At 45.4% G+C, this 51,638-nt stretch overlaps 2 protein-coding genes across 4 annotated transcripts; one reads left to right on the forward strand and one right to left on the reverse strand.

The window, feature by feature from the left end:
• Positions 1-18,486: 18,486 nt before the first annotated feature.
• PHOSPHO2 (phosphatase, orphan 2) lies at positions 18,487-21,356 on the reverse strand. The gene is made up of 2 exons (XM_040440475.1): positions 21,159-21,356; positions 18,487-19,758 (listed from the first exon to the last, which is right to left on the reverse strand). Exon 2 carries the CDS (start codon positions 19,733-19,735, stop codon positions 19,019-19,021), a length of 717 nt encoding a protein of 238 aa, XP_040296409.1. The 5' UTR covers positions 19,736-19,758; positions 21,159-21,356; the 3' UTR covers positions 18,487-19,018.
• A 15-nt stretch (positions 21,357-21,371) lies between these two features.
• Positions 21,372-42,252, forward strand: CCDC173 (coiled-coil domain containing 173). 3 transcript variants are annotated; one of them, XM_040440473.1, is made up of 9 exons: positions 21,372-21,455; positions 23,928-24,142; positions 28,409-28,582; positions 30,180-30,385; positions 32,263-32,419; positions 33,772-33,911; positions 34,831-35,023; positions 38,453-38,617; positions 41,831-42,252. In XM_040440473.1, exons 1-9 carry the CDS (start codon positions 21,446-21,448, stop codon positions 42,191-42,193), a joined length of 1,623 nt encoding a protein of 540 aa, XP_040296407.1. In that variant the 5' UTR covers positions 21,372-21,445; the 3' UTR covers positions 42,194-42,252. The 3 variants fall into 3 exon arrangements, with proteins under 3 accessions (XP_040296407.1, XP_040296408.1, XP_040296406.1); XM_040440474.1 differs by lacking the exon at positions 21,372-21,455 and adding an exon at positions 21,478-21,613; XM_040440472.1 differs by lacking the exon at positions 21,372-21,455 and adding an exon at positions 21,620-21,785.
• The last annotated feature ends 9,386 nt before the right edge of the window (positions 42,253-51,638 follow it).

Raw genomic sequence — 51,638 nt, forward strand, 5'->3', positions numbered from 1 at the left:
GAGACATTTCTGTATACATTTTCTGGGCTGGATTTTACTTGGACTGGTGGCTAGGCTTGGTAGAGGGAGTTCCCAGTCCACACCCTTCCAGTACGGGTTTTCCTTTCTACCTGAGGTGGTCGCAGGTGAGGCCTGCTGTAATCAGGCTGGCATAAAGCGCCTCAGAGTAGGTCAGTCTGAGGAGGGAGAAGTGTCTGTGATACTGGAGCAGAGGCTCTGTGTGTGGTCTCAGTCAGGAGGATTGAGGGGCCACAAGGCTTTGAATAGCCTGAGGTTTGGAGGACCTAGCGACACCTAGAGAACGAGGGTTGCACGCCCAGCGTCTGGAGGACTACTGGGCCACACTCTCCCAAAAGGTACTGGAGTTGCCACAGCCTGGAGGCTGCAGTATTGATGTTGGCTGAGGAAAGCCGCATATAATGTCCATGTGTGAACTGAGCTCTATGAGTGAGGTAGGGACGTGTTGTGTTTAGGTAGCGCCTAGACGGGCAGGAGTTTATTTGTGTTTTAAGTGTTGGCGGTGCGGGAACCTCACCCCACCCAGTGATGTATAACTGGACTATCCTTTATAAGAAGACTGTCAAAATAAATGCACAGTTTGGACATGAAAATCTGTTGTCTGGGGAGATATCTGTGAGTGTGACCCCCCCCTGAAAAGAGACGATCCCTTACAATATATTTATTTATTTTTGTGCCGTTTTTACACTGACCACTAGGCCTAATGGTAGGTCATGATTTCCTGTTCTATGCAGGTAATTTTTCAGTAGTCATTGCATTATCATCACAGACAGAATTAGAATGAATCACCTCCGCATAGATAACACAGGATCCACAATTTACAATAGGTGATATCACAGCTGATCTTCTCCCTCCTGACCTCTGCACAGGTCACAGAGCATGCCTAGAAAACTGTCCCAAAGAAGTCAGTGAGGTCCCCTGCTGACCATTGTGTCTATGTGGCTTTGTGTCTATGTGGCTTAAAGAACAGGACATCTAAAAGAGCATCTGTCAGCAGTTTTCTACCTATGACACTGGCTGACCTGTTACATGTGCGCTTGGCAGCTGAAGACATCTGTGTTGGTCCCATGTTCATATGTGTCCGCATTGCTGAGAAAAATGATGTTTTAATAAATGCAAATGAGCCTCTAGGGGCAACGGGGGCGTTGCCATTACACCTAGAGGCTCTGCTCTCTCTGCAACTGCCATATCCTCTTCATTTTGATTGACAGGACCAGGTGAGATTAATTTTCACTGCCAGGCCCTGTCACAGTGCAGAGGGTGCGACCGTTGCTCAGACATCTAAGGCTACTTTCACATTACCGTTCAGAGCGGGTCCGTCTGATGTCTGCTCAGACGGATCCGCTCATATAATGCAGACTTGGGATCCGTTCAGAACGGATCCGTCTGCATTATATTGTAGAAAAAATTCTAAGTGTGAAAGTAGCTTCAGACGGATCTGTCCAGACTTTACATTGAAAGTCAATGGGGGACGGATCCGTTTGAAAATTGAGCCATATAGTGTCATCTTCAAACGGATCCGTCCCCATTGACTTACATTGTAAGTCTGGACGGATCCGCTTGCCTCCGCACGGCCAGGCGGACACCTGAACGCTGCCAAACTGATGCATTCTGAGCGGATCCGCGTCCACTCAGAATGCATTAGGGCAGTACGGATGCGTTTGGGGCCGCTTGTGAGCGAAAGTAATCCTGTAGGTGTAACAGTAACACCCCTGTTGCTCCTAGAGGCTTGTTTGTATATATTAAAACATTCTTCTCAGCAATGTGGGCACATATGAACATGGGATCCATGTTGCCTGTTTCATAGGTACAAATTTATTGACAGATTCCCTTTGACATATTTTAGGCCTAGTGACCAGTGTGAAAACTTTTTTTTTTTTTTTTATATAGATAGGTATATGAAAAATTAAAAAAGAAAATCCGCAAAAATTATATATATAAAAAAAAAAAAAAAAAAAAATCTGTTCAACATAAAAACCTGATTTACACAACAGGTAATTTTATGATGACACTTTTACCTTGTGGCTAAGGACTCATATCACATTTTTTATTTTCGGTTAATGATATGTTTTTGTCTTGTTTGCCCTCCCTTTTTTTTTTTTTTTTTTCTAGGTGTATGAAAGAACACAGGCATTTGCATTACTCCATCCAGCAGATTTAAAAAAAAAAACTAAAAAACTAAACGCAGGTTTTTCCCCCAATGCTTCCCTATGATCACACCTGTTGTCCAAAAAAAAAATTTCAACGAATCACAGGTCCTCAATCTAAGCTGCCCCATGGTGCTTAGCAAGCATTTCTGCCTACCATACGACCATCGACTGCACTGATCTCGAGAAAGTCAGGACTCCTCTACTTGCATCATTACACCGCGCAACAATGATTTTGCTACTGAGAAAAAAACATGTGATTTATACTAAAATGAGCACGCCGATTCCAAATATGAACTCGGAATTTGCCTGACACGTCTAGATTTTAACCCCTTATGGACCCTGGGATTTTCCATTTTTGCGTTTTCGTTTTTTTAACTCCCCGCCTTCCCATAGTCCTACACTTTTTTTATTTTTCCATTCACATAGCCTTATGAGGGCTTATTTTTTTGCGGGACAAGTTGTAATTTCTAATGGCACCATTTATGGTTGCATACCATGTAGTAGGAAGCGGGAAAAAAATGGGGTAGAATTGGGAAAAAACGCAGTTCTGATAAAGGATTTTATTTTTACACTGTACACTATGCGGTGAAATTGACTTATCTTCATTTTCCAGGTCAGTACGGTTACAACGATACCACACTTGTATAATTGTTCTTGCATTTTAATACTGAAAAAAAAGTCAAAACTTAGAGGAAAAAAAATTGAAGTGGCAAATTGGGCGTTTAATATATATTTTTTCCATTATGCCGTATGCCATTAAAATTGTTATATTTTAATAGTACGGGCATTTTCGCACGCGGCAATGCCCATGATGTTTATTTTTTTATTGTTTAAGTATCCTTCATTTTAAGGAAAGGGGGGTGATTTGAAGTTTTATTTTTTATTTGCAAAAACGTGTTTTTGTTTTTTTTTAAGCCACATTGGGTGACAATAACTGGTAATCATTAGATTGCCTATTGTGTTCATTGATGTTTTATATAGAAACCATTGAACACTTCATTTGCACTAGACCAGTGGTGCCCAACCATTTTTCGTCTGAGGGCCGCACTAGACTTGGTATAAATTTTGCGGGCCGGAACCAGGTAGCTTTTCCAGAAAGAAATGCAAATGCTATGAGGGGGCACGTGTGAGCATTACTACTGTGAGGAGGGCACATATCTGGCATAACTACTGTGAGGGGGCACGAGTGAGCATTACTACTGTGAAGAGGGCACACATCTGGGCATAATTACTGTGAGGGGGCACACATCTGGGCATAACTACTGTGAGGGGGCACGTGATCATACACTGCACTACATACATTACACACATGTATACATCACATACTGCGCTGTCACCTGCAGGTCTACCTTGATGTCTGGTCTTTAGGCTTCAGTCAGATCCTTCACCGCCATGCTTGCGCCGTGTGCCCGACACCACCAGGAGCTGGCCCCTCCTCCTTTCATCGCCGGCTTCTCCTACAGCAGGGCGCTCTATCGCTCCAGTGCCCGCCCAATCTTAACAATCAGGGGCATAGTTAGAAATGACTGGGCCCCATAGCAAAAAAAATTATGGGGCACCCCCCCCTCAAGGATCTCCAACCCCCACATATCTATTGGACCTCCCTCCCCTTCCAGAGCTCCCACCCCAACATCACCTTCAGTGTCGTCCACAGATTCCCCCCCCCCCTTCAGTGTCGTCCACAGATTCCCCCCCCCCCTTCAGTGTCGTCCACAGATTCCCCCCCCCCTTCAGTGTCGTCCACAGATTCCCCCCCCCCTTCAGTGTCGTCCACAGATTCCCCCCCCCCTTCAGTGTCGTCCACAGATTCCCCCCCCCCCTTCAGTGTCGTCCACAGATTCCCCCCCCCCCTTCAGTGTCGTCCACAGATTCCCCCCCCCCCTTCAGTGTCGTCCACAGATTCCCCCCCCCCCCTTCAGTGTCGTCCACAGATTCCCCCCCCTTCAGTGTCGTCCACAGATTCCCCCCCCTTCAGTGTCGTCCACAGATTCCCCCCCCTTCAGTGTCGTCCACAGATTCCCCCCCCCCTTCAGTGTCGTCCACAGATTCCCCCCCCCTTCAGTGTCGTCCACAGATTCCCCCCCCCTTCAGTGTCGTCCACAGATTCCCCCCCCCTTCAGTGTCGTCCACAGATTCCCCCCCCTTCAGTGTCGTCCACAGATTCCCCCCCCCTTCAGTGTCGTCCACAGATTCCCCCCCCCTTCAGTGTCGTCCACAGATTCCCCCCCCCTTCAGTGTCGTCCACAGATTCCCCCCCCTTCAGTGTCGTCCACAGATTCCCCCCCCCTTCAGTGTCGTCCACAGATCCCCCCCCCCTTCAGTGTCGTCCACAGATTCCCCCCCCCTTCAGTGTCGTCCACAGATTCCCCCCCCCCTTCAGTGTCGTCCACAGATTCCCCCCCCCCTTCAGTGTCGTCCACAGATTCCCCCCCCCCTTCAGTGTCGTCCACAGATTCCCCCCCCCCTTCAGTGTCGTCCACAGATTCCCCCCCCCCTTCAGTGTCGTCCACAGATTCCCCCCCCCCTTCAGTGTCGCCCACAGATTCCCCCCCCCCTTCAGTGTCGTCCACAGATTCCCCCCCCCCTTCAGTGTCGTCCACAGATTCCCCCCCCCCTTCAGTGTCGTCCACAGATTCCCCCCCCCCCTTCAGTGTCGTCCACAGATTCCCCCCCCCCTTCAGTGTCGTCCACAGATTCCCCCCCCCCTTCAGTGTCGTCCACAGATTCCCCCCCCCCTTCAGTGTCGTCCACAGATTCCCCCCCCCCTTCAGTGTCGTCCACAGACTCCCCCCCCCCTTCAGTGTCGTCCACAGATTCCCCCCCCCTTCAGTGTCGTCCACAGATTCCCCCCCCCCTTCAGTGTCGTCCACAGATTCCCCCCCCCTTCAGTGTCGTCCACAGATTCCCCCCCCCTTCAGTGTCGTCCACAGATTCCCCCCCCCTTCAGTGTCGTCCACAGATTCCCCCCCCCTTCAGTGTCGTCCACAGATTCCCCCCCCCTTCAGTGTCGTCCACAGATTCCCCCCCCCTTCAGTGTCGTCCACAGATTCCCCCCCCCTTCAGTGTCGTCCACAGATTCCCCCCCCCCCTTCAGTGTCGTCCACAGATTCCCCCCCCCTTCAGTGTCGTCCACAGATTCCCCCCCCCTTCAGTGTCGTCCACAGATTCCCCCCCCCTTCAGTGTCGTCCACAGATTCCCCCCCCCCTTCAGTGTCGTCCACAGATTCCCCCCCCCTTCAGTGTCGTCCACAGATTCCCCCCCCCTTCAGTGTCGTCCACAGATTCCCCCCCCCTTCAGTGTCGTCCACAGATTCCCCCCCCCTTCAGTGTCGTCCACAGATTCCCCCCCCCTTCAGTGTCGTCCACAGATTCCCCCCCCCTTCAGTGTCGTCCACAGATTCCCCCCCCCTTCAGTGTCGTCCACAGATTCCCCCCCCCTTCAGTGTCGTCCACAGATTCCCCCCCCCTTCAGTGTCGTCCACAGATTCCCCCCCCCTTCAGTGTCGTCCACAGATTCCCCCCCCCTTCAGTGTCGTCCACAGATTCCCCCCCCCTTCAGTGTCGTCCACAGATTCCCCCCCCCTTCAGTGTCGTCCACAGATTCCCCCCCCCTTCAGTGTCGTCCACAGATTCCCCCCCCCTTCAGTGTCGCTTCCTAGCTAATTTATTCACTGCACTTGCGCACTTCGATGCCAGTGCGCCTGTGCGAGATTTCGGCGCTTCTCTTCAATTTCACAGAGGCAAGTGCAGTGAATAAATTAGCTAGGAGGCGGCGCTGGGCGGGGAGATTGCAGGCACAGGTAGCATCGCTTTGCTGCCTGTGCCGTTCGCAGCGCGCCCTGCGCAGATAAAGTCCGGTCACTGCGCGGGCCGCATGACACAGCTTCGCGGGTCGCATTTGGCCCGCGGGCCGTAGGTTGGGCGTCACTGCACTATACCAATATAATGCTGCCACCTAGTGGCCTGTATTGGTATAGTCATCTAATAGGCACCGAAGTCTGCTTGAGGCTTCAGCCTATTAGATCAATGTAACAGGCTTCCCGATCTCAGCCAGGGAACGCTGTTACCGGAGCGGAAGTGCGCAACTTCCGCTTCCGGACTGTGCAGATGCTATGGTCACATTTGACCACGGCATCTGAAAGTGAAATGTATGCGATCAGATAAAGTGATCTGTTATAGTGCTATCAGTTTTGAAACTTAAGATGGATAAACTCAAATGTGTTAACGATCCAGACAATTTCTGCTACATGTGTGGCAAATACACTACGTTTTTATCAGTGCAAGAATCTGACAAAGCGAGTGCGTCTTGCAGCTTGGGATGCATTTGTGCTACCAGTGCAGAACTTCCTTGGGAACAGACGAGCTGCAAACTATGCTGAATTAGTAGACAACATGCTTACAGCATATGAACAACTTGGCTGCTGAATGTCATTGAAAGTGCATTTCTTACATTCCCATCTTGACTTTTTTCCCACCCAATTTGGGACATGTAAGTGACGAACATGGAGACCAGTTCCATAAAGATATTTCTACAATGGAGAACATGTATCAAGGCTGCTGGAATCCCAACATGATGGGAGACTACTGCTGGGTTTTGAAACGGTAAAATATGACCGTTCACAAACGCAAAAGCACCTGAAGCACTTTTAACGGTACTGGGCCTTGCTCAATTAAGACTTTTAAACTGAAAAACGAGACTTTTAGAAATTTTATTATTCCATTACATTTCATACATTGTTTATTACGCAAACATTTGATGTAGATCAGGTAATTGTTGGAGTAAAACTCGTTCTGTTCAAAATTATTCAATGCTTTCCAAGTGCTTAATTCATTTAGGCATACTTAGGCTGGTTTCACACGCGCGTGAGAAAAATCGCGCATGTTTGGTACCGGTGTTCTGTAGATTGTATTATTTTCCCTTATAACATGGTTATAAGGGAAAATAATAGCATTCTGAATACAGAATGCAAAGTAAAACAGCGCTGGAGGGGTTAAAAAATTAAATAAATAAATAATAATTTAACTCTCCTTAGTCCACTTGATCGCGGCCCGGCGTCTCCTTTGTTGAATAGGATCTGTGGTGAGCATTAAATACAGTTACAGGACCTTTGACGTCACTCCGGTCATCACATGGTACGTCACATGATCTTTTACCATGGTGATGGATCATGTGATGACCGGAGTGACGTCATCAAAGGTCCTGTAACTGTATTTAATGCTCACCACAGGTCCTATTCAACAAAGGAGACAGAAAGAGATGCCGGGCTACGCGATCAAGTGGACTAAGGTGAGTTAATTTATTTTTTATTTTATTTTTTTTTACCCCTCCAGCCCTATTTTACTTTGCATTCTGTATTCAGAATGCTATTATTTTCCCTTTATAACCATGTTATAAGGGAAAATAATAATGATCAGGTCTCTATCCCAATCGTCTCATAGTAACCGTGCGTGAAAATCGCACCGCATCCGCACTTGCTTGCGGATGCTTGCGATTTTCACGCAACCCCATTCACTTCTATGGGGCTTGCGTTGCGTGAAAAACGCAGAATATAGAGCATGCTGCGATTTTCACGCAACGCATAAGTGATGCATGAAAATCACCGCTCATGTGAACAGCCCCATAGAAATGAATGGGTCGGTATTCAGTGCGGGTGCAATGTGTTCACCTCACGCATCGCATCCGCGCGGAATACTCGCCCGTGTGATAGGGGCCTTATGCATAGCAAAATTTCTTGACATGTTACAACAATTCTGACTTCGGATTTGTAATCCGCACACTCTATTTAGTATAGGACGAATGGTTTTTGCCCAGTAGCAGACGAAAAGTTTTTTGTCGACGTTTAAGAAGATTAACACTGACGACCCCAGTGTTTATCACCTCATATTACACCTGACCTACAGCCAATCGTTTCTGACTCCCAAGCCTGGCTATGGTTTGCCAAGGCCTACTGTAGTCCCAATTGCAGACCGGACACTGTTTCCAGGCGCCCGTACACCTCCAGTAGCCGTCAGCTGAAGGCCTGTTCTTCCTGACTTCCCCAATTCTCGGCTGGATGTGCATGTGTGTACTAAGGGACCAAGGGCAAAGGCTGCTACCACACCTCTGACAGCGGCTTATCGCCCATGCAAACAACAGATTGACATGGTTAAATCCAACGTCCCCGGGCTCAATCCTCTAATGTGCATGGCACCTTAAAGGGGTTTGCAAAAGCACACTGATGGCTCATTTTTGGGGTTTAAAGCAACCTCATACTTTCGATACTGGAGGTAAATTACCTGTATTCAAGTTATATTCAAATCAGCCCGGTTCAGAAGCCTCCTGGACATGCAAATCATAATGGAAATGTATATCACGTTAAGCCAAAGTATAAAACAAACTGAAACAAGTAGATCAAATAGTTATACAGCGATGCAGCCTCATCATTAGTAACACATAGTGCGCGTTCACCTCAGAGCTTGGTTCTTTAATTGCATAATCCTCATGCACACAACCGCTGTTTAGGTCTGCGTTCGATCCGCATTTCTTTTGAATCGCACGTGGACCTATTAGTTTTTTTATGGGTTTGCAAAAAATGCTCTCTGCGTCCTTGTGGCCGTTCCGCAAAATATAGAACATTTTTCAGGCAAGAATAGCCATTTCTAGTAGCAGAATGCATACAGGCGGTATCCATATTTAGCGGATCGCAAAACAAACACGGTCGTGTGCATGAAGACTAAGGCTACTTTCACACTAGTGTTTCTATTTTCCGGTATTGAGATCCTTTATAGGGTCTCTATACCGGAAAAAACGGAGTTAGACTTACCGGTAACTCTGTTTCCTTGAATCCACCATGACGGCTACACATGAGATTGACCTCTATAGGGGCAGGAACACACAGTTTAAAAGCCACCACCCACACTCACCCGTTAGTGTTTACAAATTACCCAAGTGGGTGTGAGAATAAATTACGGTGGTATTTTTTGAGTATTGGTTATACTCCATATAATTTAGAGAGGGAATATACAAGCCATCATGGTGGCTTCAAGGAAACAGAATTACCGGTAAGTCTAACTCTGGTTTTCCATTTCATCCACCATGATGGCTACACATGAGCACTAACCGATAAAACTGTCTGGTGCGTCTACTGCTTGCAGAACTGTCTGTCCAAAGGTCTGGTCTTCAGAAACCGAGACATTTAAACGATAATGTTTAATGAACGTATTTATACTTGACCAAGTAGCGGCCCTACAAATTTTGTCAAGAGAAACGCCAGCTTTTTCAGCCCAGGAAGAGGCCATTGCCCTGGTGGAATGGGCCCTCACGTTAGAAGGCCCCGTAAGGCTTATTAGGGAGTAACAACAAGATATTGTATTCTTTATCCAACATCCTATAGAAGCTTTGGAAACCTTCTTCCCTTTGTTTTGACCTGAAAACTGAATTAGGAGGTTGTCTCTTCTGAATTTCCTAGTAGCTGCCAGGTATTTATTAACTGTTTCCCTTACGTCTAGGAGATGGAAATGTTCTTCTGTTGGGTTTTGAGGATCCGGGCAAAAAGAAGGTAAGATTATCTCCTGGTCTCTATGGAAGTCAGAGACTACTTTTGGAAGAAAGCCAGGATCTAATCTAAGCACGATCCTGTCAGGACATATTGTAACATAGGGTTCCCTACAGGAGAGGGCCTGAATTTCCCCCAGGCGTCTAGCTGTTATAGCTATAAGGAAGGCTGCTTTAATTGAAAGGTGTTTTGTGGAAATATCTGATGTAGGGTTAAAAGGAGATTTCGTCAGACCCCTCAGAACCAAATTTAGGTCCCACAGAGGGGTCCTAGGGGTTAAGGATGGTCTCAGTCTGGAAGCGGCTCTTATAAATCTTTTTATCCATCTATGATTAGCCAGATTAAAATCGTAGAATGCACCCAGGGCGGAGACCTGGACTTTGAGATTACTTGGTCTAAGGCTAAGTTCACACGAACGTGTGTGATCCGTGGCCGTATTGTGGCCCGCAAATCACGGGCCGCAATACACGGCCACAGTTCCGTGTGAATTCCGCATCACTGATGCGGACCCATTCACTTTAATGGGTCCGCAAATCCGAAATCGCGGAACGGCTGCACGGGACGGGACCCCTCGGAAGCACTACGGAGTGCCTCCGTGGGGTTACGTCCCGTACTTCCGTTCCGCAAAAAGATAGGACTTGTTCTATCTTTTAGCGGAACGGCCGGATCGCGGACCCATTAAAGTGAATGGGTCCGCGATCCGATGCGGCAGACCTACGGCCGGCGATCGTGCATTGCAGCACAGGCACGGGTCACGTTCGTGTGAACTCAGCCTAAGGCCCAGATCTAATCCCCTCTGAAGGAAATCCAAGATTTTCTGGATACATGGGGATGACATATCCGGGTAAGTATCCCCTAACCAACTACAATACCTTCTCCAGATTTTAAGGTAGATAGCTGAGGTAACCTTTTTCCTACTAGCTTTTAATGTACTAATAACCCTGCCCGAGAGGCATTTGCCTCTCAAGATCTCGCTCTCATGATCCAGCCTGACAGCTTGACAAAACTGGGATTCTGATGAACAATTGGGCCCGGAGACAAAATGGGTTCCCCAGCAGCGGTATTTCAAACGGTTCCTCTAGGGCTAGTTTCTTCAGGATGGCGAACCAGTCTCTTTGGCCAATAGGGAACTATTAATATCATGGTTACCGGATCCCTTAGAATTTTTTGCAGGACCTGAGGAATTGGGGTCCATGGTGGCAAAGCATATGCCAGGTCCTATGACCATTTTATTGAAAAGGTGTCTACTGCCCACGGGTTTTCCCTGGGATTTAGGGAGCAAAAGCATCCTACTTTTGCATTTGTCTGAGAGGTGAACAGGTCTATCTGCGGTGAGCCCCATTTTTTGGAGATCTGTTGGAAGATTTCTTGGTTTAAAGACCATTCCCCTGGGTCCAGTGTTCTTCTGCTTAGATAATCTGCTTCTACATTTTCCAAACCCTTGAGATGGACTGCTGTAATTGAGAGGATGTTCTTTTCTGCCCAAGAATTTTTTTTTTTTTCTGCTAGTAGTATTAAACTTGATGACCTTGTGCCTTCTTGATGCTTTAGATATGCAACAGTTGTGGTATTGTCTGAGAATATCTTTAAATGTTTTCCTCGTAACATGACCCGAGATACCTTTAGGGTCTCCCAGACCGCTCGTAACTCTCTGTAGTTTGAGGATCTTTTTCCCTACTTCTTCTGACCACCTTCCCCTTTTTGGAGGCTACTTTTGCCCCCCCATTCGTAGCCGCTTGCATCGGTCATTATCTGTATCTGTGGCGTTGTCCACCAGGTTACACCTTTTAGTAGATTTGCCCTTTCCTTCCACCAGTTCAGATCTAACTTTACGTGGTAAGGGATTCTTAACCTTTTGTCCAGAGATAACCGTTTTCTGTTCTATTTTCTCAGGATCCATGATTGTTACTCTGGTGTGGGACTGACACCATGCTACTGCTGGAATGCAGGACATAATCAGTCCCAGGATGCCCATAGCTTTTCTGATGGAGCACTCTTTTTGAGCTTGGAAGTTTTTTATTCTCTCCCTGAAAGATTCCATCTTTTCCTGTGGGAGGGATGACGACTGGGATTTTAAATCTAGTATTACCCCTAAAAACTTCCTTTTTGATGATGGTACCATGCAGGACTTTTTTATGTTTGTTATCCAGCCTAGCTCTGAAAGTTTCCGTAACACAAATTTGGTTTGTCTGGATGTTTCTGGTTTTGAATTCCCGACTATAAGGAAGTCGTCTAAGTAGGAAAAAACTAGTAGCCCTTCCAGTCTGAGCAGGGCTATCATCTCTACTACCAGTTTTGTGAACACCCTTGGGGCTGACGAAATCCCGAATGGGAGAGCAACGAATTGAAAATTATGGATTATGCCCTTTTTGCCTTTTTAGTGCAAATCTCAGATATTTGTGTGGATAGGGACATGGTAGTAGGCATCTTTTAGGTTGATGGATGTCATATATGCTCCTTCCTTGATTAGTGGAATGATAGATGATATTGACTCCATCTTGAATCTTCTGTAAGTTATTGACTTGTTTAGCCCTTTTAGATTTTTAATAGCACGGGAAGAACCGTCTGGTTTTTGGACTAGGAATTATCGTGAGTAAAAGCCCCCTCTGTTTTCTAATTTGGGTACTTCTATCACTACTCTTAATTGTTTTAGCTCTACCACTCCTTGCATATTTTTGATAGCACGTTTTGATTGCTATCGTTTGGTATCTTTTTGGAGGATTTGAGGAAAATTCTATCTTGTAACCATCGCTGATGATATCTAAGGCCCAGGGATTTTGGGTGACTGATTCCCACTGGATCAGAAATTTCTTCAACCTTCCTCCAACTTTGTAGTCAGTTTGTTATGGGGATTGAGGAGAAACCCTCTGCCCCTGCCTCCTTCTTGGTAACTCCAACGTCCTGTTTTGCCCTCACCTCTGTGAGGCTTAGGCTGTGAACTAAAGGGACGAAAAGGCTTCCTTTTATTCTCCTCAGGAAAACCTTTTTTCTTATCAGATGCCTTCTCTAGGATAGCATCTAGAACTGGGACAATATGTACTCTCCTGAGAAGGCGATGGAGCACAATTTTGCCTTGGATGCCCTGTCACCTCCCCAGGATTTCATCCATAGAGCTGTTCTGGCTGAATTTGACAGGGCCCCATCTTTTGCAGAGAATCTGACAGATTCGGCAGAAGCGTCCGCTAGAAATGCTGTTGCTGACATAAGGAGGGGAATGGAATTAAAAATTTCCTCTCTTGGCGTTTTATTTTTTTATGTGGTCTTCTAAACTCATTGAGCCAAATATACATGGACCTGGCCACGGAGGTTGCCGCTATGTTTGTTTTCACCCTGAACATAAAGGCCTTCCAGCTTTTCTTCAGAAGTGCATCTGCCTTTCTTTCCATGGGATCCTGTAACTGTGAGGAATCCTCGAAGGGTAGGGAAGTTTTTTTAACCACTTTTGCAACCTCAACATCGATTTTTGGGGTCTCGTTAAAGATCTTGGTTTCAGACTGGTCAAATAATCCATTTTTTAATTCTCTGGAGACACCCAACCTTCTTTCAGGATCTGTCTATTCATCCATTATCATGTCCCTGATGTTTTCATTGACCGGGAATCAGGGTGGATTTGATTTAAATCAAACCGATTTAAATCACTAGTCAGTCAGTAAGGCTTGATTTAAATCATAGTTTTTTTACATAAAGATTCATATTTGGACAATTTTTCTGTTGTACTTAGGAAGGAGAAAAATAATCATTACCTTAATAATAACAATTTAAATAGGATTTATTCAACTGAAACAATAACATTACAGCATGTTATTTGCTTAAAGGGACACTGACAGGCCTTCTGAGCATAATTAGCTCTTTATATGCCCCCCTAGGTCTTATAATAAGTTTCCAATTCATATAAGTATTATCCCTGTGCGCATTGTAAAACGTTAAAAATAATCTTTATAATCATCTGTCCTTTCTGCCCAAGGGGCGTTCTTTGTGCCGCATTTGTGCCCAGCCGCGTCCCAACTGCCGGATCCTTAGACACGCCCATCTCATTAGTATTCACTTCCCTAGCGGTATTTTCCTGTCCCCGACATTCGGAGATCCTGCGCATGCGCCCGGCACCCTCGCTCGCTGGGATCACATTGCGCCAAGTGAATACTAATGAGATGGGCGTGTCTAAGGATCCGGCAGTTGGGACGCGGCTGGGCACAAATGCGGTACAAAGAACGCCCCTTGGGCAGAAAGGACAGGTGATTATAAAGATTATTTTTAACGTTTTACAATGCGCACAGGGATAATGCTTATATGAATTGGAAACTTATTATAAGACCTAGGGGGGCATATAAAGAGCTAATTATGCTCACAAGGCCTGTCAGTGTCCCTTTAAACATCCATGTTTGTTAACTAATTTGGCTAAAGAAAATATATATATATATATATATATATATATATATATATATATTAGTTTCACTTTCTTCTTGTGCAGATCTATTCCACTCCAAACAATCAGAAAAATATTGTTTATATTCTATTCACTGAACTTTAAACTTAGCACTGAAGGGGTTGATTCTGTATTTATAGGTTTGTAGAAGTTAGGATTAAGATCTTTTTTTTTTTTCCAACTCTTTTCATGTTATAAATTCAGTTTTGAGAACTCCAAAATTAAACCAAGCATCTGTGATGATATCTTGTAGGCAGAGAAACTACCCAGTAATCTTACAAAAACCTCTGGAAGAGCATGACATTGTGAATGGATTAATGGAATTTAACAAAAAATTAAACATATACAGCCTTATTCTATATAATTAAAAAAGTAATCTTTATTTCATAATGAAATAACCTTTGGATGGTAATCAAAAAATCCGATTTAAATCAAAAAAATCCGATTTAAATAAAAAAAATCAATTATTTTTTTTTTAAATCATTGATTTTTTTATCCACCCTGCCGGGAATACATGAGACTTTTTTTTTTACACGTAATCCCCCAAACATTACGTCCTGAACTGACCGGGGCTTCTGGATATCCTCGATACACATGGTGGCTCTAACAGCCCCTAATAATTCCTCCATATCTTCAGATGAAAAGTAATTTATTTTTATTTTTTTATTAGCAGGAGTCTGCATAAGGGTATAAATTCCTACCTCTCAGTTGGAGTTCCTGAGAGTATGTCATAAGGGGAGTTCCACACCTGTTCACATGGTGGGGACCAGTACGAGGATGGCTTTGCCAGACAGCGGGGGCGCTGTTTGACTGCTGGGGCGGTGCTGCTGCATCGGTGGTCGGCATGCAGTGCTGCACCAAATTTGGAATAGGGTCCCATTCAAAGAGGCAACCTTGTTGCGGTGAGTGGGCCTATGCTTTTTGATCAAATTGTATACTAATGCCTCATGTACAGCATGCAGCATAGGGGTAGGTATACGATAAATTGCGCTGAAAAGCGAGGTTAATTATGCTGAGAAGCAGTAGATAAAAGCATAGTATTGAGGATGTGCGATCCAGTTCTTTTTCTTATATTTTACAAATATTTTTTTCCATCTTCAATTATTTCTCCCTCTGACAGAACATCCGCATCAATATTGAGTCTAGAGGTGGAGGCCCCCTCGTCCATGTCCTCTGCTTCAGAGGAGGGTGGAACAGATATTTTGGCCGGAGGTGTATGGGGGGGACTGGCACAAGGTAGACCAGGGAGGACTTAATTTCATTTTGAATCATAGATCTCATTTCACTAAGGATAGATGGTTACTCCTCCTTTTAAAGGGCTTCTGTCACCCCCAAAACCCCTTTTTTTTTTTTTTAGCTTATAAAAGGATTTTAACAACGACTATTCCCTACATAGGGCTCTTACCTTTTGGCTGTGGCTTCTTTTCCTTAAAAAACTATCTTTTAAAATATGCAAATCACTTCACTACCAGCAAGTAGGGCGTTTACCTGCTGGTAGCCGCCGCAAAAAAACACCCCCTCCTCCTGTTGATTGACAGGGCCAGCGAGCGCCCTCCTCCTCCGGCTGGCCCAGTCTTCTCTTTCGGTGACGTCATCGGCGCAGGCGCTCTGAGGGAGTGCTGAGGAGGCGAGCCTCCTTCTCTCAGAGCGACTGCGCCGAATGAAGACAGGCGCGGGATTTGAAATGATGACAGGGCCAGCCGGAGGAGGAGAGCGCTCGCTGGCCCTGTCAATCAACAGGAGGAGGGGGTGGTTTTTTGCGGCGGCTACCAGCAAGTAGACGCCCTACTTGCTGGTAGTGAAGTGATTTGCATATTTTAAAAGATCGTTTTTTTTTAAGGAAAAGAAGCCACAGACAAAGGTAAGAGCCCAGAGTAGGGAATAGTTGTTATAAAAGGATTTTAACAAGCTAAAAAAAAAAAAAAAGGTTTTGGGGGTGACAGAAGCCCTTTAAAAGTTCACTAATGCAAGACTGGCAAAGCCTTTTTTTATGATTTTCAGGAAGCTTCTTTGAACAAGTTGCACATCTTGCAATCTTATGTATGTTTAACTTTAGCCTCCTTTAATCCCTAAAAAGAAGAGCAACCAGGTATCAGCAAAATTACATGAAAATAAAATAAATGCGGAATGCTCCAAAATGCATGCTGCGGTTCGCTTTCCATCCTGCAAGTTGATGGGGACGGATCCGTTTTTTTTCTGCCACAATCGAAAACGGATCCGTCCTCCATTGACTTTCAGTGGTGTTCATGACGGATCCGTCTTGACATGTTAAAGATAATACAACCGGATCCGTTCATAACAGATGGTTGTATTATCAGTAACGGAAGCGTTTTTGCTGAACCCTGCCGGATCCAGTAAAAACGCTGGTGTGAAAGTAGCCTTACAAAGTATTCCAACCTTTGACCACTGTACAGTTCATACATACCTCCAATCTGCACATGTAACTGAGTAAACTTTAATAGATACATTGCATGTCAGGAGGTGACAGTCCAGAGCTGCATTCGCAATTCTGCAGCTTACAGTCAACGAGCTTGACAACCCCCTTACAGCTTAGCTGAGCTTTAATAATAAAGGGCAGACAGTTAAAGGAAACCGGTCACCATGAAAATACTGTATAATCTGCAGGCAGCATGCTATAGAGCAGGAGGAGCTGAGCAGACTGATATATAGTTTTGAGAAAAGATGTAGTAAAATTTCCAATTAATTTATATCTCTGCTCATTCTGTGCTTAGGAGTCATGTGGGCGGTGACTGAGCTATAAAGACCGCCCACATGACTCCTAAGCATAGAATGAGCTGAGATTGAAAGGAATAAGTTACAATTTATACTAAGTCTTTCCCCCAAAAAGCTATATATCTATCAACTCAGCTCCTCCTGCTCTATAATATACTGTCTGGAGATTGCACTTTTGCATTTTAACGGTGACAGGTTCCCTTAAAGGGTTTCTGTCAGCAGGAAAATGGGTATTAACCTGGCTGACATTAGTGATGTACTAATGTCAGCTGAACATAACTAGATTAGTGCCATCTCACTGCGTGCTGCCGCTATTGAGAAAAAAAAAATACTTTTCTAATATGCAACTGAGCCTCTGGGGAGGAAGGGGGGGGGGAACGAAGGAGGAGGAGGATGTTGATCCTGCTCCTAGAGGTGCCGTTTTCCCACCTCTGGCCTCGCCCTGCTACACTTGATTGACAGGGCCATGCACCGTTAATCTCCGCATGTAGGCCCTGTCCCCTGTGTAAATCTCGCGCCTGCGTCGTCCCATTCAGTATTTGGCGCAGTGGGTGAAGCCGACAGCCGGCGAGCGTCCTTCACTTACTGCGCCGTCCACAGGCAACACCCAACAAGGGTTGTGGTCATCACTAAACCACAAACTGCAAGGTGAGAACAGAGACTGTCAGGTAGCCACCAATCTCCCTGATCTTCTCACCTGTCATGGGAGGGGCCCCACCGTGCGGTGTCAGAGGGTAAGGGGATCATCCTGGCCAAAAGGAGTAATAAGGGAGCAGGTCGCCTCCTACCACGTCCCTAATCCTCTCCCTGACTCCTCACCGTATGAGCGGACCCCGATGGTAGGACAACTCATACTCAGGATACCTAAAAACCCTAAGTCGCCCTGGTAATCCCTCACTTAGGAGCCGGGAAGAGACGACCTGTTCATCCCAGTAATGGAGGAACAGGAGTCTCTATCTGAGGCCAGGCTGCAAGGAGAGGGGACACATACAGCTATAAGGAGATGGCAGGTAAGCGAGACCAGTAACACACTTACCTGCCACAGACACACGGACTGGAACCCGTGCACAAGGCTGGTGTCCACACCAACATTAAAAGGACACAGCACACACCACACAGGATACCCATAGCTGCAATAAACGTGAGACCCCATAAGAACATCAAACATATATGACCACAAGGGTGGCCCTCACTGGACAGATGGAATATGAAGACCAGGAGGATAGCTCCAGCATACACCATGGCTGGAGAACCCCCCAGCTTCAGGCATTCAGCAGAGGCTAAATAGCCCAAGCAGCCACACCCACATAAACCCAGTGTTAAAACACTAGGAAGGGAGTTAACCCTTCCAACACCAGACAAGGGGAGGAAGCCACTTAAAGGGGAAGTGCACACACAAGCATACCAATGCACATGTTACCACCGGCAACAGCTTGCGTGGCAAACATATCCCGGCAATCACGCAGAAGGCCGAGACACTGCCACCGCATGCTCTAACAGCAACATGTTGCCGCGGGCAACCGCAAGTGTAGCAACAGTGTCACAGCGCACACCATAGGCCATGACAATGATGTAATGGGGGGAGGGAGGGAAAGCAATACACAATCAAACAAGAGGAGAGGTCATCATCTGCCAAAATATCATGTTTTATGTCTTCTGTACCGATACAAAAATGTTAATCTCAGAATTTGCTCCATCTTCTACACAAGACATATGAGAGAAATAGAAAAATGCTGACGTCTTCTTCAGGATAGGTCAGACCTATGTCCCATGACAGCATTTCTCAACTCCAGTCCAGAAATATTAGCCAATGAGTCATGAGGAGAGGAGATCACCTGTGCAGTACTAGGGATATCCTGAAAACAGGGGGGTCACTTGAGGAACAAAGTTAGGAAACATGAATATCCATGAGCCGTTTGGCTTGAGGAACCATGATGAGAACAACTGCAGAGAAAACCCTGACAAAGAATCACTGTACGTCACCAATATACCCAACTATTGCGTAAACGATCATTAGGAGACATTTAATAACACTTTGGGTAGATATACCGACTGTACTGGACAAATTGCAGGATACACCGCCACCAAAAGTTCATCATGTTAATTGCAGACTATATCTGTGCCGCTTTAGAGTCCATTTATGATGTCACGGCAGAAGCTTATTCTTCCACCAAGTGCTTCAGGTGAGACAATATCTCGCTCCCAGATGACCACACACTTATAGAAGAATCAATGAGCTCGATCTCCTTGGCAATTTTCTTCTGTAAGGTGTAGCCCTCCCTGGGCATGGCGATATCACCTTTCTTCAGGAATGTTACAGGGCAGAGGTCATTGCTTCCATCACCAATGTAAACTATTTTCGAGTAGCGGACTCTGTTTGACGTCTGCTTGGCCACAAACTCTTCCAGTACTTTTCTCTTGCACAAGTTCTTTGGGCAGCTCGCACAATGGTGGACGTGGAAATTCTGCACCGTGAGGTTCCCAAAGCGGTCGAAGGTTGCAGGGTTTGTGAAGACCTGATCAAAGACATTGTTCACGCTGGCGTGGGTGAGAATCCAGTCAATGAAGATTGTATTGGAATCCGAGATGATTATGCAATCAAAACGCTCTTTGTTTTGGCCAATGAAATGAAGGAGCTCCGTCATCCCCGGTGTATAGGGTATAGCGATCATGATTCTCTTCATGTCATCCTCGCGGATTCCCTGTTCTCCTAGGTAGGTGAAAACCCTACCCATGTACTCCGTCCATTTCCCTTTCTCGTAAGAGTTCTGTAAGATGTTTGGGAGCTTTTTATCTGGAGCACACTGGATAATCCACGTGTCACTGTTATCGTTCACAATGGTGTGGTCAAAGTCAAACACCAAGAGGATCTTCATGTCTGCAGGATGACGATCTCCACCTATCGATAAAAAGGGTTAAAGATAGTCAGATATGTGGTCATATGCTTCATCGACGGAACAGAAAATATATTTTTTCTTTCAAAGAACTACTCAACTTAACCTTACTCTCCCTGCGTCCACCGAACCTTTGCACGCAGTTGGAGAGACATCTCCTAACCAACAGGGAGAGACTAAGGCCTCATGCACACGACCGTTGTGCGTTTTGCGGTCAGCAAACTGCCGATCCGCAAAACACGGATGGCATCCGTGTGCGCTCCGCAATTTGCGGAACGGCGCGGACAGCCATTAATATAACTGCCTAATCTTGTCCGCAAAATGGACAAGAATAGGACAGGTTATATTTATTTTGCGGACCGCAGAACGGAACAAAGGATGCGGACAGCATCTTTTGCGGCCTCATTGAAGTGAATGGGTCCGCATCCAAGCCGGAAATACTGCGGCTCAGATGCGGACCAAAACAACGGTTGTGTGCATGAGGCCTAACACTGTGGGGGATCAGGCATCACTCACATAATGACTCGTCCTCGTGATGGCTGAGCGGTCAAAGATATATAAAAGACACAGGAGCTTAGGTTCCCTCACCCTAACCTACCTCTGAATCTACTGCAGCCCTATATTCATTCCAATATGACAGAGCCCTCTGGTGTGTGGCTTCTCCTAACTAATCTTATGTTTCGTGAGGACCAACTCGGACATCTCTGATCTTTGTTGGAGGTGCGGGCTGGAAGTGGGCTCCATCTCTCATATTTGGTGGCACTGCCAGACCATAAAAGCCTTCTGGGCAGAAACAAAATATGCTCCACAAACATCACATCGGGCCCCAAATTGACATTATCATGGTGCCCAAACAAGACCATCACTCCATCCAAACATAACCTCTCCACCATGCTCATTACAGCAGCCCGCCCACTCATCCCATGCCCATGGAGGAGCAGCAGCTCTGCCCCTACTACATCAGCCTGGATTGAAAAGGTCGACCAGATCTACCGCTTCGAGGAACTAGCCCACTGGGAAACTCCTTCCCGCGACATTCCTGAAGATTTGGGGCCCTTGGAAAGTTTATAGGGAATTTCATTAATAGTTCTCCCTCAGTTGACGTAGACACGTTTCGGCTCAATGACAAATGTATCTCTATAGTGATTGCCGGTCTCCATATCTGTACTTGGAACCGACGTCTAGTAAGCTCTAGACACTCCTGACCACCATGACGACCACCATCCTCTCTTCCATCATGTGTCACCAACCACAGCAGAAGGTCACTCCTTCAGGACCATATCTCCTATGGGTTACCCCCCCCCCCCTAACACCTCTCAGACATAAAGCTATACACTTGCTCGACTAAGATGAGCTGTTCTCAGGATCTTTGTCATACCCTCCCCCCTCCGAACCTGGAACTTACCTGGAGGGCTAGAACAGCGCTTGGGGAAGAGCTCAGGTGGATAGCATGCACCTCTCCAAGTGTAATAATAACCATCTGCAGTATTGCTGTTACTACTGGATGGACATACGTTTGTGATAAGAGATTTGGCAAAAAAAAAAATAAAGTACGCCGCGACGGTAGAAATAACTGAGCATGCGCACTGTCCGGCTTCCGCAGGCGTCGTGAGCTGGGTCACGAGACAAGCTCAAAGTCACGTGGACTTGAAGCAACCAGGGGATGTAACGGCAGGACCGTATCTACATCCCATGGACTGCGGCAATAAAGGATAGTGGTAATACAGTATAAAAAGTAATCCTAATGAGAGTATTTTAGGGTGAGGCGCATGGTCGCTCTGAAATTGAGACTGAATGTCACGTGACACCGTGACGTCAGAAGGTCCTTATGGCGCATGGCGTTTAGACAGACGTAAGAAGGTGCGTATACTTCATGTGCTTTAGTAACTGGGCAACGACATATCGCACTTCCGTGCTGGTTGCCGGGCAACGTGTGGACGCGGCCGGCTGTTCGGAGTGGAGGTGATGGCTGCTGTGTCCGGCCCGCTGGTGCAGTACGGCCGGAGGAAAGGTTCGAGCAGAATGCAGACAGGTAAACGGGAGAAGCGGCGGCGGCGGGAGGTGACGGGGCGCCCGCCTATCACAGCGACTAAACTGCGCCAAACGGCGGAGTACATGGCAGCTATGCCTTAGACCTGGGCTGCACAGAATAAGGGCCACCATTTTGGACGTACTGCTGGGGGCCACAATAAAACTTAAAGGGCTTGTCCAGTATTAGAAAAACATGGCTGCTTTCTACCAATTACAGCACCACCTCCGTCCACTGGTTGTGTCTAGTATTGCAGCTTAGATCCATTAGAGTAGATAAACTTATTACAAGGCACTTACTAATGTATTGTGATTGTCCATATTGCCTCCTTTGCTGGCTTCATTAATTTTTCCATCGTATTATACACGGCTTGTTTCCATGGTTATGACCACCCTGCAATCCAGCAGCGGTGGTCGTGCTTGCACACTATAGGAAAAAGCGCCGGCCTCTCTGGTGGCCGGGACCGTGGGAGTGAGCATAGATCGTCGCTGTTTCCTATCGTGTGCAAGCGCGACCACCGCTGCTGGATTGCAGGGTGGTCGTAACCATGGAAACAAGCCGTGTATAATACGATGGAAAAATTAATGAAGCCAGCAAAGGAGGCAATATGGACCATCGCAATACATTAGTAAGTGCCTGGTATTAACTTTCTCTACATGATAAATGCTATTGCCTGAAGTGAGACACCCCCTTTAACCCCTTAGTGACCACCCATACGCCTTTTTACGGCGGTCACTAAAGGGCCTCCACTTTTTTCCTCTCCTGCCTTTAACATTTCTCTGGCGCAGCCTGCTGGAGAATACCAGTATAGCACTGCCATTCACATACAATGCGCTACAGTCCATTGTATGTTAGAAGCAATCAAAAGATCACCTGTTATAGTCCCCTTGTGGGACTACTAAATGGTTAAAAAAGTAAAAAAAAAAAATCCAGTTAGGCCTCATGCACAACAACCATTGCGATTTGCAGAACGGCACGGACAGCCTTTAAAATAACTGCCTATTCTTGTCTGCAAAACGCGGACAAGAATAGGACAGGTTATATATTTTTTGCGGACCACAGAACAGAGCAGCGGATGCGGACAGCACACGGAGTGCTGTCCGCATCTTTTGCAGCCCCATTGAAGTGAATGGGTCCGCATCCGAGCCGCAGTTTTGGACCAAAACAATGGCTGTGTGCATGAGGCCTTACGCTTTCTTTTCCATTGAAAATAATGCTTTTTAGTGGAAAAGATTGCAAAAACAAAATCTCTGCATATTTGGTATTTCCGCGTCCATAACTACCCGCACTTGGCAATTATCATGTCATTTATCTAGTATGGTGAAGGCCTTAAAAACCTCTATGTATTTGGTATCGCTGTAATGGCACTGACCCAGAGAATAATGTTATTATGGTATTTATACCGAAAAATGAACACCGCAAAATTTCCAACCTAAAATCTCAGTGGCAGTATTATTGCTGGTTTTTTTTCTTTTCCTACCCTTCCTTCCAGAAAGGGTTAATAAAAGTTAAAATCAGTAAGTTATGTGTACCCCAAAATGACACCATTATAAACTACAACTTGTCCCGCAAAAAACAAGCCCTAATAAAGCTACATAGACAGAGAGAGAAAAAAACAAAAAAACCAAAACTTGTTCAGTAAGGGGTTAAGCTGGTTTCAAACGGCTATTTGTGGTTTGAGAACAACAGTCTATGTGACGGTCGCATTTCCCAGACCGAGCGCAACTCATCTGGCCTGAAATCACAGCATCAGTTCGGTCGGTCACGTGGACCGTTTTCCCCAGACCGCACGTGGCTGCCTGAAATCCTAACCAGTCAGTTCAGGGGAGCCACGGTCGGCCCAGGAGAAACGGCAGACACACGTACCGCGTTTCCCAGCCCGATCGTGGTTGCGTGCATGAGCCCTTTTAGGAAGAGGAAATCGGTGAGCTTCTGCTGTTATGGACTGGATACAACTGTAGCAAACCCTCAGCTGTGATCAAGACTTTGGGTCTCAGGATGGTGCTGCGCAGTGGCAAATGGCCAAGAGGCACCTTGTGAGCACGTCCATAACTCCCGGCCATGTCTAATAGATATGTCCTGGTAACAGATCCCCTCCGAAAGCTTCTTCTTTCATTTGTTTTTTTGTTCTGATTAAAATTGCAGCAGAGAGGTTTGCAGGAAACGTGGCGGGGGCCGCAGGCGCGACAGTAGATCTCCGGGAAGTCGCCGTTTTTCCCAGGGCAGAATGGGAGCGTATCACAAACCAGGCCAGTTCACTGGAGAAAGAAGCAAGGAAACTGTACGAGGAAAGGAATGAAAGAGAAGCCTTACATCTACGATCCAAGGAAATGGTGAAAAACTGGACCAACACCATATCCGTGAGTAGTTCTGCAAAACACGCGGGGGGAGATTCATCAAACTGGTGTAAAGTAGAACCGGCTTAGTTGCCCATAGCAACCAATCAGATTCCACCTTTAAGTTTTCACAGCTCTGTTGGAAACTGAAAGGTGGAATCTGATTGGTTGCTATGGGCAACTAAGCCGGTTCTACTTTACACCAGTTTGATAAATCTCCCCCAATGTGTCGGCATCTGAAGCCTGCCCATAAACATACGTTGACGAGAATTCATTAAAGGGGGATTCCGGTTGTAGCAAGTTATCCCCTATCTTTGGAAGTCCATAGAGATGAATGGAGGGGCAGTGCATTTCTTTCAGGGGGCTTCACAGAGTACACAGTCCCTGTTCTCGTGATTGGTGGTAGTCCCAGTAGAAGGTGGATCTGTAGATAGGGGGTAACGTGCTACTCCCTTTAATGCTTCTATGCCAGTTCTCTTGCTAGAAGAGTCATACAAAAATTTGCGCCTTTTACACCGAGCACGCCACTTTTCTCCGAAGCGGAGGGCCTGACAAATTTAGCAGTATGGCAGAAAGCTGGCAGAAAGTCCACCAGAGATCGACTCCAGCTCCTAACTGGCTTAGGGTACCCGCACACCATGCAGACTTGTATGTGAAAAATCTACATGAAATCTGCACCAAAATTGTTTGTGCGGTTCTTATAGCGAATTTTCTTTTTTCCGTTAACACCACCATTGAAGTCTATGAGGAAAACCACTCTACAGAAGGTACGGAATTACGCAAACAGTTGACTTGCTGTGGATATCAAAGTCCGCACGGCAGGTCAGTTTCCGCACAAAGGAAAGAAAGCAAAGTGCTCATGAGATTTCAAATCTCTCTCACTTTTGCTGCTACTGTATGACGCTGGGTATTTTCCGTACGAAAATCGCATTCCAAAAAATGTGCGTAATCCACCACATATGGAGTTAACCTTAGATTTCTGATTTCTCAAAATGTGCTAATCTAATTAAGAGGCGTGCACAACTTAATAAATTAGGCGCATCTTACACCAGTGTTTTTTATTTTTTTTAAGACTGGTATAAGAAATAATAAATTCCCTCCAGTGTTTATGGGGCTGGCACTTGGGGGTCATTTGCAAAGACTGCCGTCTTGTGAGGCGCATCCTCAAGCAGTCTGTGCGCCTAAAGGGAAAACCTATTCCACTACCTCAGTGGAGTCGTTTTTCTTAACACCATTTACGCCTGTTCCCACCACACCCTGGGGGCGAGAACGTTGTAAAAATGCTGTGTGCGACAAAATATTGTCACATGGGTGTAAAAAAGTCGCAAAAAGGGGACTTGGGCCTCATGCACACGACCGTTGTTGTGTTCCGTTCCGCAAAATGGGGTTCCGTTGTTCCGTGATCCGTTTCCGTGTGTCTTCCTTTATTTTTGGAGGATCACCAGACATGAAGGAAAGTAAAAAAAAAAAATCTAAGTCACGTTTGCCATGCAAATGATAGGAAAAAAACGGGCGTGGATGACAATCTTGTGTGCGTCCGCGTTTTTTCACGGTCTCATTGACTTGAATGGGTCCGCAAACCGTTTTCCATGAAAAAAATAGGACAGGTCATATTTTTTTGACGGACTGGAACCACGGATCACGGACGCGGGTGACAAAAGGTGCTTTAGCAGAGTTTTCAACGGACCCATTGAAAGTCAATGGGTCCGCAGAAAATCACGGAAAACGGAACAACGGACACGGAACACAACAACGGTCGTGTGCATGAGGCCTTACAATTATATTTTTTTTGCTTTTAATGCCAAACTGGCGTTGATAAATGACCCCCATTTATTTCTGTGCTACACACGGCACTCGACTGTTTTCAGTTCTTCCTAGAATGTGCAGTCCATATGTATTCAGCCCATCCAAACATAAGTTTTAACCCCTTCCCGACCACCTAACCTAAATACACGTGGCGGACGGGTATTTTAAGTTTTAAACAGCAGAAACCCGGGGCTAATGTTTGCGAGCGTCAATAACATCAGTCACATAGCCAAATGTGACCATGGCACCTGGGAGCTCAAAAACCGGGAGTGCACACTCCTGGCTATTTACCGGATCCCCCTGGCAAGGATCAGGGGAGCCGGATAGGGTGTGCGGCAGCCTCGGTCCTCCTGAATGATCGGAGGCTGCCACAGCTATGTTCCTGTTGAGACCGTGCCTGTGCCAGGGGTCCATAGGAACATAGTGAAATGCTCATAGACTCTAACGCATTGGAGTCTATGAAGGAAGCAGTGTAATGATCGCTTGTTCAAGTTCCCTAGCGGAACTATTAAAAAGTGTGAAAAAATATACCATAGGCATCGCCGCGTGTGAAAACGCCTGTACTACTAAAATAAGCATCATATAAAGTCGCCAATAAAAAGTGATCAAAAAGTTGTACATACTCCACGGTATATATGGTATCAATAAAAACTACAGATCGTCCCGCAAAAAATAAGCCATCACACAGCTCTGTACACATAAAAATAAAAAAGTTATGGGAGTCTTAATATGGTGATGCAAAGAAAAAAAGTTTTTTCCAAAGTTTTAATTTTTTTCAGTATTAAAACACAAGAAAAACTATGCATATGTGGTATCGTAATCCTACGGACCTGGAGAATGAAAGTAACAGGTCAGTTTTACCACATAGGAAACTGTGGCGGAATTATTATTATTATTATTTTTTTTATTATTCCACTTCCCAGTACATTGTATGCAACTGTAATGGTCCAGTCACACGTCCGCAAAATGGGTCCGCATCCGTTCTGCGATTTTGCGGAACAGGTGCGGACCCATTCATTTTCAATTGGGCCGGAATGTGCGGTCCGCATCCGCATTTGCGGATCCGCACTTCCGTTCCGCCAAAAAATAGAACATGTCCTATTCTTGTCCGCAAAATGTGGACAAGAAAAGGCATTGTCTATGAGAGTGCCCGCAAAATGCGGAACGCACATTGCCAGACGTGTGAATGGACCCTAAATGGTGCTATTAGAAAGTACAATTTGTCCGCAAAAAAAAAAAACAAGCCCTCATACGGCTATGTGAATGGAATATTAAAAAAGATATGGCATTAGGAAGGCTGGGAGTAAAAAAATGGAAAATGGCCTGGTCCTGAAGGAGGGTCATTTTTCAGGACTCAATATCAGATCAGTGGGGGTCTGACTCTAGAAGGAGCCGCAGCGCTGTAGTTGGCGCCATGTTTACCTGCCACAGTTTTGCATTTATTAGCAGCGGCCGTGCCTGATCTTACAGTTCGAAGCGGCTTCTTGTGCATTCAACTGGGCAGCAATACCAGGCTGACATTGCAGGCTGGAGCACCGTGGCCCCTTCAGGCTATGTTCACAGGAATAAAATCCGCCACGGATTTCATTGAGGAAAATGTCCGACCATGTAATGTGTGTGTAGGGGAGTTATTACATCTCCCTGATGGCGGATGTGGCATCTCACCATGCCTAGTCTTTTATTCTCAGGAGAAATAAGCTAACCCAAAGGGGTCTAGCCGCAGCGCACCGCCCTCTCCTTATTGACAACACAAGCTTAGCATTTTTTGCACACGGTTTTTTGGTAAAAAAATCGCAAGCTTCAGGTGGGAATTATGAAATGTAGGACTCGCAATAATTTTTTTTTTAGCTGCTGGCGTTTTTTCAATTTGGTGGCGTTTTACGTCAACGACTCAAACTCATGAGGTAAGGAAAAAAGAAGAAGCGGTTTCTATGGTGTTTTTTTTAGTGACGGAGTCTGACAGGTGCTTGATGCTTGTGACCATTCTTTCTGAACTCTGCCTCCCTCTCCAAGATTGCACTATGTCCGCTTGCTTGTCTTTCTCCTAAGCAGAAAAATATATATTAGGGGGGTCATTTACAAAGATTAGCTTTTTACGCCGGTCTTATACTACCTTTTTGCGCTGGCATTGCTGGTGGAAGATGTGCCGAAATTATGACGAGCCATGCGCCTTGTCAGTCCATGCACCTGATGGAAACACTAGACCTGGCTGAAGTAGCTTTTCGCCAACATTTACACCTGATTCCTAACCCTCTGTTAACCCCTTTGTGACCTCCACCATACACGTACAGCGGAAGTTGTCACTTTAAAGATGCAAAAAGCCCCCATATGGCTACGTGGACAGGAAAATAAAAAGGTTATGGCTGTGAAGGCAGGGGGAGTGAAAAACGAAAACAGAAAATCACAGGGAGTTAACGGTTAAATAAGAAAACAACCTTAACATTTTACAGATTCATTTGACTGAAATGATGACTTTTTCCACAGGGTTTAAGGAAGGAAAAATTACAGGCAAAAAAATTGCGGGAGGAAAGAGAAGAGGAGGAGAAAAAAAGGATTGATGTGGAGGAGGCGCAGTACCAGGCGGAAAAGAGGAGACAAGCGATCGAGGACGCCAGGGTCAAGCAATACTTTCAGAATGACAAAGTGAAGACCTTCCACGTATGTCACCCAATTCTGCCATGGACTCTTCACAATTCCAGCTGCTTTGGTTTGGTTTTGTATATACATCTCCTATGCATCTCTGTGGTCACAGATTACATACACTGGTGGTCATTTACTAACATTGCTACGCCCGTTTTTGGCGCTTACATCAGCGTTTTTAGACCGGCCTCATCACTTGGGAGTGGCGAGGGCCGGGATGTTGGCCCTGACAAATTGACTAGTATTTACATCTGGAAATAGGCATAAAAGAGGAGTGAAAACGACTCCAGTCAGGGGTAGGAAGTGTTTTCCCTCCAGGCACCTGGACTGTCAGCGGTGCTCCTGATTTATGAATAGGTCTGCGCCTCGCTATAAATTAAAGGGGTATTCCGGTAAGGCCTCATGCACACGAACGTATTTGGTTTCCGTGTCCGTTCCGTTTTTTTTTGCGGATAGGATGCGGACCCATTCATTTCAATGGGTCCGCAAAAAATGCGGACAGCACAACATGTGCTATCCGCATCCGTATGTTTTTTTTTTTTTTCCATAGCCTCACAAAAAAAATATAACATCCTATTCTTGTGCCATATGGACGTCATCCGTTTTTTTTTGTGGATCCGCAAAACACATACGGTCATGTGCATGTAGCCTAAGTAAGAGTTATCCCTAGAGGATATATATCAGATTGGTGGGGGTCCCAGCAGTAGGGGGCCTCTTACTGGAGATAGCCGAGAAGAGCGCTTGGCTATCCCTGGAACTCCCATAGAAATTAATGGAGCAGCTGCAACTGACCTGTGGATAAGGCATAACGTTTACTTACCGGAATACCCCTTTAAGTGCTTCCTCTGGCAGCGCAGGGGCTTTTTACATCGGTCTTTGATAAATGACTCCCGGGATTTGTAACTATGGACACATATAGGACTGCATAGAAAAAAAAACTGTAGGGTTTTTATTTAAGTAAAAAATTAAATGACCTCTCCTGCTCCGGACGCCGCCTCCACTCCCAGGATCCAGCTCCATCTCCAGAGTGAGGTCACAGAGCGCCAACGTCCTCGCGCTGTGCGCATGGCAGAGGACCAGGAAGCAGCGAGTACAGAGCCCGGGGAGTGCTGCGTTCACCGCTTCCTGGTCCTCGGGTACTAATGAGCGCTTCCATAATGGAAGCGCTCATTCGTATTCACCCCATAAGGCACACTGGCATTTTTGCCACATGGGGACTTACACTTATGGGGTGAAAAAGATGGCGTATAGGAGTTTTTATGATTGCAGTTTAACACTTGTTATGTCTTTCCTGATCAGACATAGTAAGTCCCCTTTACAACATGCTATGGATTTCCTTTGTCATTATAGGAACAGAAGAACAAAAATAATGTGCCCATTTTTAGCACATCTCATTGACTCTAATGGGGTCCATTGGTTAACGTTTGGGATTCCATGTGGAGAGAGAAAATAAAAAAGTCCTTCATGCAGGACTTTTCTCTCTGTTGATTTTGACAGAATCACCTATGGAGTCCTGAACACAGATGTGAACAAGCCCTAAATGAATATTTATTTGAGGAACAATCCCTTTGAGTACAGTGATCTGCTGTTCTAGGTGTTACCTATTTCGTTACAGAGTGCATTGATGCTTACTGAAGTCATAAAAGAACGAGATGCCCAGATAGAACTCAGAAATAAACTGATGAGTATGAACAAAAAGCAAGACAAGGACACCTTGGCTAAAGTGCAGCGGGAACTGGAAGAAAGTATTTCTAATGACCAGCAGAAGGCGCTGCAGAGATCAACCGAGAGGAAGAATAACGCAAATGATCTTCTGAAGCAGTATGTAAAGGTTTCCGATACTTATGACCTTTAATGTCTGGATCTATGGTTTGCACCCATGAATATTGTAGTTTTCGGATACAGTAAGACTGTCTCTAAAGTACATTTGAAAATAGATTCTCTAAATCAGAAAACTCAAGTATTATAACCATTGCAATGGTTGGGTGCTTCTAATATGACCTTCCTCCGTTGATCATACAAAGGTAGTCCGAGAGGGGAGATTTGTCATTGTTAACCACTTCAGCCACTTCGATGTACCTGTAAGTCAAAGTGGCTGAGGGATTGTATGGAGCGGGCTGCTGCTCCATATGCGGCAGGTGCTGACTGTATAATACGAATCCGGTCATTTAACCCCTCGGATGATGCGTTAAACGGCGATCGCAGCATCTGTGAGGTTGGGCAGAGGGATGCGGCTCCCTCTGCCTTCTACTCAGAGGCCCCAAGGTGAAATTGCTGGGCACCGGTTACCATGACGGCCCAGGCACTGCTGAAGCTTCCTAGGCCTGCCACGGTAAGCTGCCTGCTAAGCTTTGCACCAGGTACAGCCCAGCAGGGAGCGTGTCAAAATCTCATTTACCCTGCGAGATCTCTATTAGGGTGAATAGGATAAGGGATCAAAAGATTCTAGGTTCTAGCCCCCTAAGGAGGCTAATAGTTATAAAGGAAACAAAAACACAAAAATATAAAAAGTTTAAATCACCCCCCTTTTCCAGTATAACATATTAAAATATATAAACAATTAAAAATTTAAACATACCAGGTATTACCGCGTCCCAAAATTTCTGAACTATTAAAATCTAAAAATATTTTTCCTGCATAGTGTATGCCGTAATCGAAGAAATATAAAAACATGAAATTCGCCATTTTTGGTCACCTTATCCCCCCCAAAAATTAAATAACAGTGATCAAAAAGTTGTATGTACCCCAAAAATGGTATAAATAAAAACTACAGTAACTACTGCAAAAAAACAAGCCGCAATATAAAAAAAAAAAAAAGCAATAGCTATCAGAAAATGGCAATGCAAAGAAAATTTGTATTTTTTTTGAAAACTTTTATTTTTCTAAAGTAGTAAAACAATAAAAAAAAATACAAATTTGGTATCGCTATGATTGTATTTAGTAAAACAAAATAAATATACAAATTTGATATTGCCGTAATTGTATTGCGCCACAGAATAAGGACGTCATGACACTTTTAGTGCTCAGTGAATGCCGTAATACCAAAACTTTGTCAGAATTATTATTTTCATTTATTTTTCTTTCAATTTAAACCCATAAAGATTTTTTTTCCTGTTTTCCAATACAAGACATGGTAAATTAATTGTGCCATTAAAAAAAAATAATAAAAAAAAAAAAAAAATCCTGCTTATCCTGCAAAAAAAAAAGCCCTCATACGGCTATATGAAAGGAAAATTTAAAAAAGTCATGACTAATGAAACGTGGGGAGGAAAAAATAAAAATTCAAAAACTAAAAAGGGCCCGGTACTTAAAAGGGTTTTCCAAGATTTTTTTAAAATAATGACCTATCCTCTGGATAAGCCATCAATATCCAATCGGTGGGGGGTCCTACACCTGGGACCCCCGCCGATCAGCCATTTTGAGAAGCGCCAAGCACTTGGGATAGTATAGCGGCTGTGCTTAGTATGGCAGTTCACTTGAATAGGGCTGAGCTGCCCCTAGGCCATGTGACAGATGAAAGTGTCGTCACTGGCCTAGGGAAAGCTGAGAGACGGCTACCACGCTCACAGATGATTTGTGGGGGTCTCGGGTGGCAGACCTCCACCGATCAGATATTGATGACCTATCTAAAGGATAGGTCATGAGTAAAAAAAAAATGTTACTTTCTCTGAACTTACTGTAATTACATTTGTCCCCAGGATAGAGGAGCACAACCATGCTGCTGACTTAGAGAAACGAGCCAACTACAGAGAAAGCGAAGAGATCCAGAGACAGGCCAGGCTGTATGAGTGGGAAAGGAGTAAAGTAGCCAAACTGAAAACGGAGGAGAAGAAAGAAACGATGAAGACTCATCTGGTGAGTGAAGACAAATGTGTACCGGATAGAAAAGTCAGGACCTCATGCAAAACATAGATGGGAGTCATCTTCTACTTTATATCGGTACAAAACCAGTAAAGCACCAGTGCACCAGCGTCTTTCATATCTAGATGACCTCATTGTACTGTATTGCAGCAGGTGACGGGTGCTCCAAACCTTCAGCTTTCAGATTTAAAGCATGTGCTGTATGCAGGGAAAAGTGGCTTTAGGCCACAAGGCAAATGTGCGCACTAATGTGACTCATTTTAGTACCAAGTGCCCTTAATGCTACCATGTCATACAGAGAGGCACCTTATTACCTTATTTCTATACAGTACATTTATTTTATTTTTTTATTATTATTTTTTTTAATTATTATTATTTTGGAAAACTAGTGTGGGTCTGAGAAAATAAGCAAACTTGCACTTACCTTCCCAGGTCCCTCCGATCCAGCACTCCTGCTCCGTCCTCGGCCCCAGGCTGTAGCTAGTGACTTGAGGCAACAGTCATGTTAGGCCCCTTTCACACGAGCGTGACTGATTGGCTCCGGGTGCGTTCAGTGAAACTCGCAACATTTTGCAAGCAAGTTCAGTCAGTTTTGCCTGCGATTGCGTTCAGTTTTTTCCGCGCGGGTGCAATGTGTTTTGATGCGTTTTTCACGCACGTGATAAATAACTGAAGGTTTACAAGCAACATTTCTTAGCAACCACCAGTGAAAAACGCATCGCATCCGCACTTGCTTGCGGATGCGATGCGTTTTTCACTGAAGCCCCATTCACTTCTCTGGGGCCATGGCTGCGTGAAAAACGCAGAATATAGAACATGCTGCATTTTTCACACAACGCAGAACTTATGCGTGGAAAAAAACGCTCATGTACACAGACCCATTGAAATGAATGGGTCAGAATTCAGTGCGGGTGCTATGCGTTCACGTCATGCATTGCACCCGTGCAGAGAACTTGCTCGTGTGAAAGGGGCCTTACAGGGGCTTGCCACAGACATTCATTAGATGCGATATCGCAGTGCGCTGTGTCGTCCTAGCCTAAATCAGTGCCCTGAATGGGAGTCTAATAGATTCTTATTCTGGTGGCAGGCTAACTTTAATTCTTTACAGTGCTGTGCATAGAAGACCCAAGTTATTGGATGGATAGTCTAGTACTCCTACTTCTCGAGTATAAACATTTCATAGACTTATCAACTAGTCCGGTCAGGTTGCAGACTGATAGATAGAACTATCATAAATCCTCTGTGCCTATGCTAATCTTATCCCAGTAAAACCAAAGGAGAGGATCCTAACAGTCAGTATGGAAGAAATCATCAATTTTAGTGATGTTCGCTGTCAATATTCATAGGCACATGTTGCTGACAGAGACCTCCTACGAGCGCTTGAGAAGCAGATGGAAGAAGAGAATTATGACCTGATAAGACGTTATGTTCTTGCAAAGAAAAAAATGGCAAATCTGAAAAAGGAGAGAGAAGCAGAATTATATAGGTGAGGACATTTCTGAACCCAGATACTAAGCATTTTTATATTGTCAGCTGAGTTTTTGCCTTGTAAAAAGTGGACATTTGTGACTCTTGGAAGCAAGCAGCAGGGAGCAGTCTGTGGCACTGTAAGGGCTCATACACACGACCGTATGTATTTTGCGGTCTGCAAAACACGGATCCGCAAAAAAAGATAAATGGATGACATCCGTATTGCATCCGTGTTTTTTTTTTTTTTTTTGCGGATCCATTTTAACAATGCCTGTCCTTGTCCGCAAAACGGACAAGAATAAGACATGTTCTATTTGTTGTGGAACGGACATGCTGGCATACAGAAATCAAAAGCACACAGAGTCGTTTCTGTTTTTTTTTTGCGGACCCGTTGAAGGGAATGGTTCCGCATATGAAACTGTAACAAAAACGGAAATGGAAAAAAATAAGTTTGTGTGCATGAGCCCTAAATGTACGACTTTCAGCTTACCTACATTAATAGTCATATAGTACAGGTAAGCATCTACAATGCAATTTCACAAATAGCGCCTTCTTGAAGTGTGTCTGAAAACATCGTATTTCAAAAGTTGTGAATATAACATTGATTTTTAAAGGCAGAGGAGGGTTCCAATCAGGAGTTATAGTGGGCATAACATTCTCTTATACAGGGTGGCCTGCAAAAAAGAAGCCCGCCTCCAACATCTCCAAGTCAAACTGCCTAATAGTAAATCTGTCTACATCAACCAATCGGAGCTCAGCTTTCATTTTTTAGAGCCCTGTAGGAACTGAAAGCTGAGCTCTGATTGGTTGCTATGGGCAACAGATTTACTATTAGGCAGTTTGAATTTGTCGATATTGTAGTCGGGCTACTTTTTTCGTGGGCCGCCCTGTATTTAACGATCGAACACTGAATTCTTCATCTTCATGTCAAATAGAAAAACAGTGGAGCGCAGGGATAAAATCACCGAGCTGCTGGCAGCACAAATGAAGCAAAAGCTCGACGACGAAGAAGAACGTCTAACCAGAGCTCTGGATGAAATGGAAGCAAAGCTGAAAAAAGAAAGCCAGGAAAAAGAGGAAAAGAGAAAAGCAGATCTGAAGGCAATAGCAGAGCACAGAATCGCCATGGTGAGAATTCTGGTGTCCTTAAAGGGGTTATCCAAGACCTATAATGCCTCCCCATATGACCGGACCCCTCACACAGATTGTACTTACCTCGCTCCCCGTCGCGTGGATGAAAACATCCGGTGACGGGGGGGAAGGGGGGGGGGTCGGGAAATTTGCCACACGGGTACATCAGGTGTCCAGGAAGGTTTTAGACCAGCTCTTGGCTCTCTAGGACGTACCATTCCTGAGATATTACCAAAAAATGCATTACCCTATAGAAGCTTGATCACATGACCCTCATCAGCCAATAGAAGCTCGTAGGCCGTTAGCCTTAACATACACAGTTTTACTCCAGGTTTCCCTAACAACCCAGCCATTTATTTTCACTGCTGTAGGAGAGCTTTAAAGGAAATCTGTCACCAGAATAATTGCTATTGAAGTAAAGCCATGGCCTAATAGCACTTAGTACCTTATTTCCAGATGTGCCTTTGTTCCAGCAATAGATGTTTTTATCCTCTGAAAATCCAGTTTATTTGGTATGAAAATGAGCCAGTAAGGTGCCCAGAGGGGCGTCACTCTTGCAGGAAGGAGCCAAGACACGCCCCCTGCCACAATGTGTCCACCTTCAAAAGACGAACTTAAAACCCCACCCCACTAAGCCACGCCCCTGATCAGGTTATGCCTCAGCCGATGGGGATTGAAAAAATGAAGGTAAAAATCTACTTCTGTCAGCTGCAGGGGTGGTAGGGTGACTTTCTCCCTGCAGCTCACGCTCAGACAGCACAGTGCTGCTGTCTCAGAGTGAGCTGTTCAAAAAGACATCCCTGTGTCCGTCCAGGCCCTGTGCCAGAGGGAGGACAGGGAGTCTGAAAGCCGGACTGTCCGGCCTAAAACTGGACCTCTGGCCACCCTAGGGGCAGGCTGCTGTGGAGGTCACAGTTAAGGGGATGGTCTGCTATGGAGGTCAGTGTTAAGGGGCAGATTTCTGTAAAAGCCACTGTTAAGGGGGCGGGCCCCTGTGGAGGTCATTGTCAAGGGGGTGGTGTGCTGTGAAACTCACTGTTTAAGTGGAAGGCTTCTGTAAAGGTCAAAGTTAAGGGGGTGGGCTGCTGTGGAGGTCCAATTTTAAGGGACGGGGCACTGTAGGGGGGGGGGGGGGGGGTTACAGTGTTAAGGGGTGCGGGGCTGTGGAGGTCACTGTTATAGTGGATAGTGTTTATCTTTTAACGACGCACACAAACATTAAATGAAAAAGATTAAATATACCCGAGCGAAGGGTCCTTCAGCTAGAATTGTATATTTTTGAGTTCCATGCTTTACTTTTCACACACAAAGTGCGTCTTTTCCAACATATGTGCTCATGAATGTATCCGTTCTATGAAACCAATAAGCAAATGACTGTGCACCAGGGCTGCTAGTCTTTGGGCTTAGGCTTCGTTCACATCACCGTGCTCCGTTTAGAAGCAGGAGAACGGAAAGGACGGAGAAGGCACATAACTGAGCCGAACGGAGCCTAAGGACCCCATAGACTATAATGGGGTCCCTTATGTTTCCGCTCTGAAGATGATTTTGGAGCAGAGACAAAAGAATCAAGCCCTGCACTCCAGAATTATGGCTTTAAAAATGAGCAACATAGGACTTTTTAAGCTTATTTGCTCAAAAATGTTGATGATTTTACACCACGTTTGAATTGGAGTGTGGTCAGCAATGTTACGAAGGCGTATCGTATACTTGATCTAAAGGGTCACTAACTTTTCACAAAACTTTCAATGTCAGAGACATATTAAAACTTTAAATCAGTGGAGATCCAAGTGCTGAGACCCCCACCAATCCCTAGAAGGAGGGGGGAGAAGCACACACAGTACGTTCTCTCTTCTCCTTGCACGAGACGAGTTTCGTAGAAGTCTATGGGCTCATCTTGATTATGTCCTCAGCAGTGAGGAGAGCCCTTTAAGAAATGAAAAAGTGCCAGAAATGTCACTCCAGTGGGGGGAAGGGAGAGCATAAAACCTGGAGTAACATCTTCATTGCACAAGACGGGCAGATATACTAACATTGATCCCTTCACTACCAAAGACCACCAGGCAGTCTCCATTTAGGACCCAAATTAAATTTTTAGTTGCCAAATTGAAAATATATATAATAAAATAAAAAAAACACTTGGAGAAGATGAGAAGCAGGTCACAGTAATGAGCCAGCACTACATAGAGAATACAGCACCACATACCTGTTACATCTAGTGACATCTCCTGTCATGTAGACCTTCTCTTTCCTCTTCTCCTCCATTTGACCCAGACCACCATGACTAATCCCTTCAGCCGCATCTCGTCTCTACAGAGTTTTACCCAACATTTTGTCCCAACAATGTCATCCTGCTGCCATTCCCAATACTGTGCCCGTGGTGCTCCCCAATGCCCTAGGTACTTTACTGTTGAAAAAATAGTGACCCCACTAGAAATAATGTCCCTATAGTGTCTAAAGCAATTATAAATGCCACCTAGAGTGCCCCCAGTAATAATAAAACCTTAGATTATTCCCCCCCCCACACTGCCTGCACAGTAGTAACTTCCCCCACGTAGTAATTTTCTCCCACACTGCCCCCACAGTAGAAATATGCTCCACAGTAGTAATCTTCCCCCATACTGTCCTCTAGTGCCCCCCTTATGGCTAATAATGTCTCCCAGTGCCCCTCTTCCAGCAAGTAATTTGCCCTTATTACAGACAGTAATTCCCCCCCCCCCTTATGGCCAGTAATGTGCCCCCAGTGCCCCCCTTATGGCCAGTAATGTGCCCCCAGTGCCCCCCTTATGGCCAGTAATGTTGGCAAAAAAAAAAAAAAGCTAAAATCTTATACTCACCTGTGTCCTTTCGCTGGCGCTCACTAGCTTCTGGAACAGCCCAGGATGGTGCGACGCGCATACCTCACTGCTGTGCGTCCCGGCACAGGCGGGCGTGTTGATGTCATCACGCCCGCTTGGGCTGGGATTTCACTAGCAAATAGACCCCAGGCCTGTAGCGTAGGTGATCGGCGGCGGGGCAAGGAATTATTGGCTCCCATGCCCCGCCGCAATAGTCAGCTACAGCGCAGCAGCCCTGTCGCAAATGGCGACAAGGCTAAAAAGTCTTCTCACCATCTGCAAATTTTAAGGCGCATTGGCGACCATTTTGCTCGCCATCTGAAGCGCTGTCAGGGATACAGAAGCTCAGAGCGAACAGAGCCAGTGATACAGGGTGGAGGTGTGGGACTGCAGAGAAGGCTGTACTTTTTTTTAATTTTTTTACCAGGGCCCATTAGATTTTATCTATACCTCTTCCTCTTGATATATTTTTCATTTCTTTCAGTTGACCGAGAATGCACAATCTGGGAGAAAATTGTTATAATAATATCACTGTAAAAATTGAGTTTCTTTTTCCCTCTGTGTATATAACTGTATGTTGTGCATCTGTCAGAGGAAGAAGAAAGAGGAAAAAGAAAAGGAAGAAAAAAGAAAAGGATTCCAGGCCCTTTATGAGATAAAAGAAGCTGATAACTTCTTTATTGCTCAGCAACGGGAGAAAATGAAGAGAGCGGAGGATGAATGTAAAAATGTGCAAACAACACAGATCCAGCAGATGGTAAGAGCATAACACAACAAACTTCCCTCCAGGAATACATTTTTGCAAATATCATAGTCTCTAGCCACCCATGGACATTAGATTTATGTCAGTGGATTCCATGATTTGGGTGGAATTTGCTGATAATCCGATGGGTTGGGTGGCGGCCAGATCTTTTAGGGAGCTACCACAGGTTCAGTTTTTTTTAAAGCCAAAACCAGGAGTGAATTGAAAAAATGTTGCGAAGGTTTATCTGCCCTTAATACTTTGTCTGGTTAAGATCCACATCAGATTTTGGCTTCAAAAACAGCATTAAAAAAAAAAAAAGTGTAGCAGCAGCCTTAGGCCTCTTGCACACGAACGTGTGCGCCCCACACGCCCCAATGCTCGAACACCAACCGTGGGGCAACTGCAGCGGATCGCGGACCCATTCACTTTAATGGGTCCATGATCCGCCCGTTCCGCAAAAAGATAGGACATGTTCTATCTTTTTGCGGAACGGAAGTACGGTACGAAACCCCACGGGAGCACTCCGTAGTGCTTCTGTTCCGCACCATTCCACATCTCCAGATTTGCAGACACATTCAAGTGAATGGGTCTGCATCCGTAATGCGGAATGCCCACGGAACGGCGCCCATGTATTGAGGGTCCGCAATACGGCCACGGAGCGCACACGTTTGTGTGAAAGAGGCCTTAGGGCTGTTTCACACGAGCAGATGCCGTGCGTGACATCCGCTCCGTGAAAGAGTGCCAAGACCCGATGCAGACTGCAGAAGCACGGAGCATTAACATGATTGATAATGCTCCGTGCCTCTCTGTGATCTCTTTACTACGAAATCACAGTGACAACTTTATCTCACTGTGATTTCGTAGTAAAGAGATCACAGAGAGGCACGGAGCGTTATCAATCATGTTAATGCTCCGTGCCTCTGCAGTCTGCATCGGGGCTTGGCTGTCATTCACGGAGCGGATGTCACGCACGGCATCCGCTCGTGTGAAACAGCCCTTAGGGCCGTTGCACATGAGTGAGTTGTGCATCCGGATGCGATGCATGTAGCAAACACACAGCATCCAAAAAGAGTCCTGACCCATTTATTTCCATGGATCTGTGCACATGAGTCATTTTTCACACATCTCTGCATTTAGGAAAAATCACAGCATCTTCTATATTGTGCGTTTTTCACGCAGTTCTGGTTCCACAGAAGTGAATGTAGCAGGAAAAGCGGAAGGCATCCGGATGCAATGCATTTCACTGATAGTTTCTAGGAGAGTGTTATTCTGCAGTTTTTTCCTGAACAGATCTTGACACAATCTGTGTTAGGCCTCATGCACACGAATGTATTTTCTTTCAGTGTCCGTTTCGTTTTTTTGTCGACCGTATGCGGAACCATTCACTTCAATGGGTCTGCAAAAAAAACGGAAGTTACTCTGTGTGCATTCAGTTTCCGTATGTGCGTTCGACAAAAAGAATAGAACATGTCCTATTATTGGATAGGACTGTTCTATTAGGGGCCAGCTGTTCCGTTCTGCAAAATACAGAATGCACACGGATGTCATCCGTATTTTTTGCGGACCGCAAAATACATACGGTCGTCTGCATGAGCCCTTACTCGTGTGAAAGAGGCAGGTCATCAGCAGATGTTACCTCTATATCTGAACATGTGTATTCATTAATCAGGGGATATAGCTCCCATTTGCTTATTGGCATGTCATTTCTTTACAGAGGGCAAATGTTAGATTTTTAGTACTTTTAAACCGCTATACCATTAATTATTACAAAAACATATTTGATTCTGTCCATCCAGTGTGTTCTTACCTCCTTTTCTTCTTGTATGATCAAGGTGCAGAGAAACAAAGATAACACTAATGGTAAAATTATCTGATTCTGTCCTGTAACTAGGGTTGTTGCGGGTATCGAAATATCGATACCCAATCGATACTTTTGTCCCGGTATCGGTACCGGAATTTGCCTTTTATCGATACCAGGCTGCGCAGCCCAGTATCAGAGAACATGAAGCGCGCTGCTGTCAGCACGCGCCATGTTCCCTCAGCAGCACAGGGGAGGAGGAATCACTCTCTCTCTCTCTCCTGCCCCCTGCCACCGCTGAGGAGAGAGGAGCGGGCGCACTGTGCCACCAATTAAAATTAACATCTAATACAGATACAGGAGGTGGGTGCGGCAGCAGAATTACATAGCCGGCACTCAACCTCTGTGACAGGGAGCTGGGTGCCGCACCTGAGGGGTTAACTCCTGCGGATCACAGCGCCCTGTCATAGAGGTCGGGTGCCGGCCGTTATCATTGGTTGATGCAGTGCGCCCCCAACCCCACTATTAAAATCATTGGTGGCAGTGGCCACAGGGTCCCCTCCATTGGTGGTGTAGTGGCAGCTTCTGCTTCAAGTCAAGGTAACCGCGCCCCCTTCCCTGTGACTGACCGCGCTTATGCCCGACAGCCGGCTGTCAGTGACAGGAGAAGGGGCAGGGAAGGGGGCGCAGTTACCTTGACTTGAAGCAAAGAGGCCGCTGTCCCCTTGACTTCAAGTCTGATTGGAAAATAGCGCGGACAGAGGATAAAAGATCATTTTTCATACTTCTGCCTCATCAGAATGCAGTAAGAAAATCATCATTCGAAACTCACTGCCGGCTACTTGAAGGTACTGCTGGCGGTTTGGGATGGCTTTTGCTGCTGACAGGTTTCCTTTTAAAATGTAAAAAAAAATAAAAAATCTCCTATGCGGTGAATGCCGTAACAGAAAAAATTAATAATAATAAAAAAAAGGGCGCGATACCCCTTTTTTTTTTTTTTTTTTTAGTCACCCTGTCCCCCCCCCAAAAAAAATAGGATAGATCTTTTCGATTATGGGCCGGACATTCCATAGTTTTTTTTCACGTGGTATCTAGTATCGCAATACTTTTTTATGGTATCGAAACCAAATCTAAATTTTGGTATCGCAACAACCCTACCTGTGACATTAGGAAAGCCTTTCCTAAAGGACAGTTCTTGACTAAATATCTAAGCTACAATGTGAGCACATATATGAACCCTCAGGCTGGTTTAAACAGCTGTACTATGACCGCAAGGTCAGACCCCCGCAACTCTACTGAATGAGAACCTATAGGACGCTCTGGTGCTCTAAGCTGGTTCAGTAGAACGGTTAAATGTTAAGCCAAACTTTGTGACAATATTAGTTTCTTTGATTCTCCATTCTGTGATAACTTTTTTTTTTTCTTAGGCTGAGAAGAAGAAAATGACACAAGCAGAACTAGAAGCAGAGTTTGGTTTTGCCAAGCAGAATGAAGCACTGCTAAGTAAGGAAGAAGAGGTATTTCAGGAGTATGCTAAAAATGTGATTGATTCAGTCACCAAAACTGGCGGAAATCCACTACCACTTCTAAAAGCAGCACAGAAGGGCACCGGAGGTGGTCGTGGTCCGGTTTACTCTGACAGAGGAGGCATTCGACCTAGTTATCAGGTCAAAGACACCAGCGGAGTTCAGTTGCCAGCTTATCAGACCACCACCACCCAAGAAATAAAGGAAATGAATGATTGTGGTGATGTACAACAAGGGAAGAGAAGACTCGGTTTTACATTTTAATCACTTTGCTGTATAAGCCGTGTGAAGATTCTGTAACACAAAATAAAATAGATACCGAAATCATGATACTTGAATCTTTATAATTAAGGGGTTGTTCCACCATTAAATATCATATTCATAGATCATAAAAGTATGAAGCATATTTGCCTTTTACATGCTGGTAAGAAGTGATCCAGTGAAGAGATGACATTTACTTACACAGCATGGCGCTGCCCAGTGTTCAGAATGTACTGCAATGGGCATGTCCACCAATGAGTGATGTGCTGGTGGACATGCATGCTTAGTCACTACTCCCACAGCCAGGGCTAAGCATAACGAACCTCTTCACTGCAGAGCAAAGGCAATAGCTTTCAGTCTTTCTGGTCACAGAAGCATGGTAGTATAGCTGAAAAAAACCTCTTCTGCAGGGGAAGTAAGAAGGGATTACAATGCCAGAAGGGGAAGGAGACTGCCTTTCTCCAGAGCCCACCACCAACAGCACAGAGGAGGACACATGGAAGGAAGCAAACAAAGAAAAAAATAAAGTTATTTCACTTGTGGTTAGAAACACTGCATATTAAAAGGAGTTGTCCGGGATCAAATTTTTTTTTTTTTTAAAACAGCTTACTCAGTTACTAGCCGAGTACGTTCCCCAGATGTTTTTAGATAGCTTTTATACTGCAGCATGACTCCTACAGTCCCCAACAGATTGTTTAAATATCTGTGCAATCACTTCCTGCAGCACTGCGGGTCCGTGCGCCGCGCGGCATCCCCGTTTCTACATTCTAAAATTGCATCCCTGCACCCACCCCCCTCATACATATTCATGCCTCATGCACATTACAGGGGAGGAGTTTTCTATGCTAACTAGCATAGTGATCTGCCTCCATTCATTATAAAGCTCCATGCCTGGTGATGGCACTGGAGGGGCGGGGCTTAGCATGATATCAGCCTAGTTACCGCCCCTCCATCCACTCTGCATAATTACTTAGGCTGCCAGTGACGTCACTGATCAGCGGAAGAGGAGGCTTTGCTCGCCTGCAACGGACCCGGTACGTCACATCCACCCCAATAATTTACTGGATGAAGACTGGGCTAGAGAAATATGTGCCAAAGGTAGTACATGCATGTTTGTAATGTGTAAGGCAGTCTAGTACTATTAGACCAATGTGCCCAATCCTGGAAAACCCCTTTAACTCTTTACAACTGTTAACAGCCTTTCAGGGCTATTGATATAAGAATGATTTACGATAAGCTGTTGAATATTACAAGAAATTCTTAGGGTGAATGTCACCAACCTATGGCTCATCTGCTCTCATTTCAACTCCCAGCATGCTCTGTCATACAGTTGTGTTCAAAATAATAGCAGTGTGTTTAAAAAAGTGAATAAAGCTCAAAATCCTTCTAATAGCTTTTATTTCCATACACACAAATTCATTGGGAACACTACAGATTCTATTCCAAATCAAAACATGAAGAAAAATATATAAAATGTGTTGTTCCTCTAAAAAAAAAAAAAATTGAAGAAAAATGAATATTAGAATGTTCAAAAAAAATAGCAGTGTTTGTATTCTTCTTTACAAACTCAAACATTCACTATATAAACTGAAAAATATTTGAAGATTTTGCTTTCCTTTGAATCACTTCACTAATATTTAGTTGTATAACCGCTGTTTCTGAGAACTGCTGGACATCTGTGCTGCACGGAGTCACCACCTTCCGACCCCTGTGAACAGGTATTCGAGCCCAGGAGGATTGGACTACATTCCACAGTTCTTCTCCATTTCGTGGTTTTGCCTCAGAAACTGCATTTTTGATGTCACCCCACAAGTTTTCTATTGGATTAAGATCCGGGGATTGGGCTGGCCACTCCATAACGTCAATCTTGTTGGCCTGGAGCCAAGATGTTGCACGTTTACTGGCGTGTTTGGGTCATCTTGTTGGAACACCCATTTCAAGGGGATTTCCTCTTTAGCATAAGGCAGCATGACCTCTTCAAGTATTCTGATGTATTCAAACTGATCCATGATCCCTGGTATGCGATAAATAGGCCCAACACCGTAGTATGATAAACATCCCTATATCATGATGCTTGTCCACCATGCTTCAGTGTACTGTGGCTTGAATTCAGTGTTTGGGGGTCGTCTGACAAACTGTCTCCGGCCACTAGACCCAAAAAGGAGATTTTTATATAACTTACTAGTAAAATCTCTTTCTCGCTCTTCATTGGGGGATACAGGAACTGTGGGTATAGCTATGTCCTCTAGGAAGCGTTGGCAAAATCTGTTAGCCCCTCCAGCCTGGAGAGAGAGAACTTCAGTTTGTGTTCAAGCAGTAGGAGAGGCAAGTTAACCAACGAAAAAACGTGAAACACCAACAATGGGGTTCTAACCAGCACTGACAACTGTGGTCGAACAACAGTACTGGGTGGGCGCTGTGTCCCCCCCCAATGAAGAGCGAGAAAGAGATTTTATACAAGTTATACAACAATCTCCTTTTCTCGCCCATATTCATTTGGGGACACAGGAACCGTGGGACGTCCAAAAGCAGTCCAAAAGGGAGGGAAACCACAGACCCATGGAAGCAAGCATCCCTGCAGGCATCTAAGAAACTGCCGCCTGAAAGACCATCCGGTGCAAGGCAGCGTCCGCCGATGCATAAGTATGCACCTGGTAAAATTTTGTGAATGTGTGAGGAGGACCAAGTAGGCGCCTTACACAACTGTGCAGCCAAAGCGAGATTCCTCCAAGCCCAAGATGCGTCCACCGCTCTGGTGGAGTGAGCCGTGACACCTAAGGGCAGAACCCTGCCCCGGGCTCGGTAAGCCTCCGCGATTGCAGCTCGAATCCACCATGCGATTGCCACCTTGGAGGCTGCCAATCCCTTGCGAGGATCCTCCGGAATGACAAAAAGGGGGTCCGTACGGCGGAAGGGACCAGAGGCTGCTAAATAGATCTTCAGAGCTCTGACAACATCCAAATGGTGAAACTTCTTTTCCTTAAGGTGTGAAGGAGAGAGACAGTGAGGGAAGGACAATTTCCTTGTTAAAATGGAATGCAGCGACCACCTTTGGACGAAAGGAAGGGACAGGCCGGAGAACCACTCTGTCCCTATGAATAACCAGGAAGGGTTCTCTGCATGAGCGCGCCGCCAACTCGGACACCCGTCTGATGGAAGTGATAGCAACCAGAAAAACTACCTTCCAGGACAGGAGTCTGAGAGAAATCTTCTGCAAGGGCTCAAGTGGGGAAGCCTGGCGCGCTGAGAGAACTAAATTCAGATCCCAATGCAGTAAAGGAGGACGGTAGAGAGGAACCGTATGTGCCACTCTCTGAAGAAAAGTCTATACAGGCCCCAAGGGGCATGAGGGCATTGGAAAAGGATAGAAAGCGCCGACACCTGACCCTTCAAAGAACTAAGGGCCGGACCAAGGTCCAACCCCGATTGATGAAGGACAGGGCCGTGGGGAGAGAAAAACGAAGTGGTGGAATATTTCGGCTTTCCCAGAACCCAGGAAGGACCTCTAGGTCCTGTAATAGATCCTGGACGACGCAGGCTTCCTGGCCTGAATCATAGTGCGGATTACATCCGCCGAAAACCCTCTGCACGTTAGAATGGCGGTTTCAATGGCCACGCCGTCAAATGAAGAGATCTTAAATGCCGATTGAAGACCGGTCCCTGAGAAAGAAGGTCGTCTCTGAGTGGCAGTGACCGAGGGACGTCTCCTAAAAGGAGAACGAGGTCAGCGTACCACGCGTGACGGGGCCAATCCGGAGCGATTAGGATTGTCGGAATGCCCTCCATCCTGATCTTCCGTAGAACCCTGGGTAGGAGTGGGAAACACGTGAGGGAGAACTCCTGTCAAGGAGATATCAGGGCGTCCACGCCGCATGCTTCCAGATCTCTTGTTCTGTAGAGAAAAGGTGGGACTCTGTCGTGTAGATACCGCTAACACCCAGGACCAATTGAAGGATTCCCTGGAGAAGGAGGGATGTGGTGGGCGCCACAGCCCACCAGTCGGGACTGGAGCGCCAAAAAACGAATACCCCGTGCAAAGCAGATGAGAGAAAGGTAGTAACGTAGGAGCTACCAAGGCTTGCGGGGTGGCTATGAATTATGGGCCAGAGGAGGGAAAAGACAGGAGAAGAATAGGCTAGCTCTAAAGCCCATTCCCCATCTGAGACTGGCGCTATACAGAAGTAGCCAGGAATTAAGTGGCTGCGCAAAAAACTCTGCCTGAGGAGGAAGCCAGGCAAAGGGGAGGCACACTGTATTGCTAGCCCCATACCGCAGCAGAGGAGGGGCCACCTGCAGAGGCCACCGAATTTAGTGCTAGAAGAGTCCACCACCTGACAAATGAGCTGTGAAGTAAGAACCGAACTATGCAATAGTAGCCAGCGCTTGCCCAGTCAGTGCAAAACTGAGGGGAAGGCCTGAGACTATCTGTAGAAGCCACGTATTATACTGCCCCAGTTAAGTAGAGCTAACTTAAAAACTCTACCTGGAAGGGCGCTGAACAGCAGCAACAGCCAAAACTAGCGCCAATGTAGGACCCCTACCTGAGGGGGACTCCCCACTGCTGTGACCACGGACTCGAGCATTAGCGAAAAAGCTGCACCTGTGTAGGGGAACACGCTGTAGTAGCAAAACCAGAGTGCCAGCATAACCACTTTCCCAGAGGAGTGGTGGATAGAGAATATAGAGTCAGTGAAGCACCAGTGTTATTGTACTTAGTCCACCTATGGCAGGTGACAATGTATAAGGCAAGTACTATATTGCAATTACTCCGCCTATGGAAGGGGGCAATGCATACGACAAGTACTGCTGGCCACCGTGGACGTAATCTTGGGAGATTGCTTCGGATTCATGTCAGGAGAATATTCGAGGAGAAAAGATGTCCTGCTGTGGTCCCTCAGAATCTCGCCCCTGGCAGTTGCGGACTGCGCAGGTGGGGACTTACCAACCAAACTACCCAGGGGATGGAATGGGAACTTCTAGAGGTCCCTCTTCTGGATTGCGCAGGCGGTGCATTATCAACCAAACGACCCCGGAGGGTGGATTGGGATGGACAGAGGTCCTCTATTGAATTGCACAGGTGGAGAATTATCAACCACACGACCCAGAAGGGTGAATTGGGAATGTCAGAGGTCCTCCTTTGATTGCACAGGTGGAGGATTGTCAGCCAAAATGGCCCCGGAGGGCGTATTGGGAATCCTTCAGGAGTCCTTCACTGTATTGCGCCGTTCCATGCAGAATTATCAACCGAGCGGCTGAGTAGGGCGGATTGGGACTATGAGAGGTCCTCCTGTGACCGGGACAGGGCACGGGCCCAATCTGGTACCGCACGATTATGATTATAATTATGGTGATTATACGACTGACATAAGCGTATGAAGTTAATTCTTGAATATCAAGCCACTGCACTGCCTTGACAACCCGACGCCGGCCTAAAAGAAGTGGCTGGCCAGGAAGGGTTAAGTGCCTAGAAGACCAGGGGCGGTGCTCACCTGGCTTCTGGGGGAGGGAACAGCTAGGTGGGAAGAATTTTCCCTCTCCAATCAACTTTTTACTCAAGGTACGCTGTTCTTCTGAACAATGTCTGGAACGACCCATTTTCCTCAGAATTTCAGAGAGAAATGCACTGTAACCTGCATGTACAACATTTGCTGCCTTCCTTAAATAAGGGCAATAATTGCCACCTGTTTTTCAAAGAATGAAGGACTTCACTCCTTGAACTCCACACTGCTATTATTTTGAACATGCCCCTTTCAATTAGTGATTCAAATTACAGAGAATCAGCAGCATGCATGTCATTACTGTTGGGATTTCTATTACTCTACTACACCTGCTAGTAAATTATTTGCCATGTGGAAATATCATTTCTACCAAAAACAGTGATTGATCAGGTTAGTGATGTCTGACTGCTATTACTATGAATACAATTGTATAGATTCTAGGAGTTGAAGTTGCAGCAGAATATGTCACGAAAGCACCAAGCATGGTAATACACCAAAAATAGTCTACACAGTAATCTAGCAAATAGTTGGAATAAAATGCTTTAATTGATTTGCATTGAAGACGGTTCTGTTACAGCTGTTGTCTCTTTGCTTTCTATGCTTCACTTTAAATAAATCGGATACATCAGGGCAGATTAACTAAACTCAATCAAACTACCCAGAGGGTGGAGTGGGATCTAGAGGTCCTTGTGAAGTGCGCTAGAGAACCATCAACCACACGACCCAGAGGGCGGATTGGAATACTTCAGCTGTTCTCCCTGAATCTGCGCAGGTGGAGGATAATCAACCAACGATCCTGGAGGCGGATTGGGAACTATGAGAGGTCCTCCTTAGTCCGGTGTAGGACACGGGCCCAGCCTGGTACCACATAGACAGGGTGGTCCTGCGGTCATGAGGGCTGAGGAGGGGAGCCCATATAACGCACATTTTTTAAATTTTATTGAAAACTAGGATGCCCAGCGTCGAATGGGCAGATAACGCACATTGCACTGGAGATAGAACCCCCAGAATGTCTGTTGCAGACCTAGAGAGGTGGCTGGCCAGAAAGCTGCCTTTTAGAGGACCGGGGGCGGAACCCAGCGGCTTCTGGGGGGAGTGAGTGAGGTGGGAAAAATTTGCGCCGGATTACAACCCCACCCCCATACCTGTGGATATAGCTGCGGCCTAGTAAGCAGTGAAGCCGGGGCCTAAGTTTATGCGCACGGCCGACCGGCGGAGGTAGCTGCGGGACTGGCCGGGGACACAACAGTGCTCAAGGGGGCAGCGCGCTCCCTCACCTGCACATTACATATAGTGGAGCTTCCTCCGCTCCTTCCCTGCCTGTCCGACCTGTCAAGGTATATCTTTTATATAAAATATAAATATTTTATATAAAAATATAAAAATTAATAAAATAATAAAAAAATGGAAATCAGTCAGGAAATCCACTAGGCGGACATAAAACGCCTTTCTTTTATCTTGAGACTCTAAATTTAATTTATGCAATTAATGAAAACAAAGGGGCAATCAATTATGCAAAATATATGTAACAATTTATTTATAAATGAGTAAAATTCCAATATAAAACTGACATAAGATCAATGGATAGACAAATTGACGCAGTACCAATAAACCACCACTAGATGGTGGTATAATCCACTATCACTTTCTCACCAGCACAGAATTATTAAAAGTAACATATGATAAGAAATAAATGATAATTTCTTTATCAAACAGACCAATACTTAATACATCAAGACAAGCTCAGGATTTTCTGTTTACCAACAGGTTATAACATGACAAAATACAGATTAATACAAGAACAATAAATGTTGTCCCTTGACTCTGTCTCAGCCTATGACAATCAAAAATATAAATGATATTAATATGATATTATATCCCACTCAGCAACCAGACTATGGAAATATAATTTCCCAGAGTTTTCCTCTACTCAGATAATGTCTAATCTCCCATTAGCAATATGCATCTTTGCTAAGAGGACAACTAGCATTAGGGAGGTGATTAACACTATACGTTCCCACAATATGGAAACACTTGACTATACGCTGAGAGGAATATCTTAATAATATCACAAGCAAAATATAACATACGTTACCAAGTCAAGGATGGACAGGTTTCGGGTGTAATCAGTTCTCAAAACTCTTCCAGTGAACAAAAATTAATCCAAGTTTCTTTTTGTTGTTGAAGTAAATTGTTAGTTGCAGTTGTTTCAGTTGAAGAGTGTAGATAGCTGGATAGATAGCTAGATAGATAGATCCCCCCTAACCTCTTACATGCATAGTTTATACCCCATGTTATCTAAGAATTCCTCCCCTTCTAGATTAGGGATCTCCAATCAGACAAGATGGGTGTGTTCGTATGCAGATACCAATGATGTCATTTTAACCCTTGGAACACTGGTGAAAATGTCATACTATTATCAATTTACCTCTAGATGGCACTGTTGTACTACATAATAATTCCAACATTAATTCTAAATATCTAACAATGACCTTATTAACCTCCCCCACTATGCATCAGTATTAAGGGTTTCTTCCTGACATTTTAATTACCCCTAATCTAGACATGTTGGAGTCACCATCTCCTACTGTCTTCTTAGGGACAATGGTTCCTTTTACTTAACATCCGGATTCATTAACTTGCCTACATGGCTGGCTAATAATATTTAGCTCTCCTCATGAAAACCAATTAGTAGGAAGATAACTTCAATACTTTTCTAAACCTTAAAAGTCTATATGGTCAGTGGGATATACACGGCATAAAATATATATTCTAAATTATATATATATATATATATATATATATATACACACACACCGATACACTGTTATACATAGATGACATATTATATAAGTCATTGGTTAAGATATGTTGAAAATTTAAATACACCACACAGGAATATATAGAATATAATTATGAAGACATGAATGGGACATTCATACACCCAATGCTTTCTACAAAGTAGACCTCCCTAATGATTTTGTAATGAAGTAAAATAATACATTGCTATTCAAATGGTTGTTTCTCACAGATACATGTCTGTAGGGCCCATTATAGTATTAACGGATATACTACATCTGCTCACTATAATTTTAAAAGACAATATACTCTATGTCCCCACAAACATGTTCCCAAATTGAACTCAGCATAACCTCATCTCGGCCTGTTTCAATCCTATAGAGAAATATCAGACTCTGGTTCAATCTGTGATTACACTTAAAGGCAATGGGCATTGCTATTTAGACCATAATATCTTTAGATAAGATTGTACATTTATGAAAATGCACGACAGACCGATGCATGGTCCTGGTCCGCAGCGGCGCACCCGGCCTCCCGCTCTGTCTGGTTATTAACCCCCCTAACCGACAGCAACTCCGCTGTAGAGGGGGAGTGAGGGGGTCCTGGGCTACAATAAATAAAGCCCTGTGATAAAAACAATTGTCTCCTGGGACTTTAACTATATTCAAGGCGCATTACCACCCTGTTAACCCTAGAAAAACTTCTAGCCACCCTTAGGGGACCAGAACCTCCGATCTTCTGATCGCATGTCCCACAGACTAATACCGAATTAGGGCTTATCCACATGACTGTTGAGTGGAGCTTCTTTTAACACCAAGAGGGAGGGGGGAGGAGAGGGTTAACATACTCACCTAATCCCGTATACTCACCTCACCTTCCTCCTCTTCACCCTCCCTAAGTGGGCCTATAAGGTCACCTTCTCCAGCAGGGTCACCTCCTCAGCAGCTGGCACCGGAGTGGCAGGAGTCTGATATGGCGGGAGGGTCTTCTCTTTGGCGGACCTAGGTGACCCTTTGACTGGCGGGAGCAGGGGAAGCGAGGCTGCCCTGGTCCACCTTGTCTTCTTGTGGGGGGAGGAGGCAGCGTGGCGGACCAACGCTGGCATGCTCCCCCCAGGAGAACAGGGAGGCGAGGCAACCACTATCTCCCAC

This window comes from Bufo bufo, chromosome 7, assembly GCF_905171765.1.
Source record: "Bufo bufo chromosome 7, aBufBuf1.1, whole genome shotgun sequence".
Taxonomy (NCBI): Eukaryota; Metazoa; Chordata; class Amphibia; order Anura; family Bufonidae; genus Bufo; species Bufo bufo.

Excerpts from the sequence above, each read along its gene's own strand:
- PHOSPHO2 (XM_040440475.1), bottom strand. The coding sequence starts at position 19,735 with ATGAAGATCCTCTTGGTGTTTGACTTTGACCACACCATTGTGAACGAT.
- CCDC173 (XM_040440472.1), top strand. The coding sequence starts at position 21,719 with ATGGCTGCTGTGTCCGGCCCGCTGGTGCAGTACGGCCGGAGGAAAGGT. Across the intron at positions 21,786-23,927 it reads TTCGAGCAGAATGCAGACAG|CAGAGAGGTTTGCAGGAAAC; the intron begins GTAAACGGGAGA and ends TTAAAATTGCAG. Across the intron at positions 38,618-41,830 it reads CAACACAGATCCAGCAGATG|GCTGAGAAGAAGAAAATGAC; the intron begins GTAAGAGCATAA and ends TTTTTTTCTTAG.